Source organism: Dinoponera quadriceps, unplaced genomic scaffold (assembly GCF_001313825.1).
Source record: "Dinoponera quadriceps isolate SergipeBrazil2010 unplaced genomic scaffold, ASM131382v1 scaffold1889, whole genome shotgun sequence".
Taxonomy (NCBI): domain Eukaryota; kingdom Metazoa; phylum Arthropoda; class Insecta; order Hymenoptera; family Formicidae; genus Dinoponera; species Dinoponera quadriceps.
Genome location: NW_014557272.1, coordinates 2,984 through 71,227, shown reverse-complemented (window position 1 = coordinate 71,227; position 68,244 = coordinate 2,984). Strand labels below are relative to the sequence as shown.

Below are 68,244 nucleotides of genomic sequence, written 5' to 3'. Positions count from 1 at the left end.
GAGAGAGATGATATATGAAAATTTACACCCGTGGCGGAGAGCGACGCGTATCGAGAACGGGGATAGAAGCAGTTTCTCCTCGATTTCGACACGACGATTTGCACACACCCACGCGCTTGTACAGTTGCATTTGCATTTTTATTCCTAACGAGGCACGAACATTCTCCAGAATCCAAAAGATCAAGGTCTTTAAGATTGCCAAGGATGAGGAGGAGAGATTCCGAGGATCTAAAGATTCCAGAAACGGGAACCCGCGTGAAATTACATCGACATCTTGTTTTTCCGACAATGTCTTATCTACTTATGCGCGAGGGATAAGAAGGAGGAGCGAGCCCAGCCGAAAATGTGCAAAACGAAGTCTCGAGGGTCACACTCTACTTGGCGACATGAACTCGAAATCCAGGAAGGAATGCATATCAAGGCCGATCTCTCGGAGTGCGCGCATTTCCACCCGCTGCTGCTCTCTCTCATTATCGTTCGGTAAACCCAGTGGCTAATTAGAGCTCGAGCATGAAGTTCGAGCTCGAAACGCTCGCGATCGCTGCGAGGAGGTATCGAAGACGATCTGAACGGGATTTTCAGCTCGCGTTGTCAACCTTCCGTGACGAGGATCCATTAATCGCCGACCGGCTGAATATTCTCACGGCATACTAACGCCGACGAATATCTCAGTCGGGAATTGCAATTGACGCAATTCGTCAGCTCTCAGGAGGAAACCCGCCGGTGGCGGCGTTAGAGCCATTAGACGCGGTTCATTTGGCCTGAGCCAGATAGCCAAGAAGTTTAAGGATTCACAGAGACGGGGAAGAGAAGAGAGAGAGACTAACGACCCGAGAATACACGACACGATCCCCACGATCTAGAAAAAAAAAGATGCGAGTATCGGATTGCAATCAGGTTCAAAGATTCTTAAGTCTCGCGGTTTCAACGTACCAAAGTCGCGCGCTTGAGATCCTAATATTGCGAAAATTTGCTAAATTTAAAAGCAAAGGGAGTTTCCACGATTTTCATGCTCGATAGAAAATAGTAGAAAAACTAGATAGATCGCAGTTGCCGAAGGAGAAAACATTTCTAAAGGTTTCATTTGACATTTCATTGATTGCAGGGAGTCAGTTCAGCGATAACACACCGCCCATAATGTGGCTGGACCGGAATTGGGTGCTTCCGGACACCGAGCCGGTAGGAAGTATCGTGACCAGGGTTCGCGCCGAGGACAACGAGCAGGACACGCTGACCTACGGCCTGGAACCGCTCGGACACAATTACAACGGGGACGACAGCCCGCAGCCACCGTTGCCCTTCTTCATTGACAACAGCACTGGCACCGTCTACCTCAATGAGACTCTTAAAGGAAGGGTGAGTCCCCTCGACAACCAACAACTTATTCGATCACGACGGCAATCGTCCTGCGAATCGAGATTCCCAAACTGAAAGAGAGATTTGGTAATAAATATTAAAATTTGGTAAATATTCGCCGACTAAATATTTGATTGTGGTAATCAAATATTTAGTCGGCAAATATTCGTGCTTATTGCCGAATCCTTTTTTCAGTACACGATCGTGACGGTAGAGTGAAGAAGTCGGGCACGTGATTAGATTTTCAGTAACAAGATGATCAATACGTTTCGAATACTCGAAAGCTCTTTCTCGATCTGATGCATCAATCGAATCGACGCTTCGAGATCCTTCATTGACTATATATGGTATAATTACAACAAACAGCTCGTTAAATTCGAATATTAAATTTAACGAAGTAAATAACAGAGGTGTGCGCGATTAAATAAGTGACAAAGGAACCTGTAATGAAGCTTACAATAGAGAAATTTCGTGAGCTTTCACGACTTCAATCATTCAATCGCAAAATCTCGGTCCGAGCGAACTCGCGCCAGTTAAAGTCTGCTTACCGATGCGATTTTTCTCAAACTGCAAGACATGAGTTGAGATTTCGTAATTCTCAGATTCTGAAAGTTTCAACGTGTCTCGAAGTAACACGCGTCAAAGGCCCGAGATATTCAAAATTGTAAGAGGACTCGAAAACTCGGAAAAGTTTCGAGATCTCGTGATCTGGAGCTTCTGGGGATATGGGTATATCCAGAAGACATTGATATCCTGGATATTACCGTTGCCTCGTGCGCAACAGAGTCACGCAGGTCGGCGGCAGGTTTCGTCGGAAAAATGCGCTTCGAGGAAAGGAACGCGATAGAATGTGTCTTCGACGTTGGACGAGGGCGCGTTTACATATACGGCGTTCGCCGGCGTACGACCGACCGCGAGAGACGTCGAGGCGCTGAATTACGCCTTCTTGCTCATTCTTCTTTCCAGGGAGGGCAGAACCTGTTCCTCTACGTGACCGTTTCCGACGGCCAGCTCACGGCGAAGACCGAGGTCTACGTCAACATCAAGAACACATCGGCACCGAATCGGGGAAAGACGAGGTGCGTGCTTACGCAGTTACGGCGGTGTTTTCGATAGCTCGACGCTATTCATCGAGCGTGTAGAAAAAGAAAGAAGGAAAAAAAAAGGGAAAAGAAAGGAGCAAACTCGGCGACTGATGAAGAGACGTAGCAACTGTACTCGGCTCTTACGTTTCCGCGTTTGTTTGCTTTGTATTTTAACGCGCGAGAAGTTGGAAGACGTGAAGATTTATGGAGTAACCGGTCGATTTACATCGAGAGATGTTGAAATCTGCCTCTAAAAACCGCTCTTAGCTATCCTCTAGAATGCGCTGTATATATATCAAGGAAAAAAAGTTGCGAAGGAGAGAATTAATATATGGCATACTTGCTTGTATAGAAGTTGAAATAAGCTCCTTTCTTAAACAACATGCTGATATTTTGAAACTCACTCTAAGAGGAAAACATGTTATGATTGTATTTCTCTCAAGTTATCTGTGGATATCGAAGTGGTGTCTCGTAATAATCATTCCGACACACGGTTTAATGAAATGCGAGTTTAACAACATACAGTTTAATAATATGCGAATATAAACTTGTGGTATTTTTACATCGAGCTATATTTGTGTGACCTTTCACTTCGTGTATCTATTCAGTCTTGCGATTCATACGAGCGAAGCTAAATTTATCGCTCTTCGAAGTTTTCAATTTCTCCTTCCAAGTCTCCGGCGTGTATTACAACAAAATTCTCTCCCTGAGAAATAAAACTTGGCATGATCAAGAAAATTACATGAATTACTCTCTAATTAATTTACTAGAAAATCATTTTCTTGTTTGTAAGTTACTATTTTTATTGTCATAGCAAATTCAAGATTTATTCCTATAAATCCATATGAAATCTCGATATTCCCATGAAAATTCTGTTAATGCTAACGGTGTGAGTTTGTAAACTATTGGTATTTTATCCATAAATGGTAAAGAATAACGCACGACCTTAAGAGGACACAGCGGTGATCCGTTCCATTATTCATGCTCCACTTCGTTAACGATATCAGGGGCGGATCGTATAAAAATTACGGGGTGTAAGGAAGTGCTTGTTACGGAAAAATCGATTTCTCATCTTAAACTGCGGAATTCCAGTGTCATTTAATCGATAAATGCCTGATATTAAAAAATTTTTCTTCACTAAGAGTATTTATAGATACATAAAGCGGAAAATTGAAAAAGAAAAAAATATCGATAGATGCGAGACACGAGAAAGATAGGAAATTATTTACAAAGAAAGAATTTAATCGTCTTTTATAAATATTATCTCACAAAGATTGCTAATACGATCTCAAAATTGATATCTAATAGAGAACTTGACAGGAGAGATAATTTTTCTTAGTTTGCCGAGGAAAAGAAAATTGAGTTTAAGAAAAGAGTCATTCAGAGTTGACATGAACCAAGATTAGTTACATTAGTGCATTTTTTTATTAGCAATTAAGGAACTTTCTCATTTATTTAGGGCGCCGTTTCCGAGCCAGCATGGTTCCGGTGGTCGGATACGACCGCCTATACTCAGTCTGCCTAATTTACCAAGCTTCCCATCGCCATTACCTCCTCTGTCACCCAAGCAGTATCATCCCGAGACCACGAAACTCGAACTGGAGAAGTCGAAGCCCAAGAAGGACGTGGTCGACGTGAACGGTGACGTCACAGAGGAGACCGTCCAAGTCTTGAATGAGGTGGAAGGGCCCGCGTTGAGTTCCAAAGTCGCACCTTCCGCTGCACCACCTTCGCAGGACATGGCGTCGACTCTGGTGCCAGTGGCGGCAGGATGTGCCATTATCCTGAGCGTCGGCATAGCCGCCTGGTCCCTGAGGCATAAATTCTGCATCAGTCGCAAGTCCAAGGAAGACACGGTACTTAAAGTAAAATTACATCAACGGAGAAAAGAAGGAGCAATTAGAAGGAATTGAGAAGGCCATTAATTTAACCGTTGCGATCTTTACCTTCAGATCATCCTCGATAAGACGAGATAATAAGGCTGGCTGTTTCGCGATTTTCAGAAAGAGCAAGCGTCAGTTAGCGTATCCAATCTATCTGACGACCCGTCTCTCGTCTTGAAGAGGTGGCGTGGCCCGAAAGCTCACAGTAATCGCTACCAGCCGTGGGAGAAGGAGTCTCAGGCAGGCATTCAAAGCAAGCAAGAAGACAAGTGGGAATTTCCCAGGCACAGATTGAAGGTAATCATCGTCGTGTTTAAGCACTCGGTAAACCTTGTAGTCGATAATTGATCGTTCGCGCTTCACTCAGCCGTTGAGCAGCTGTTGTTAATTACTCGGTTATAAATAAAATCCATCATCAATCTATCGTGTAAATATACTCATTCCGATTCGTTCGGGATAAATGATTGGTCGATCACTCACCGATTCTCAGGTCTTCAACATCCTCGGCGAGGGCTGCTTCGGCCAAGTGTGGAAATGCGAGGCCCTCGATATCGACGGCAAGCCCGGTGCCACGATCGTCGCGGTGAAGACCTTGAAGGAGAACGCCACTGAACGAGAGCGGCTAGACCTCGCACAGGAGCTACGGGTCATGAAGAACTTGGATCCTCACCCGAACGTGGTGCGGCTCCTGGGCTGTTGCACCGAACGCGAGCCCATGTTCGTCATTCTGGAGTACGTGAGCGGTGGGAAGCTGCAGAGCTTCCTCAGGGCTTCCAGGGAGGAGAGGAATCACGGGGGAGCGGGATTAACTTCCAGGGATCTCACCGGGTTCGTGTATCAGGTGAGTGTAAGCTCTTTCATGTTGTGAATTTTTTTTTTGTGAAAGTCAATAGTTAACTAGGATCTCTTCTTGGGAAAGTAGCGCCATTTTATATTATATCCCATCTTCGCGACAGGAGTCGCCGGCGTATAATTAAATCCTTGCTCGACATTCACCGTTCATGCTTTGATCGTTCGTAGATCGCCAAAGGCATGGAGTACTTGGCGTCGAAGGGTATCATTCACCGGGACCTGGCCGCCAGGAACATCCTGATCGACGAGAACCGCGCATGCAAGGTGGCGGACTTCGGTTTCGCCAGGGACGTGGCGGCCAATCAAATTTACGAGAGAAAATCCGAAGGCAGACTGCCGATCAGGTGGATGGCGCCCGAGAGTCTCTACGACAATATATTCTCCGTCAAATCGGACATCTGGAGTTTCGGCGTCTTAATCTGGGAGATAGTGACGTTGGGATCGACACCGTATCCTGGCCTGGCCGCTGCAGAGGTACGTGTCGTCCGCAGGTTGTCTTATTCCTTCTCCCAGGGAGGGTAGACTTTAAATCGAGTTTCTCAAGTAAAATTACTTGTGAAGAAACCATATGTCGAAATAAAATAACGATAACGATCGAGTTGCGAATGAATAAATTAACGGGGAGGGGGAAAGAGAAATGTCGAGTCGAACGATTCAAAAGTGAATAGTATGAATACTCAATTTGGCTTCCGAGTTAACGTCGTGTCCTTCATGGGTTTATTTCCGACGTTTCGTGGATATTTCAATTCACTTCATCAGGATTGGGCACTGTTGGGTTTTACCCACTTACAACAAGAGAGTTTCGGACCAACAACGGGCCGTAACAAGGGAACATTTTGCAGGTGATGCGGCGAATCAAAGAGGGCTACAGACTGGACAGGCCTGAGCATTGTAAAAGGGAACTTTACAACATCATGTACTATTGTTGGGACAAGGACCCAGCGTGCAGGCCGTCCTTCGCCGAACTGGTCAGCCTAACCGAAGGCCTCCTGCTCGACGAAACTGATTACATCGAGCTCGACAGGTTTCCGGACCACTCGTATTACAACGTGCTCAATCTCAGCGGCGAGAAGCTATGAGGCATGCGCAATCAACGACAAACTCCATTGAACGTTCAAATTGTCCGCTTACATCGCGATGATCGAGCAAGCAGAAAGACCTCTCCAATCGTGGAGTGTAGAAAGAGACGTTTGCCGAGGATGACGACGACGCGTTCTCCTTCGATCGGACAGCCCCTTGCCGCAGCAAATCGTGTGAAACAAGTCAGGCCGAATTGTCGAGCCAATTCTGAAAATATCGATTATCTTCTTTCGTTACTTTTGTTATTCCTTCAGCCGAAGAGACTATCGAATCATGCGACCGAGCGAGGAATGACGCAACGCGCGTCCGGCACGTTTCGTACGTTCGTTCGGGAACGATATGAGGCAGAACTTTTAGTCTTTCGGTTCTACCGCGGTGCAAGACTGCTCTTTGATTGTTCTGTTACATACTCACGTATGCGTGTGTACATACGACAAATGATTAATTTGTTACGATCAAGGCGGACAGAGGAAGGGGAGAAAGAGAGAGAACAGAAAGAGAGAAAAAACCGCGTTTGAAATTATAATTTAAGCTGCGTTCGGAGAAACGCACTATCGGCGCGCTGTATCGTTCTATCTTTCGGCATTTTTACCAAAACAACAACTAAGAGATGAAACGTTTTAAAGATGTTTGTACGTAAAACGTCTGAGAAACGACTTGAAAATGTCTGACAGACGTCTCAAAAATGTCTTTCAGACGTCTTATGTCTTGATTTTAGACTTTGTCTGGGCGATTTATTGACTCGATCCGACTCGCGCAGCATCTTGATAATTGCTACAGCATTGCAAAATATAATATACACGAATTATAGATTGTAGTATTGAAAGGATTATTAGAACGTTGCTCGAGTTGAGTCGAGTCAGCAAATTGAAAACGCCATTTATCTCTCATTCGACATAAAACGAGGAAAGATCGGTTCATTTTAATTGAACCAGCTGCACTAAAACAAGAAATTTACATACATATTGAAACGTATGAAGCGTATGTACAAGATTCTCACGCTTTAGTGTGTGTACATTTCTTGAACTAGCTGCATCCGGTTCAATTAAAAAAGAAACAGACCAAGTGCCGCGACAGCGCTGAAAGCGTGCTCTCAGAATGCAGCCTATATTTAAATGCGACATCATTTGCAAGTTGTGAAGGAAAGAACATTCGTGTAATATCTTAATCGCTACTCGTTTAAACCTGGACATACACGAATTTGTATATATGTATTAAGTTAAACATTGTAAGTTATTGTACAATTGCCTGTAAGAATAAATAGACATACGACTGACAATATACTACATATTACTTTTTACTGGACACCGCTAGATGGCGTCAGGCTATCCATGTAACAGTTTCCTTGTTGGAATTCATCAAGAATACAGTGTCGGATATGCACCTCATCTGTTGCCATGACCGACTCTACTAAACTGAATATTTTTGTACTGAATGGTTATGTTGGGCCTTTCGGCATATTAAATGTCATTTTTAATAGCTATATGTTAACACTATATAATCGTAAAAGAGCGGGAAAATCAATTAATTTTAAAATCAATTTCTTAACTGCTTAAAAATATTTGGATCATTCATTTGTACACCAAATAAGATATTTTTTTTAACTTTTTAAAAAAATTCAAAAACTTTTCAATGTTTGCTATAGGTCGATATTCATAATCAGATCTTATATTTAAGCCCGTCTTGAGTTTATCTTCAAATGTACAGCTCATTTCATTGGCTACGAAACATCTGAAGATGAACTCAAAATATAACAAATATAAAATTCTTAAATATAAGATTCGACTATGAATATCAGCCTTAGTGTTTTATTCTCGAGATACGTAGCGGTAGAAATAATTTTGACCAATTAGAAGGTTGCCCTAATTGCGAAAAGTAACATGGTTTCTTCCACGATATGCAACAGATTAGGTTACATGTCATGTTGTATAATTAATGAAAAAGGTTCGCACACTTACTTTTGTCGCTAGAATATTATTACTTACATTATTACTTATATTATTATTATTACCACTTTTGTTCATATTTTTACTAATACTATATGATTCCGCGCTACAATTTGATTTGTTGCTCTATATTCGGCCGCCATTATGCGCAATAATACATCTTGGTTGCGTCCAAGGAGCATGCTGTCAGTGCTAACGTGTCATTTAATCTTCGTCCCTCGTTAGATATACGACAAAGACAGAATAACTTGTTAACTAATCAGCGCTAAAGCACACTCTCCGATCCCCCACAACTCTTGTATTCTCACATCGGCTGCGTTCAGAAAGCGCGTAATCAGTGCTATCACGTGATTCCAACTTTAGGTGCGTTCTATTTAACGCTCACAACGATTGCGAGCATCGTTCTGTCTTTGTTTATCATCCAAGAGAAACAAGGATAGAACGACATAATAGCGCTGATAGCGTGTTCCCCGAATGCACCCATCATGGTTTAGAATACTCAATAAGCTGTAATACAATTCCATTGTAATACTGAATATATTTAACATAGAAAATTATTAAATCAATTTTATATTTATGCACAGTCGCAAATAGAAATGTTGTCATGCTTTTTTTTTCGACACAGTTGGGGATGCAACCGACTGTCCAATGAAAGAACTTGTTTTTTTAACTTCATTGAAAAAAAAAGCATAGTTTTTTTGTCCACAACTATGGCTCGTATATATATTCCGAAATTCCCTCTTTTATCGATAGAAGTGCCTTAAATGTGGTTTCTCAGCCAATCAGGTGGTTTCTAAGCCACTTTTAGAGGCATTAAATTTAGAGCACGGTCTGTATGAACGTAATCTATTTCACTTATGAAACAGAAAGTGTAACACGGTGCAACTGAGAAGAACAAATCACACCCGACGGCGGCACTAAACAAAAAGAAGGGGGAAACTGGAAAGGAGACCGGGGAAACTCGCCAATCTCATAGCGGATTAACGTGTACTGGGTTGGGCAGATTAGTGTTTGCGAAGAAGACGTTGTCAATTGTTCGGCACGACTTTACGCTGCACTTGCATTTTCGAATTCACGACACAGCGGAATATAGATGGAGGAAATTCGTTTTATGGTATATATAACATCATGTAAATCGTATACGTACGCTGCTTTCTCTATACGTTAGCGCATCTTGCAATTGCATTGCATGTTTGCGACATTATGCGCCTTAAGCTCTTGCTGGCGAACATATTATCAGTTTGATAGATAAATATATCACGTTCCGTGTCGGCTCTTATCTCGTTAGAAATATGAGAATCGTCGAAGTCGTCGATGTAACGTATCGGGAGAGATACAAGTTTGAAGTTTTTATTTTAAATAAATGTATGAAATTTGCGTTATCGTGTACATCTCGATTGATTTTGAAAACGCAAGCTGTAAGATGGGTGAATTATTACGAGTGTATATGTACACGAGATTTTCACATTATCCAATTATTATTAAGTGGTAAACAACAACCTCATGACACTTTAAATTTTGGTTTCAGTGGTGCGATGCACTGGAAGAATTGCTGCAGTGTCCAGTATGCTTAGAGACAACACCAACGGGTACTAAGCATCAGTGTGTAAATGGGCATCACATTTGTGTTGCATGTAAGGAACAAGTACATTCTTGTCCTCTGTGCAAATCACAATTTATTAACACCAGAAATTTAGCTGTGGAACATATCACAGCAAAATTAGAAGAGATCAAGGTACTGTCTCTGTCATGTTTAACTTTAATATAGCAATGGCGTTAGAAAAAGATTATGTGTGAAAGCAACAATTTAAAAAATAAATAGTATTGCAACATGGTACAAAAATAATATAAAAATAAATAGTAATATTGTATATAATAATATCAAGTCAGATACTTATCTTAAATATTTTCCTGTAAAAGATAAATGATATCAATTTAGCAATAAGATACTAACTATAAAAACACTATTGTTTCTAGTTGTCTCTATTGCATCCATATCATGCACTTAATAGAAAAAGATTAAAAGGTAAGGTATGTGTAGCCACTCAGACCGAGGGCACTTGCATACCTTCTACGTCATACGTATCAGTTTCGTGTCAAACTGAGACTAATGAAAATCCGGCTAAAGAAAATCTGCCACAGCATGAGCCCCAGCATGAACAGAAACAACAGTTAATTATTCTCTCACCTAAAGTAGGGAAAGGACAATATCCATGCCGTATTGGGTCGTGTGCAGTAGAGTTGCCACATGGTAGAATGATCGGCCACCTCAGATATTACCATAAAAATTCATTTTATGAGGTATCGCACATTAATTTCATTGATTGCATGAATTTCAGATATAGAGTTTTTTTTTAGACCGATGTATTTCCCCTCTCCCTCATTTGTAATGCCATGTGATTTCTAGTTCTCCACTAAATGTTATTACATATTCAAGCAAAATTGGAATCTGGAGTACACATCGGAAGATTACGATTATGCTTTTTTCATCAAAGGCATGGGTTTGTTTTTCCTGCACTTAGCTGTAGACCATAAAGGTGGCTTAATAGGTGCTGTGCAAATGGTTAATTCCAATGAAGCTGCAAGACAATTTGTGTATGCGTTGAAGGTGGGAGGTGGACCTCAGGGGGTTCGCTACAGTGCAGAGGTAAGAGTACATCTGTACAAATTGTATATTACCGTCTCTTTATCCAATTTATGCGGATGTATATTTTCGAACAGGATCACTGTCTTTATAACTCTCTACGATTGACAAAGCGAATAAGCTAAAGAACTTTCAACTTAACAATCACCGAGCGACGATGAAGTTATAAAGATAGTGATATATCTCTTACTGCAGAATGTTATTGCTTACAGAGCAATTATAAAGTTAGTTTACTTCGCAATTGTACTTGATTACCAATTTTATAATCACTTTATAAGCAATGATATAAGGTCACTACGAAGTCTCTCTCTTTAAAGGGATTATTTTCAACAGTGATCGTACAACGGGATATAACAATAACGATAACGCACGAGAGATACGCATGTCAAAATTATTAATCTCATGCCTTCGAACAGGTGAAGTCGTGTCGGAAGGAAACTCTTGCGGAGGATTATTTGTACGTACGTGACGGCAGCATGCGTCGCATAACGTATAACAATGCCTTTCGTTGCGAACTCACGATTAATCGTAAAAACGAACGTAGACCGAACACTGTACAGGAAAATCCGTCTTTAAACGATGTTAACAACGTTCGTCGCGTCTTCGATGAGACCAACGTGGTACATTAAATCGGTTTTTCATTCCCCCCCCCCCTTTTTTATCAACAGACCCTAAAACATAGTCGTAAACGTATCGATATTTACCAAACTATGTACCAAAGGATGCGATAACTTATGATAATTTGTGATAATTATGCACGTCAGAGGAATGTAATTATCTTTGCACAGAGAAACCCGTTTATTTTTCCGACAGAGAGTACGAAATGAATTTTTGAATCTTCTGACTGTATTTGTGCAATGTAACGTTCCTAGAAATTATTCAAGTCTTCCGACTGGATTCTGTTCTAGCTCGACCGTTCATTACATCAATGAATTGTGTTATTTGATTGTTCAGTTAAGGAAACTTGAGAATGTAATTATTTAAATAAGTTTAAATTGACGAAAGAGAGGATCCAACGTCTCCATCTCTTCAGTTTTCACTTTTATATGGAAGTCTTAGAGCTTGTAAACGTTAAAAAAAAAATCTAAAAAAACAACTGCGCTCAGCTGCAGATTGAAATATTGTAGTTAAATATCGACGATTAATTAATAAATGTAAATACTATGTAGATATAGTATGCGTCATTTTGAAGCGCTTACATATTCCAAGACTTCTAAGCCGAAGATAGAAGAGACGGAGATCGATCCTTAAATAAATTGTCAAGAGTATATTTTTCGTGTGAATTACGGAGCTGCCTGATTGGCGGTTAATAAGCGCAAGAGGGAAGAAGTAGGCCTTTGTCGCGGCGAAAATGCGGTTGTCAATGCGAGTATAGTGATTTGACAGTAAGATGATTTTTCAGTGTTTCGTCGCGCAATTACACAGACAGCTCCCACTTTTCCTGAAAACGAGATGGAAGATAAGAGAAAAGAATACCTCCTGTGTGTGCTACGTTGCCTAAAACTTTCTATAGATATATATATTTCTCTTCCTTTTTTCTTTAATTATATAATATCAGAAGTCTTGATTTTTTTCGGAATGATTTTTTTTCTTTTTTCAAGAACTTCGCCGTGACGAAACGAAGGAGCATACTTCGTGATGTTACACTTCGAATATGACGCATGCTACAACTTATGTATGTGTGTTATTACAAAAGGAACTCGTTGTTAATATTTTAATGTGAAATAAAGTCATTACATAAAAAACAAAAGAAACAAGAACGAGTGTTCATCCGTAATAGCCGTTCATCCTAATTTACGTAGTCGGCGCAATCGTGATGACACGAGGAATTGAGGCGAAACGACGCGGTGTTCGGTGACGACACATTGCTGATCGGGTTCCGGTTTGAAATTACACTCGCGCGATATATCAGTATCTCCTAAGTATGTCGCCGAGATACAGAAGAGAGACGCGCGCGTTTCGCTCGTAATTAGCGTCTACATTTCCCTTAATTTCCTGCGCACTAATTAACATACGCTAAGAGCTACTTGCACCTTGCACCTCTAATAGTACATTTTTTTTGCTTTTTTGTTGCTTGCTTATTTAATCCCGTGCAAATTAAGTTGTCATCTGTTAAATCATCCGTCACTTGTCTTGCTCGCCCTCCCCCCCTTTCTCCCCCTTTTTGCTCGTGTTTTCCTTTGAAATCGCTCGGTTTGCGAGAAATTCGCTGCGAGAGTCGCGTGAGCGGCGCGTCTCGAGAACTTCCTTCGCCGGGGCTCTCGTACACGCGATTAAGAGAAAAAAAAAAACAAACATAAAAAATGATGAGGACTATACTTCCCCTGCGCATGTCATAATGCCTCGAGGTCGAGGAGACGCAACAAGGGGACTCCAGCCGAACCTCTCGTTTGCCGCTCCTACCATTGATTTTTCAGAATTTGCGGCACGTCTCCCGCTCGAACAGATAAGTGATTTTTTTTTTGTTTCATTACGCGCGCGCGGAAAACCTTCCGTCGCCGCACACGCCCGTGTGTGGTTGCTTTAAATCGGCATACGCTGAAAATTACACTCTGCCTGGCCGTCTCAGCAGTTGCGACGTGACCTTTCAAGTGGTACCGCCTTCGCGCAGCGACTTCTGTTGCTCCAACAGCCGCTCCAACGGAGACGGACCCGGTCCCGACCACAGGGACCGCGCTTTCATCTGATCCTGATTGGTCGAGCTCGAAATCGGCGTGTTAACGGTGCTCCATGTATTGCCGCTAAACAATGAGTAAGTGTTCCCGGTGCTCACAGCTTGCGACGGCTTCTGGTCCAGCTGAACGAAATACGAAGAACGTTATCGTAGTTACTGCGTTCGATTTCGGGACGTGAAGTTAGCCTACTATGTTTAAGCGTGGTTTATAATGCGCAGTAGGAGTATATGTTAATAAGAAGTAAGAGTAAGAAATGAACCAATCATAGTTGATTTCTCCTTACATTCGAATATGATTGGTCAATTTCTTATTCTTATTTCTTATGAATATATATTCTTACCTGCCCACCATAGACCACGTTTTACACCTAAGAATATATTCCGATTAAGTGCAAGAGTTCACTAGCCACGATGATTGTTACTAAACCGGATTAACGTTGCCACGTGGCCGACAAAGTCACTGTTCGATTCTACAGCTGTAACGTAACGCCGCCATGTTCTTATTCTTGCGTTAGAACGTTCTTCATGCTCGGCTGCACGCTTATACTCAGTTCCGGCTTGCATGAGTTCAATTCGATGCAGTCAGTCTCGGAGTGGAAGACAAACGTAAAACTTACTTCGAACAATCTGGAATCCTCGAAGCTGTTTGCCGCGACGAGATGTCTGCCGTTCTGCTGCTGGTAATTCTTGCCGGGCGTCAACGGTACCCTGTTCGCCATGTTCCCCGAGTTGGACGAGTCGCTCCAGTTGGAGAACGCGTTTTCAATGCCGGTCGAGTCCTTCATATGCATCTGGCTGACGTTACCGGTCGAAGAACCCCACCAGGTAATCGGCGGCTGCGGCGGCCGACTATCCTTCCACAGATTGAAGTGCTCCGTGGGCTCGTAGTTGCAGAACATGTTGTAACTGTTCGCCGGTGACTGCTGTTGTTGCTGTTGTTGCGACTGATTCTTCGTCATATTCACCTGAGTGGGGAAGGCGAAGTCCACCATCTCGGCGTTCTTCTTGTAGAATGACGGCGACGGTTGGTTCTGCGGTAACGCTTGGCAGCCGAAAGCGCCTTGTCCGAAGTTACTCTGGCTGAAGTTCAGCTGGAAGTTCGACGCGCCCGTCGGGCTCGGCGAGTTCGTCAGAGTCGTCACTTGCTGCTGCTGTTGCTGCGTCGGATCCTTCTTATAGCCGGACAACACCGGCATCATGGGCACGCTCGCCATAGACGCGTTACCGTTCACGTTCAACTGATTGTGCATGGCGTTCGCCAGTCTGCCGTTGCTCTGCATCATGCTCTGCTGCTGCGCCTGCAGTCCCATCGCGTGGCTCTGCTGCTCCACGCTCAGGCCCGGTTGCAAGCCCACGTTGGCCGCCTGCAAGTTCATACTCTGCGGCAACATAGCCTGCTGAGCGGGAGAACCGAGTCGCATGGTCTGCTGCAGCAGCTGCGCCGGACTGTGTGACACGTTCTGCGGCATCCTCTGGTGCAACTGCCGGCTCTGAGTGATCGCGTGCTGATGCATCGCCCCGATGGCTTGCGACATCGGCGATTGTTGCTGGCCGTTATTGAGCTGACCCTGCATCTGATAGCGCGGCGCGTTGCCCACCGTCGGCCGACTCGCCATGAAGTTCTTGGCGAACTGCGGATTCTGCACGTTGAACGATTGATTCGGATAGCAGACCGGTCCACCCAGCGGTGGAGGTTGCTGCTGCACCGGTTGAATGTGCGGCATCTGCGGCAACATCTGTTGAGCCTGCTCCTTTCCCGTCAGTTGGCTCATCTGAGGGGGCATCGGGATGCTGGGTGGCAACTTCGCGACTCTCTGCTGATTCTGAAGCGACGCGGACTGGCCGGCGGCGGGTGAGCCGAGCGACATCGCCGATGACCGAGTCTGAGCGGTAACGAGCGCGTTCGCGGCTGGGCTATCGTTAGCCTTGACCATTTCCGGGATCGGTTTCGGTGTCGCGGCGCAAGCACCGACCGGCGGAACGGCTGCCGCTTTCGTCTTCCTATCGCTGTCCTCCTCCACGATCACCGGCGATACATTCTTGAACGTCACTTGCTTCTGCTCGGTCTCCGCCCGTCGCATGATCGCTTGCATCGCTATGTTTTGCCGCGGTTTTCTCACGCACGGCAAAACGCTCGCCTCGGTGTTGTTAGTCTCCGGCACGGTGTTCGTTAGAGAATCCCTGTTCCGTTCCAGGGAGCCTTGCGGCTTAAGGATGCCCTGGAAAACTTTCCTGTCGGCTGTTAAAACAGAAAACACTTCAATATTATCGGCCGGAATCTTCAGAAATCGATATTACTGAGCTAAATTTAGATTTGAGTCTCCACACCAATATCAGTATTTATATCAGTTATTACAAGTTGTATTAAATCGTTATACTAAAGTTACTATATTAAATTATATATAAATAACGTAAATATCATATCACACATGATATCATATAATCATAATATATCATATATGTGAGCAATACGTGAGCTTTTCTCGTTGTTGGATATCGCGTTAATTATAATTTTACTCGATTCTCCATCTCTTCCTAAACATTGAGTCAGCAAGAGACAGCGAGTAAGTTAAAACTCACTGAACTTTGGTATAATACGTTTACAACATTAGAATTACAAAGATAACATAGATATCGCATTAATCATAATTTAATCGATTCTTCATCTCTTCGTAAACATTGAGTCGGCAAGAGACGGCGAGTAAGTTAAAACTCATTGAACTCATTGAACCTTGGCTAATACGTTTACGTAGAGTCACAAAGATAATATAGATATCGCGCAATTATGAATTACTCACTAGCTATTTCAACATCGGTCTCCACGGAACACTTGCTGCTGGCCGCTTCTGACAATACCGGGCTCACAGAAGCGTTCAGTTGCTTGTCCTTATTCATGCTGAGTTCCTCGAGCTCCTTCATCAACTCGTTGCTGAGACCGGCGCCGTTGCTCATCGAGGTGAATTTATTATCCCCAGTTTTCTCCTCCGTCGTGATGGAGATCGGCGCCGAGCCGTTTACTTGATGCTGAGCGAGGCAACGACCCAGATGCAGAATACGCACGGCACGTAACTTGTTCAACGTCACGATGTCGCCCTCCAAGTCGGTGTTCGTGAATCTGAGACTCTCAAAGCTCCTCTCCAACGGCAGAAAACCTTGAAGGTCGCGGTCCTCTGGCAGTGGCACTGCGGCGTCTGCGATTCCACAATTGATACGCATGTGTTACATCGTCAATGTGCCGCGATATCAACCTCTTACATTATTCATGAACGAGTTACGCTCTTCCTCAGCGACATGTAAATTTACAAATACAGATCGTCGCGATACACTTGAAAAGCAACGGGAATCATCTATGAAAGTAAACAAGTAAGCCAGCAAACTCTAAATGGCGCGAACACTTACACTCGCTGTGCTTAAAATCCACCACGCAGTTCTGCAGAGCGTTTAACAGCATGCAAAGGCTGGGCCAAATCTGTAATCTCGACGTGAAAGCAGTCTCCTCTAAAACCGTGGGTTTTATGCGGATCCAATCAAGGCACAGTTTTACTGCAAAGAGCAGACAATGTGTCAATTATCTGATCACTGATATAGCCGATAAGCTTGTTCCTTTTAATTGAACTACGATAACCGCTACATTGGAACTTTCGTTCCTTTTCTTTTTAACGACAAGAGACTTGCTCGACCAGTGCTGAATTTCGCTCCTTTTCCCTTCAACACTATGTCGTACACCTGTTTCACTCTAAAGGAAGAAAGTGTGACCTCAGAGTTGCCACAGAGAATGAATTTTGATATTCCCTGACTTTTCCGTACTTTCCAGACGGCAGTGGAGAATTTTCCACGAGCAATATGTAATCTTAAACTTTAACGTTTAGAAGCAGGGATTGCAGGAAAGTTGGCCTATATTATTAGAAGCGGCACAAACTTAAAAGTTTAGTAACATAATATAATCCTGAATGCAAATTCAGGCCGTCGAGAAGTAAATGAGTATCGGAAAAGAGTTGAGAGCATTTAAGGGAAATATGAGCAATGTTCAGAAAATTTTCCGTTTCTTTTCTATATCTTCCCCTGACATTTTTAATTTCAACGACTTTTCCGGGCGTATGACAACCCTGAGCGTGGATCGGCCCGAAAGAACGAACCTTGTATACTCGTTTCACTCTAAAGGCAAAGAGAACAAGCCGATTCTTAGCTAAAAAGAAAAAAAAAGAGCGGACCCATGGAGAAGGGACATCGAGGTGGCACTCACTAGAAGGCAACGCGAAGTAATCGATGATGGAGTCCTTTATCGTGTAGACGGGTAACAGCAGAGCGGACAGGGTACCCGCGATTAGGTCCAGTATGCAGTCGCGGGCGAGCTTCTCGTCGTTGGACAGGTGCTCGTTCTTCAGCAATTCCGCGTTGTCGGCGACGATGCCGGCGGCGTGTTGCAGCGCGTACAGGTTGATCACCAGCATCTGTATGAGCATCCACGAGCTGAAGCTCTCGGTGGCGACCAGTGCGGTCAACGTCTCTGTCAACAGTTTGCTATACGCGCAGGCGAGCTTCAGGTCCCCGAAGTTGTGGATTATTCCGTGCAGTTTGAGAAAGACGGCGATATACTCCTGCGAGCTCAGCTTGGTCTTGCCGTCGATATTGAAGGACTTGTCGTTCAAGGCGGACGACAAGGTCTTGGCGAGATTGGCCGTCGCTACGGGAAAGGGGTGCTTCACGGCTACCGAGCGTGCATAGTGAAACACTGTTCCCAACTTGTCGCCGCGGGATGCCTCCAAGAGCGCCAATTGATTGTACGGCTGTCCGCTCGACGGTGACAGCGAGACGGCGTGCCTGTAGAACATCTCGGCCTGTTTGCTCTCATTTCTGTAGCGCGCGATGTCGCCCAGGTGTACAAGGCAATATTGGCAGGCGTAGAAGCAAGACGACTTGTGAGGCGCGGACAATTTCTCAACGGCCTTCCATGGAGACGTACAACCATACACGTAGCCCTTCCTGCGAAGCGCGGATCATTGATATACATGAGATCATCGCATGTAATCACCGGTTCTCGTATGTTTGAATAAATCGAGTAAATTTAAATAAATACAATTTGAAGGGATTAACATACAATGCCGAGCGTGAGTCAGCAGAAACATACCTCCTGAAGGGTAGATCCAGGTCAAAGATGGTGCAGATTTCTTGCAACAGGGTCAGGTAGAAGCCGCTGGCTGCCTCCAAACACCAACTGAGCAATGCCTGCGACTCACCGCGCTTGGGATTCTTCCTGTCCTTGGCCTGCGACTGCAGCGTTGCTATATAATTCTTAAATCCAAGATTCCACAGATCCTGCTCGACCTTCCTGTCCAAGGCGTACTCCAGGTCCAGTATGAGGACCTGCTGATATATCTTCTGCAACTGCTGCTGACATACCCAGGCATCGTTGTCGTTCAGCAGGTCCTTGCAGCGTTGAACTTTGTCCTTCAGTGGTTCCGCTTTCCTGTCGAGTATACATCAGGCGTTGGTTTCAAACACAGAAGACGAGCTGAGGTCTGTGGAGGATCGTAACTGGAACTTACTTGAGAGCCTGAACGGCTGCCTTTAGGCCCATATTCCGTCTTCCCTGTCGCTAAATACGACACCATTCACCTGCAGAATTCACCATGTCGTTAGTAATGTCTCGCTCCGAGGAAGAGTTGGGAAACTTCGCGAGAAACTTGAGATCAATTCCGTCTTTGATCTCTCTCTCTCGTCGGGGATCACTTGGATTCGGCTAAACACGGTCGCGCGATCATGCCTGGTGCGGGTATAGCAGACGACAAAGGCGACGAGCACGGACGAACATACGCACGCACGCTTTGTCGTCGTGGATATCAATCGATCACGCGTGATTTAATCGCACCGCGACGCGACGGTTGCGTTCGGCGGAGGATTGATCTAAACGGACGCCATACTTTACAACCTTACTAAAAGTACTATGTACGCTTAATAAGCGCAACGCTTTACGGAGCGCACAAACGAAGATAACCTAACCTAACCTTAACACGGGAGAGAGAGAGAGAGAGAAGAGCGGCGGAACCTTTGATGACCTTCGAGGTGTTGGCGACGCGACGCTGCGTGTTCATTCCCGCGATCCGAACGCAACCGATATCAATGTTTCTCACAAGATAGGAAAACTACGTACCATAACGATAAAGCGACAAGGATTAATCACGCGGAGATTTGACACCGTTCACCGTTCGAGATTATCGTCCGAGATAACAGAAGAGATACAGGTTAGGTTAGATGCAATGTGGCGGTCGGTCGGGGAATATCGCTCGCCGAATGGCGACAGATGGATGACGTGCGTGCATACGGGTGCGAACGAGTACGCGGAGAGAAAGAAGCGGCCGGAAGAATGGAGGGATCGGATGATACGATGCGACGTCCGGGGAATACCGTGTCAGAGATACTCGTCGTTGAAACTAGCCGACCGACATCTTCACCTTCCGCGTGATTCACCCTCGCACATTTCTACACGAGCGTTCCAACGCCTCCGACGTTGGCAGCTGGAAGCTCCCGGCGTGCTCGGGGGAGAAAACCGCGGCGCTCTCGCGACGGGCCTTCAAATCACTGTTGATGATTTGTATGACAAAATGGGAATGCAAGTTTTGAGATTTTTGATGAAGATGAGACCGCTCTCGGAGTAAGGCGGTGCTTTCTGCAAGGAATACGTCGATTTATCACGTTGAGTGGAACGTCGCGCGTGAGGTTAGGTCGAGGTCTTGGTCAAGATGTTCAACACCGCGAGGTTGCATCTAAGCGAGTGTTTGAAATACCTTCGGTACTCGGGGCAACGGCAACACAGTAAAGTGAGTCGATTTATTTCGTAGACTCGTATAGTCGGGGCGTCTCGAGTAAGGTTGATTCCAAATGAGATCTTACGCTTCTAACCAATTATTGGACAAATTTATATGCGACTTATATAATTAATATGTAACTTATATGTAACCTTAAGTAACGTGCGAACTTAGAATATAAATTTCTTAATTGTCTCAGTAAAGATTTCAAGTTATTTACGTTTCTCTTGCTTGTTTCAGCACAACACTTCAATCGATCCGAGCAAAACAAAGCAAGAGAGCTTACAAGCCAGACAGCAAGAAATTATGGCGCGTGGCCTGCCAAAACGAAAGCGAATAAAAGACGTGAAGCAAATCCTTCTAGTTGCATCTGGCAAAGGTGGAGTTGGGAAGTCAACAACCGCAGTTAATCTGGCAACTGCATTGAAAATTGTCGAACCAAGAAAGACTGTTGGATTGCTAGATGCTGATGTTTTCGGACCTTCTGTACCTGTGATGATGAACATACACGAATCACCGATGGTAAATCATGATAGCTTTATGGAACCACTCATAAATTATGGTGTGAAATGGTAATTAACTATTGACCATCTCAAGTGATCCATATAAGTAAAAATAGCACGAATTAATGTCTATAATGTGCTACATATATATATATATATATATATATATATATATACAATATCATATTTTATTTACAGTATGTCCATGGGCTTCTTAATTGATGAGAAATCACCAGTAGTCTGGAGAGGACTTATGGTGATGAGTGCATTGGACAAATTAGTGAATCATGTGGCATGGGGATCGCTTGATTACCTGGTGATCGACACACCTCCCGGAACAGGTGATACACATCTCTCTCTCGTTCAGAATCTCTTCATCGCCGGTGCACTACTGGTCACGACGCCGCAGAAAGTCGCGTTGGAGGTAACTAGAAGAGGCGCGAACATGTTCAAGAAGCTAGACGTACCTGTCGCTGGCATAGTGGAGAACATGAGCACGGTCACATGTCCGAAATGCATGACCGAGGTATCTCTTTTCGGTAACGACACGGTGTCGTTGGCTAAAGAGCTAGGTAACAAGTGGAATTGAAAGATATGTTCTTAAACCTGGTCGTATTTGTACGTTTGATTAATGTTTGATTTCTTTATCAGGTGTAGATATCTTGCAGAAGATACCGATGCATGAGAGCATCGCGGAAGGCTCGGACAGCGGGAGACCGATCGTTCTGTCAGCACCGAAAAGCAAACAAGCGGAGGCCTACAAGGAACTGGCAGAACACGTTGTTATTTTTCTTAGTAAACAAGGAATAAAGGAGGACTGATTTTTCAAATGGAGATTATTTTTCTGTGCCGGAATAATATACATATCCCATTTCCGGACAAATTTTAATAATAAGGAAAACTGAAACGACGTTTTCTGAAATAACTTTCGATTATAATCCTACGCGTCTATTTGACGGATAGAGAAAAAGGTCCGTTCTTTTTAGCAGCGGCGTTCTTACAATTTGCATTTCAAAATTCGCAGGTAAGAAAATTCGAGAAAATTCTATTCATAATTGTGCACGAAGTGAAGTACGTTACATCAGCGGCTCTGATTCGTGCGTTTCGTCGAACAGTCAAGACCTGAAAATACGTACCAATCAGATTGACGAATCGCCGTGCATTCGTCGAGCGCTTCGTTCGTTCTGCGCGATGTAAACGCGGCTTGCTCTCCGCGGCGGCTCGAGTAGCGTCTCATCAAAGTCGGCACTCGGCTTGCGCTTCGTGGATTTTTGGCGGGCCGGATTTTCACTGGTGGTATTGTCTTCGTGCTGGACCATTGACGATTTAACGAACCGTGCGCTGGATAAATGATGACAGACAAGGACGGGGGTAAGTATACGCTTATATTTGTTGTGACCCGTCGAACGCTCCCGCTCGAATTACCTTCCGGTGAATAAACATAAATAGTTGCTCGAATATGCTCGAAAGGACGCCCTTCGTCTCGGCGATAAACAACTTCGTCCCTCCCCTCCTCCCCCCGTGCACGGTCTTTTCCTCGGTAGTCTTCGAGAGAAGTCTGCCGAAAGAAATTCGAAAGGTGGTTCATTTCGCGGCGATGCCGAAACTTTCGCGAGCCGGCTCTCGAGCACGTTGCTCGGAATACGGTTAACATTCGCGAGCGCGCTACAACCGAGTCGATAACTTTGGACAATTCTTGGCGACCGCGTTTTAATGAATGATAGATGGATTCGTTTCAAAATCCCTACTTGGACTTGGGTGTAGATCCTAATAGTAAGTGTTTCGAAAAATTATCGCGTTGCAATGTACCGAACAAAAATAGATATTTTAATGGTGATGGTGGTGGTGATGACGATGATGATGATGATGATTGATGATTGATGATTGATCATTCGACTTCGCGTGAGATTTCTGTAACCATGTGTGATGGTAAAATGTTAATTTGAGGATGGTTTAGATATATATTATGTTAATTTTAAAGCGTGTATTATACTTTTTTATTATAGCACATACAATTACCATGGAATAATATGAATTTATGTGCACAAAAGAAATTACAAAGGAAAAATTATATTAATATGTACAGTTAAGTTGATATAGTTGATATTTGAGACAATTAGAGGATCGTTTCTTCGGATACCAGTTCCACCTAGTAGATGTTGAAATAACGCACGCACACATATATAACAATTTTCTTGCTATTTAATTTTAATTACAATATTTAGTTAATACCTATATATTCATTTGATATCGTAGTTACTTATATATTTAGTTAAGCACTATTTAATAGAATTATTCAGCTTGAGGCTTCATTTACTTCGAATCAAGTATTACCTGGTCTCCTTCGTACTTGTATGCACCTGATCTGATATAATATAAAACTTTTAAACTATTGTTTCCTTTTAGAAACTTTCGACGATGCGGTCGAGGAACGTGTCATTAATGAGGAATACAAGATATGGAAGAAGAATACTCCATTTCTGTATGATCTTGTTATGACACATGCTTTGGAATGGCCTTCTTTAACAGCTCAGTGGTTACCGGATGTTACAAGACCAGAGGGGAAGGATTATTCTGTACACCGACTGATCCTAGGAACTCATACCTCAGATGAGCAGAATCATCTACTAATTGCTAGCGTACAATTACCCAATGAAGATGCACAGTTCGACGCGTCTCATTATGATAATGAAAAGGGCGAGTTTGGAGGGTTCGGATCTGTTAGCGGGAAGATCGAGATAGAAATCAAGATAAATCATGAAGGCGAGGTCAACAGGGCGCGTTATATGCCACAGAACCCTTGCGTCATCGCTACCAAGACTCCATCGAGCGATGTGCTCGTGTTTGATTACACTAAACATCCTAGTAAACCAGACCCGAACGGGGAATGTCATCCGGACTTGAGGTATTTATATGATTTGTTGAATAGTTGTGTTCAAGCGTAAATATAATCCGATTATAACACGCGTGTTTGTGTATAATCACATAAATCATTTTATCGACGTAAATATATGATAAATCGATCTCGTGGCTCGTACATCAGCACGACTGCCGAAATGTTTACATTTTTTGTATCTCGAACCAGGTTGCGTGGACATCAGAAGGAGGGCTACGGTCTTTCGTGGAATCCTAATCTCAATGGATACTTGCTTAGCGCATCTGACGATCACACGATCTGTCTGTGGGACATTAACGCGACTCCAAAAGAGAATCGCGTTATCGATGCGAAAACCATCTTCACGGGACATACCGCTGTGGTTGAGGATGTTGCTTGGCACTTATTACATGAGTCCTTGTTCGGCTCAGTGGCTGATGACCAGAAGTTGATGATTTGGGATACTAGGTAAAATCAGTTGAAATAAAGAATACATAAATCAGGCTCTCGGGATGTACAGTCCTTGGATTCATCGACTTTTTAAGTCTAACAATTTTTAATCTCGCAACTACTTATCAGTGCCGGCTTTCATTGGCCTGAAACCAATTTCGTTATTCTCGCGCCTTGTTATTTATTAATCACGAGTATACTTTCGATATAATCGTTACCGTCTTTAACTACGATCGATACGTCCCTAAAAAGGTGCGGCATTTTTAACATCTTGAAATTTTGTACACAGGTGCAACAACACCAGTAAACCAAGTCATACGGTCGACGCTCATACTGCAGAAGTTAACTGTCTCAGTTTTAATCCGTATTCTGAGTTCATACTCGCCACCGGCAGCGCGGACAAGACCGTAGCCCTCTGGGATCTGCGTAACTTGAAGCTCAAACTGCACTCGTTCGAGTCACATAAAGACGAAATTTTCCAAGTTCAATGGTCACCGCACAATGAAACGATATTGGCGAGCAGCGGCACGGACAGACGATTGCATGTATGGGACCTCAGTAAAATTGGAGAGGAGCAATCCACTGAGGACGCCGAAGACGGACCGCCTGAGCTTTTGGTAATTACGCGGACAATAAGTGGATACTGTTTCTCAATATATACAACCGATGATATCGCCCACGTTTCAGCAGAATTTATTCATTTTGCAACCGTTGCGAGTTTTCTCAGCTGAGATTGGATTATTCATTCAGATCCCGAGGAATAATCCAAGCATCTCGGCGCAGAAAACTTCCAACGGTTGTAAAACAAACGTTCCGCCGAACGCGACCATTACGTCTGTGTACGGTTTATTTATAAACATTACGCGCGACTTTTGCAGTTCATACACGGCGGGCACACCGCAAAGATAAGCGATTTTTCGTGGAATCCTAACGAACCCTGGGTTATATGTTCCGTTTCCGAGGACAACATAATGCAAGTATGGCAGATGGCGGAGAACATCTACAACGACGAGGAACCAGAGACGCCCGGAAGCGAGCTTGAAACCGGTGGCTCATAACGCATTAAATAATTTTATCACGCCGCTCGCGACCGGTATCAACACGCAGGTTATGAAATCTGGATTACGTTATACATCCGACATCTCAGTGTGTATTTTTCGGCGACAGATGTTAAGGATTCCATTTCCAAGGAATTTACTTTTCGTCGATCTCGCTCGTTTGCTCGGGCGAATGAAACCGGTGCGACGTCATTTCTCTGTCATGGCGGAAGCTCAAGTAATGTTAGGAGATGTCAAGTACTTTTTCTACTTCCTTTTAAGAACGATCAATAAAGAAGTGACCACTCAGTGCGACTTGCGCTTCTTCCAGTTTCCTTTATTGCCATTTTTCCATAATTATTAACTCGTTGTCGTCAAAACTGTTTTCTCTTGCGATAGCGATAGCGAGGCAGGTTCGCATTTATTTGCTAAAAAGCTGTCGGGGAGAATCGTTTGAGAACAACTCTGCGCGATCGTCGATTGCGTGAAACGCAAATGCGCGCGAAATTGACCGCTCGTGGTTGCCGCATTGTACAAATTCATCCGTCGTGCAGGAGCGCGCTTTTATACACGCTAATAAAATCAGCGACGGGACAATCGTTTATTCCTTGGCACACTGCAAGGTACAATAGGAACGTGCATTCTTACTCAAGATAAAATATATAGTGTATAGTGTATACGTATAATTTATGTATATAGAACTTTGTTCCCACATTATAAAGCCGTTTGTGAAAGCTCGTTGTATATCTGCGTGAGTAGAGAGTCGTCGTACTCGAGGCTCCTCAGCGACGTCATGTCGGCGCTGTCGACGCTCGCGATTCTGCAAGAGGAAGTAGTGCAATTGAACATCGGTCGTTTCTACGTCTCACCACGTAGGGTAAACTGGTATATTCGTTAATTGACGGGATTAAGTGATTGATCGTTCATTACCAAAATCTGCGCGTTAAATGGACATCGCTTATAGAGCGTGTCTTATGCCAGCTGCGCATGCAAAACAAATTATTTGCGAGAAACGTCAGCCAAGTCCGTACGAACAGATATGGACACTCGTATATTTGATACACCGTATATTGTTACTCGAACTCGCGAGAGACAAAACTTACCTTTTCCCAGCATCTTGCCGTTTAATGCCGTCGAGCAGACTCATTATAGAGGGTGTTAGGGTCGGACGAAATACCTGAAACGAAACCGCGTTATAAATGCGGAAAATCGAGAATTGATGATTCGGATCGGGTGGAACATGTATCGAAGAATCAAAGTCTCGAAATTCGGAAACGAAAATAATTTCTTTCGAAAAATCGTCATACTGAAATTCGAATAACATGGAAATACTCCGAAATACAATTTAACCGGAAACATTCATTTGTGTGTGTGTGTGTGTGTGTGTGTGTGTATGTGTGTGTGTGTGTGTGTGTGTGTGTGTGTGTGTGTGTGTGTGTGTGTGTGTGTGTGTGTGAGACACACCTATGACCTCGAAATTATATATATATATATATATATGTACATATATAGGTTCTAGGTAACAATCCATGTAGATTCCTACGTGGGTTTTGAATATCCTACATAGATTCACATGAGTTTTTTAATTTATTTTCGAGGGAATCCACTTGGAAATTTTCAACAGGGCCGATTGTACAACTTAACATTTCTATTTCGGTAAAATTATATTTCAGGAGATGATCCAACTTTTTATTTATTATAACTCTTCATTTATTATAGTCATTTATTACAACTTTCGAGGAAATTGCCCCACTTTTTAAGATTCAATTTCATTTCAATATATTTTTTTCGGGACAATGCATGTCCACCTTCGCGCGAAATGTATTTCTTGCACTCACCGTTACGGCTGCGCATCGCATTTCGCGGAGGTCGATGTTCCTGAAGAGATCATGGATGAGCAACTCCTCTATGCTGGCGAAGTGATTATCCGATTCCGCGAATATCAGTTCCAGAAATCTTATCACCTGCAATAAGTGCGAAGTGCGAGCGAATTTTTTTGTGAAACGTAGCGGTTACACGTCGCGTCATGAATGTATAATTGATCGATACCTGCGGATATATCTCGATGTCCGATAATTGGGTGGCGGACGGCCTGAAGGTGCACAATTCGTAACCGGCGCACATTTCGAACAGCATGTGACCTGAAAATGCGAAAGGGAGAATTCATCGTGCGCGAAAAAACTATATGTCTGTGAGAGCTATTGTGAAATGCTATTGCGAAAGCTATTCGAACGATGAGCTCTTCGTATTCGATTCATTTTAAATTGCGATTGGGAGTTTTCCCGCGATGAGAGATGTTGGAAAATTCATCGCGAACGAAATGAGATTCCAGATCATTGCATTTAGATCGAATCTATCGAAAGAGATGAGGAGGGAAAACAAATGGGAGAACGGTAATGCAAAACACGTGTTTCTCTTAGCGAAAATATAATACCTCGTGCGAGTTGATTTGAAATCCAATTAAAATTGTGAAATTATATTCCAGCGGAAAAGTTCACACACGTCGTAGGGAGATCGATTAAAAATTCGATTAAAACCTCCGCGACCCACCGAAACATATGATATCGATCGAGCTGGACTGCGTTAATCGGGACGTAACGATGGGATGTATGCGACTGGTGAAGCCCAGAAGAGTGTTCTCCAGGCCGGCCAGCCTCGCGACGCCGTTCTGGATCACCACGTTGCCCGAATGCAAATGCGTCACCGTGGGGAATCCGCGTTCCTTCAGGAAGATCAGCGCCTCTAATATCTGACGTCCCATTCGTTGCACTTGCGGCAGAGTCAGCCCTTTGCCGCGCGACGCGTACTTGTGACTCCAGTCCTCGTTCCAGCAATTCCGCTCGATCTGTTGAATCACGACATTATGTATTCTCGCCAGGACATCTCTCCTCCCGCGGGAACCGGCGTACATCCACCGGAGAGCTACCGAAGAACTACAATTTGCGGGCAAGATAAATCTGCGCAAATTTATCTACGTGGTGGAGAGAATAAATAGCAGGATCGATCTTCGTTCAACTCCACCAGGCGGATTTTACCTCAACGAAGAATTTTAATTCTCACCGTTTAACTACCGGGTCTAACCTGTCTAATAACGCTTAATGAAGATGGAGGGAAGCGGAAAGAGAGGAAGCTGGCTGGAATCCTTATTGATGAAAAAACTGTGACTTGGAAGACGAAGCTACACGGTTTCGGTAGTTCGTGGAAGTTGCGCGCGCCCGCGTATCGGGGATAAAATACTCACGCTATATATCAGATCTTTGAGGCTGCCTTGGTTGATCGGCTGCACCAGAACTATGTACGTCTGATCCTCGTACTCAACAAAATCGACGGTGAACACGGGACAGATGTAGGGGTGTTGCAAGGCTAAAAACAGGTTGTTCAGAATATCCTTGGTGGACGGACAGACGCTCAGCGGGCAGTTCCTGTTCAACGGTACCAGAGTCAGCAGCCTGTCGGTCTTCAGCGAAGTATCTCTTACCATGAACCAGTACTTGTCCACTCTTGATCCTAAGGTATACATTTTGGTTCCTTTTAGGGAGTATTCAACAATTATGTCACATCGTGAGGGGAGGAAGAATGCGCGACGGTCTGTGATAGCGGGAAGGGGGGAGTAAAGACCATAGAACGTCACCTTAAATGACATAATTTGTAAATATGATAGTAGTGTGCAGTCTAAGTGGAAAAATACTTTGTGACGAAATTGTGAAAGGAGAAGAGGAGGGGGAGTGAAAAATATCCAAATTTAGCATGACATAATTGTTGAATTGCTCCTTATAGGTAAATTTTTTTTTATTAATTTCGTTAATATATATATTTGCAGAAACTCTTATGAAATATTCTTCGTAGATGAACATTCTTTTCTCAATGAAATGAATCACGGTAAACGAGAGTATTTTTTAGTCATTAAATGTAAAAGATTATTGGAAGTTATCAAAAATGTAAAAGGGTTGAAAGTTCCTGAATAGAAAGCGCGGGTTATTAATTTTCATTGTTCTATCGACAAATTTTCTCCCCCTCTTTCTCTTTCTTATTTTATAACTCCATATCTTCTTTATTATTGGCAAGTTTGTCTTTTCCTTTACTTCTATTGCTTTTATCCGGTTACGATAAAGTTTCGCTGTGGGATTTCGCGAATGGAGAGAAACGTGACAGTTTCGGGACAGCTGGCAGATCTCAATGCGGCACTTGAGCGGCCGATTCGAGCGGGCGGGATCAAGAGCGAGTATCGGCTCACCGATGTTACTAAGCTGCTTGATGAGGGCGAAACGCGGCGTTTTCTCGATGTAATCCCGGCAGATTGATAAAGCACGATCCCTGGATCTCTTCTCCATTTCTACGTACTCGACCCCGTCCTCGCCCGCCTTCGATCCGTGATTCAGCGCCGTGTAACGGCCGTTTCTGTCAGATGTTCACGTGAGATCTCATTAACAAAATAAATACGAAGACGATGGCGAGAGTCGAATAAACATTCACTTTTAGGTTGAGCGTTAATTCCGTTTTTCCCTTTCTTTTTTTGAAATTTCAATGACAAGTTTGTCATTGAATAATTCGAAATCGATCATTCTTCAGCAAAAATATCGGGGAAGAGCATCGTTTATCGCAGCTCTCCTATTTTCTTCACATTAGAACCTTAGCATAATGACTAATTTATCGATTTAAGACAACGTTTTATGTCTTAAGTCTTTGTCTTTGTTTTTAAGTAACACACAATGATTATCTTATGTCTTGAGTCTTAAACTAAAAAGCTGTGCTGTTCGTGATTAATAACATACCGTTGTATAATAAAAAAAACGAAACAAATGATAATTTAAATAAAAATTTAGGACATAAGACATTGTCTTAAAATCACGAGTTATGAGAATAATTCTGCTGAGGCCTTTACATATCTTCGTTATTAATCTTCCGATTAGGAACCTATCAAAGTAAGATCTGCTTGAAATTAATTGGAAAGGGATATGATTTCGTCATCCACTCGTTCCCTTCAAGTTAGTCCGCGAAGAACGTTCCTTTTTGTTCCGCCATCGTAACAAGGAAAACCTCGACGTTTCCGCCAAGAAAAAGATCGACTTCAAATGCAGCAGCCCCGCTGCATTAATAATGATTCATGTCATCAAATTAAAATTAGGATCGCGTTACGCTGGTTAAAGCTTCATCGACATCCACGAATATATATATATATATATATATGCACACTTTCTCGAGATCTTCTCTCAACTTGCCGAGAATGCGACATCGCTCTTTGTGTACCTCGAATGTTATATATGAGAGACGTTCTACCTGTCGTCGAAAGGTACCGTGCAGTTTCGCGTGGTCGATACCGCTCGCCTAGACAGTTCCTGTGCATTATCATCGCGTCTCAAGCGGCCCCAAAAGCGGTTTAGATTCGCGAGCCACGGATTACGGTGAAGTCGCGTGCCACTAACGTGCCACGTTGCTCTACGACTGCAAAGGATTTCATCCAATAAGAAGACCCGTACAAAACAACCGTATTTCGCATCGTATAGTTACAGTCAGCCTTTACACGGCTTGCGCTTCCACGGGATAATCGAATTAACGACTATCGCGATCTATACAGAATGCCCCAGAAAACACTGTTGCTCTCGATTAGTGGACGACGAAGAGAGACGAACGACTGACTTTCTACGTCTGTAATTTTACGGTTATACGATTCTCCGAGAAATTAGTCGATATATTATATAAATTATGATTTCTACAGCTGTAATCTATGTTTATGACTATGATCCAGGGTTGGGTAATAATTAGTTATTTAGTTAAAGGTAAAAAGGTAAAGTTATAATAACTTTAAATTTAACTAAGTTGATTTTAAATAAGTTAATTTTTATCTTAAATTAGTTAATTTAAAACTTTAACTTACTAACTTCTTTTTTATACAAGTTAAGATAATTTATCAATATTAAAATTACTGCAACTGTTCACAAACATAAAATAAGGAGAAAATAAAAATTGTCGATTTTTTTTTTCTTCGAGCTCTACTGTTTTTCTCTCGTATGGAATCCTGAGCATAATATAGTCGATATTTTCTTATAATAGATTACTTTTTTTTATTTAATATAAATTTAATGTACAATTAAAAAGTTAATTATGCAAAAATATATATGTACACATACATATACATGGCTTTGTATAATTAACTTTTAACTTTAATTAATTTAATATTAACTTTTAATCAAGTTTATTTTTTGTTTAGTCAACAGTAACTTTTAACTTAACTGAGTTAATGCTATAAGGCCATTAATTTTTAATTTAATTCAGTTAAAAACGAAAAATAACTTTTATCCAACCTTGTTAAAATCTAAACTCTATGGGAACTATAATTGAAACTCAGTAACTTCGCGGTTTGATGACTCTATGCTTCTCTATGACTTCGTAATTCTGTATTTCGATTACTCCGCGACTATTCTATTTCCGCCGTGACTCCGTAATTTCGTAACTCTGCACTTTCATAATAACTTCTTTAAATCACGTAGCCAATTCTAAATTCCAGCTGACGTGGAAAATGTTCCGAGGATTCCGGTGAAGATTCCGAGACATTCTGTATATTTAAACGCCATTACCTGCGCACGGGGACTCGAAAGTTTCCATCCACCCGGTGGCGGATTTCTGCCGAGAGATTTCGATGCTCCGGCTGCATAATATCGACCGGATACTTTCGCGGGTATCGATGTAACGATAATCACGCGTTACTGAACTCGCGATGATGAAGATAACGACATTTGCCTGCGTGAAGGCAATAAGTGCTACGTTTCCAGCGGTTCGGACAGGTCTGATCGTAGTTTACAAACAGAGACGGCCGGTCGATGACGTGAGTGCGTGATACAGCAATTGATTTACACGGCAATGTTCAATCGCGCGAGTCAGCGTATTCGGAAAATTGCCGGCGAAACGGCGACAACCGACGAAACGCATCGATTCCTCCTTGATGCAACAAGTAACAACGGCGAGCTAATTGAGAAGAGCGGCATATATCGGTACACAATTCTCGAGAAGGTAAATTTGCTCGTTGATAGATTACTATATTGAGAAAAGTTATAGTTATTTTTGCCCCAACTACATGCTTTTTACGGTTTTAACTAACAAAATCCCAGCAAATACAGCAATTAACAATAACATAGCATGAATGTTATAATTTCCTCTTCAACAATATAAATGCAATATAATGCGCGTGTTATGTAACAGTTACATATGGAAAGAAAAGTTTAGTTGTATCAATCAGAGAGGGAACAACCAGATGCAGATTTTGGTTGAAGGAAAGGAGGAATTTCTGGTTACAAGAACCACATTTGGGTCATAAAAATAAAAAAATTTTGTCCCCTTCAACCAGAACACGTCTGGTTGTTCCTCTTCTAGTCAATGCAACCAGATTCTTTTTCCGTGTGCGTATTACGTTCCGTTATATCGCAACGATGTAACTGTTACATATTTGTGTTTATCGGGAGATCTCCTGACTATAATTCTTACACAACGATGATTATAGTTACAAATACGAAATAGTTTTCTCTCGGTGTACGCGACTCGACTTATACGGGACATAATTCATACACAACAACGGAATCCGGCGACACGTTTACCCTCCACCCTTCGCATTCTTTCTTTCGTCGACGACGCCAGGTAGCAGTGACGTCAATATGACGTTAATATGACGTCAATATGACGTCTTCTTCACTTTGCTACCCGAAGAGATTCTTTCTAAGTCTCTAGAAAGTTACGGTTCAGACTCGACAATTCTACGACTTCCGATCGCATAACTCGCAACTCTCCACTTGGAGCTTTTTAACCTTCCAAGTCGCGTAGACTCTAGACCTTTAGACCAACAAATTCCATTAGAAGCTATACAGCTGATTATAAATTCACTCTACGCTGCTATACCCATCGTTTCGGAACAGTAGAACTTAAGGTGAACCTCGCTTTATACCCGGAGACCAACTTGCGCACACTATTTGTTAACTCCTCAACCGGCCGGAGCGTCCTGGTTCGCGAGCTTAAAGCTACCGGAGTGTACGCGCGTATCCATTCCTCTTATACCCACTTGATGTCACCCTGGTCCTTGTATCCTCGCGCCGCCGACACACGGCTGAAGAGCAGCTTCGCCAAGTTGTCGAGCTTGTTCGCCAGCTGATGGCCCTTGTCGTCTTCGCTCTCGTCGTCCTCGGTGCTTACGCTGCGGCCGCGTCGCAGGGAGCCCCGTGCCGACATCATCGCCCTGGCGTTCAGTTCAGTGGCGCTCTGAGTTCTGCGATTGACGGCGCGACGTCGCCGACGGCTGCTCGAGTGGCCGCTGCGGTGTTGGCAGAATCGGTCATGACCGGTCACCTCCGACTCGCGGCCTCTCTGCCCGTCGCTCTCGTCCTTCTTGTTCAGGCTCTGGTAGAGGTTGAACATCGCGCGGCTGTCCTTCGTTCGTTTCAGGCTCGAACGGCGAAGGTGGTTCAGTTACGGCTTGGTCCCCTTGGCGAGTCTGAAATCCCTTCTCAGTCGTTCGTGTTCGTTTTAGGACAACCCGCTTCCTCGTGGCCTCGCGAACGAGGCTCGTTGAAATTTGTTATTTTTCAGCTATTCCGACAATGTCCTCGAGACGTTCGAGTTGATGCATGAAGATGGAAGAGAAACAGCAAAACCGACGTATTATCTTGTTTTCGGCTCTGAAGCCCGGTTGAAGGTGTAAGATGAAAATTAATGTGCATGGGTGCAACTAAAACTAAACTAAAGCGACGGTTTTATATCAAAATATATAATAGTCTCATGAAAATTATTACATATTTCCTATTTGCAAATAACTATTTTTTAAGATGTTTGAGGACTAACGCTTCTGGAAATTATCCGGTAAACATCACCTATCAATAAGGTAACATCAATGTTATAATTTCCTATTCAACAAGGTAATTGTTTCATAACATACGCGCTACATTGCATTTATATTGTTGAGTGGAAAATTATAATATTGATGTGTTATGTTACTGTCAGTTGGTGTTTACTGGATAGGTCTTGAAACCGACAAAGGCAAGGACTTTTCAGCCAGAAATGAGGAATTGAATCAACATCGATGCGTCAATGAATGGTCGATGTCGAACAGTCGATATTTTTATCATTTTCGATCTTACAACAAAGATTGTTTTCATATAAATTGAACAATTAAAAAAAATTTATGTAAAAAAATTTATTTCAAGTCACAAAGAAGTTGAAGAAAGCTCTAATCGGTTGTAACAACAGGAGAGAATTACAAGAATATAGGCAAGATAGGTAAGAGTCACAATATAGGTAATCGTCGACGTCATTGTGTTAAGTTGTCATTACATTAATTTCCGCTCCATATGATTGTGTTTGCGTTATTTCCAACATTTGTCAACATTATGTCATTACAGTATTTCTTGAAAGATATAAAAATACATTACCTTTACAGAAAAATATTACCGGCTATGATAAATTGGCCAGTGACAAATTATCGTTGCTCAGTAGCTTTATTATTCGTACGTACTAATAAAACTACTGAGCAACAGTAATTTCTCATTGGCCAATTTATCACAGCCAGTAATATTTCCTGTGAGGGGTATAAGTATAACGCCTCAAAATATCATCAGGGTACATTAATATCAAAAGTTCTTGTTAGGTCGTAGAAGTGAAGCAACATTATTCACGGTTAGATAAAGGATGGATAACCACTACAAGACCGAAACCACGAAAGAATTCATTAGGAGATGAGAAGATGCAAACAATAAAATGGCAGTCTTTTTTTACTTAAACAAAATCTAACATTAGTTTGTTTTATCTAGTTTGCATCAACGCAGTTTTGTTGCAAATAATATTTTGCAATTATAGTAACTAATATCGACTGGTGGAAATTTAGGCTGAATCGAACTGTAAATTTCGACTGTCGATAGACTGGTACGATCGACGTCAATTCGACTTTTCGTTTCTGACTTTATCAGACGGAAACTCGGTTGTAGGAACAGGAAGATTCCTGTAGAAAGTTCCTGCTCAGTCTATTGCTTTCAGTTGTCTCAAGCGAATTTTCAATCAGCTGAATGTTCACACGAGCGTGCTCACAGTCACGGTAACAAAGATATTTCTTGTCACCGAGTTTTCATCTGGCTCCCATTCGGTTGCAGGAATTTTTCCATATAATCGGATATCGCTCCATCTTTCATGAGCTTCGTTCGAAGTACGATTAAAAAGTTGGAGCGGCGCGGCTGTTTGTTCATCCTTCGGAAATGCAACGAGATATTTGAGGCGGAATATCGCTTGATGCGATAACTCGTGATAATTCAAACCGTACCCGTACTGGATTATTTTAAGAATCAGATTCGAAGGTATTCAGATATTTAATTAATTCATTCGTCGTTCTTCGCCGAGGTGGAGAGGCTTCATTTCCGTTTCAACGATAGAGAGAAAGAAAGAGAGAGAAAGAGAGAGAAGAAAAAGAACATTACGCCTTCTAACTTCGTTGTAATTGTCAGCGTTTACGCGGGCGAAGGAAAAACGATGAAAGATAGGAGGAAAAACCTTTAATTAACTCGTCGGAACGTTTCGCCGATGAATCGTCCCTTTTAATGACCCTTACTGGGATCTCGACTTTTTTCTTCCACTGACCTTCCATTCCATCGTTCTCTCATTTGAATCGAAACAAAATTGGGAATCAACGTCGCGGTAGATACACCGGGATGCATTATTAAGGGCGGGATCGCCGCTATTAATACCGCTCTCGCGATTCCGAATCGATAGCGGAGCGAATAAACGCGTCGCTCTTCAACGTCCGATCGTTTGTCAGCGCGTACAGAATGTTTTGCAATGTGAAATATCGAGGTCGCGCGCTCTTCGAGTTCCGTTATTCACGGAGAGAAATGTGATATATGACTTCGGGAAGAAAAGTATCTTCAATCCTGAGAGCATCAGAGGCGATCGAATTAGCGTTTTTCTTCGTGACGATCTGTCGCTCTCGCTGTCTTTCGCGCGTCTCTTGTCCCTGTGACGCGAAAGACACTAAGAACGACACGAACGTGTAACTGTATTTAAAACGAAATCCTGTTAACGCGACGACTCTACGAGAAAGTGCTCTCCATTAAATTTTTACAACCGCCCAAAAAGTATATATCGATCGCATGACACATCGCGTCACAACAAGCAGAATAGAAGTTAATTATTTCGGTCATAGTTTTTGTCACATCTTCCTCCTTTCTTCCTGCTTTGGAATTTAACGATTTTTATCCCGAAATCAATAACATTACTTTTATATCCACAAGTGAACAAGTATTATTATTATTCATAATTAATGGTAATATTGATAACAAAATAAGTTCAATAAATTATTCAGAGTCACGTTTAGTAATCAAAACTGTTAATTTCACTGAAATTCAATCTTCCACCATATTTCTCTCTCTCTACCGTCTATTAATTTTATTCATATATATATATATTTCTTCGGAATAAATTATTACGAAATATTAACTATGATCGATTGCTCACGCTTCTTATATTGGAGTTCAATCATTCTCAGCGCAGTTCGTGTCAATAATGTCGAGTGCTGATGATCGATCGCAAATGATTCGGATTAATTGTCCAACTTACCTTCAGCGAAGTCGCGCGCTTCGACGCGTTGTGTCTCCTCGTGAAAGTATTCGACGAGATTTTCGTCGAAATATCACAGACGATCGTTTGGTCCGCAGAATCGTTGGTCGTCGAAATTTCTGCGCGCGTTGCGCTATTAGGGACGTTTAAATCTAAAAGGACATGATTTTTTAATATGTAATAGAACAAAAACAGAAGTAAAACACTCGTCTACTCGTATCGTTTATATCTGTCACATTACTAAAGAAGACTGGTAAATTTTGACGTTTCCAAATGGATGGAGACGCTTTACTTTCGCACAGTGTCGTTATTTTTATTTTTGACGAGAGAAAAGATCGCAATCATAGATTCGCACACACACACACATATATAAAAATAGATCATATATTAATTAAGATTATATTATACATATATATAATCCGACACGAGTAGACTTGTGAAATTTTTTCAAGCGCGCTCGAAAATACCGATGTTTTTGCGGTATCGCGACTATTCAGTCACAACAAATCAATTTATACGAACATTTATGCGACATGTCTAATAATAATTAGTCCAATTAGAGACGCGAAGAGTACGTACGAACACAATAAAGGTTATTCTGTAACAATTGTTCGAGAGAGAAGGTACATTTCGACAATAACGAAGTATCGGGAGCATCCCCGAGCGTTACTCGGCAACGAGCGCGCGATATACATTCATCGGTCGATAGTTCAAACACACAAACGCTCTTCCTTGAACGAAATTCTATGAATGCCAACTTGTCGAATAAGTTCCCCACGGCAATGGCGGGCGGAAACGCGACGATCGTCGGAGTTCGGGAGAGAAATTCGGCATTACCATAATTCTCTCGTACGATAATTCGCGCGCGGATGTCGAAAGGGCGCGTCCTGAACCAAACGTCGGGCGACCTATAATCGATATCTACGGAGCAATCGATACGATGAGGGAGAACGACGCGGGCGAGGATATCACCTGTCCACCTGTTATCGCGCGATCGTTCCCACATTAACGAGGCTGGTGAAGATACGAGTAACGATTTGACTTCCAATCAAACGCATACTTTTCACGCGTATAAAAAAGAAAAGTCGTCTCCACACGCGAATCAAGAAAGAACAACAGAACGTTTATATTCGTGGGGAAAAATCGTGAAAAAAAGAAAAAAAAAAGAAGAGAAAAATCACCACGCTCCCCCGCCGCGAGATAAGGAAATCGTATCTCCGTTTATCGTCGAGGAGATGAGCGTTCGATGCGGTCTTGATTTTTCCCGCGGGGAAAGTGCAACGTACTCGAAGTTAGAGTTTCACCGAGCTATCGACCGCGTACTCGAGAACAGCGGGGCAGTGTGTTGACGCACGGGGCGCGCGCGAAGTCGCGGATTTGCGTGCACGCGGCTCAGCCGCGGCGAAAATCGCGACGCGTCGCTACGCGACGGTGGTGATGGTGGTGGTGGTAGTGATGATGGTGATAGTGGTAGTAACGACGACGATGACCCACGGGACAGACACGCGCGGGCGAGCGAGCGAGCGGCGCTCGGCGGCCGCCGAACAGCGAGGCTGGGTGGACACTGACAGGAGTGGCGCGCCGCCGATCCAGGCGACCGACCCGGCGCGACACAGATTCCGTTCGCGCGGAGCGGCGCGGCGAGACGCGCGAACGCGGAGAGGGTCGCGCGCACGCACCCTCCTCCCTCCCTCTCTGCGCTGCTGCTCCTCGTCGCCGCTCGTAAGGGCGTAAAAGGCGAGGTAAACGCATGGACGTGGCCCACTAACTCCGTCCGAAAGAAATTCGGCGAATTCGCCGGCTGACTTCCGGAGCTCCGCCTGGAACACACGAGTTCTGTTTTTTATATTTTGCGGACGTAGTGCGGCTCGTGCCTCTTGCGGCCGCGGGATAGCTCGAGTCGGGATGATCGTGCAAGCGGACGTGGAAATACGATCGTGAAATCGAGAATCTGTAATCGAGGATCGCGCCCGAGAATTTGTTAAATTGTACTTTGTCGTGAAACTTGAAAGCGGGTTGATGCGAGTTTCCAGGGGTGAGAGGATGGTAGAAGTTGCTGTTTAATTTCGATATTGACCGGACGTAAATTAAAATTCAAATAATTACCGCTCGTTGCAATCGGGTGAACTAACGTAATTATCATGCGAAAGGTCTGATCTGTTACATACGGACGGCCGGACTCTGCGAGGTATGAATTGGGGTCGAGATATTTTCGAGCAAATAGAGAATAACAGATTATAGCACGTGCGGTTCGCGCTAACGGACGGTGATTCGGGTTATTCCGCGCTTTAGCTTGAACTTGAAGACCTCGCGTGAATTCTAATCCCCGCAGTTTTAAGGCTTTTTTAGGGACGGGGAATCTGTCGGACGAACGTAAACAGATCGATCTGGAAATACGTAGCGCGATTTAATCAACGTTCGTTTTAAGGAATACGGGATTTAGTACGGACAAGCGGGACGTACACTACATGTGATGTGTAACAAACGCTTGTAGATTAGACTGCTTGTGAGTACATTGTTCGGTCTCGATTGCGTCGAAACCTCAGATCAGAACTTGCATATAAAAACCTATCAATACACGAAGACGAGTTAAATGGAAACTTTTACAATTTTTTTTTTCATAATTTATTGAACAAAAGCGGCACATAACTGTATCATTTTTCTACGTAGTTTCCGTTATGTTCGAGACAAGTATTCTAGCACTTACAAGGTATAGGGAATCTTTACAAAAACTGTTCTTATGGTTACGTGAGCAACCACTCATGTACCAACTGTTGCACCTTTTCGTCGGACATGGAAATCTTCTCTCTCATCGCCCTTTTGAGTGGTTAAAAGATGTGGTGATCACTATGTGCGAAGCCTGGCGAGTACGACGGATGTGGGAGACATTCGAAGTGCAAGTCTTGGATGGTTGCAACCGGCAGTACACGGTCACATCGGGCCGAGCATTGTCACGTTGCAATAAGAGACCGGTACTCAGAAGTCTGAGTCGTTTGGATTTGATTGCAGGTCGAAAATGATTCCTAAAATCTGTGTACGTGGTACTGATGATAGTGTTCCACCTGGGTATGTAGCGCTCCAAAATTAAATGATATATATATGAGTTGCGCACGTGAGCACAAGAATTTTTTTAGAAGAATTCATGCACTTTGTAAGTGTCGTAGGACTTGTCATGAACACAATGGAAACGTAGAAAAATGATGGAATTGTGTAACACTTGTTCGATAAATTATAAAAAAATATATTTAAGGCTTCCATTTGATTTTTTCTCTCTCACTCTTGTGTATAAATTCATACATCTTATGTTCTATAAATAATAGTTTTTAATAAAATAAAATTAATTAAAATAAATTAAAATTTAATAGTTAATAGTTTTTAATAAAATAAAATTAATTAAAATAAATTAAAATTTAAAATAATTAAGAAATAAAGAAACAGATACGTACGTTCACTGGAATCATATGTAATTGTACGCAATGTTCTTTGAGCATTATGTTCGATTTCCTATGTTGCTTCTCGTCCTTTTAGTCGTTCTTGCTCCTTCACAGCTTTGTGTTGTAACTTCCACTTATTTAGAGACATATCGTATATCTGTAATTCATAATGCTCGTTTATCAAATATCTGCAAATAACCTATTTTTATTCCGTGTGAGATATTTTAAGTATTAAAATTAATACTTGGATTTCACACAATATTAGTAAAATTGCGTATACATAATACCGATAGAAATAGATACATAGATAGATGACTGATAAAAATAGATAGATATACAGATATCATTAGGTGTATTATAAATTACAATGCTGCTTACAGTTGCGACAAATTCCAAAGCGGAACGAAACGTGATCTCATTTAGTGCACGACAGCCCCATTTGTATTCAACCTTTGTTGGATCATTTTTATCTGGTATTATTTTCTCGAGATATCTCTGGTTTACAAAATCCTGTGTGGAAATATGAGTATTGTTAAGTACACAAAATTGCATCAATCACATGTTTTGGATTTGCGCTTTTACTTACAACCGTCACCAACTGCTTTACGTCGCCAAAGTATTCATGTACATAGTTGTTTTGCGTTACGATGCCCAGATTGCGAAGGAAATCCCACAATACTTCTGAAAAAAATGTCAACCGTTATATTGAATTTGCAAACCTTTCTTTAATGTTTAGTTAAACATATCTATTCATATCTATTCATAAAACTTTAGTGAATAATAATGTGGTTTGCAGTAATAGAAGATTCGAAACGAAACAAGCAAACAAGATTCTCAGGTAAGTAAAATCACCTTCTTTGGACGATTCACCGATCATAAAAATGTGCACAAGCACAAGAAACAACAGTGTCTGTGTATTAGCACTTTTCTTGAAATTGAGATGTGGAAGATAATTGTTAACTTCATTCACCATTATGTACTTATTCCCCTCAACTTGTATCAGCCTATATCCGAAAACCTTTAAAAGACCTTTATGAATTTCACAAGTTCAGATACAACTTAACCAAGGTTTTAAAACAATTTGCTTTATAGAATAATGATTTAATTCTGTAGTTTAGTCAAAATAGCTGAAATGAGCAAGCGTACCATAAATAATTGTGTCTCTACTTCTTTCATAATTAACTGATAGTCCTTAGCATTACATTGTATGTTTTTAATAATATGGGACTTTAGTATAGGATGTTTGTTTCGATCTGCCATCAGCAGATATTTTATCACTCCACTGGTCATCTGCATTTTTTCTTGCACCTGCATGTTTTGCTGTGACGATACGTTTTGTGACAATATGTCCTGCGAGTTTTGCAATAATTTGTTACGTGTGGAACTTCTATTGCCATATTGACGTAGTGATTGGTTAGCTTGACTGCTGGGACCAGGTTGACTTTCGTTGCCATTGCTCTCTTTTCTTTGGATGTTCTGAGAGGCCGGTGTTTTTTTAGCTGCAACACACATACATACAATCCTCATTATTTAATTATAAATAGAAATGCAATCATGACAACAATATCATCATGGAAATTGAAGGTAGAGGATAAAATCTGTAATCGTAGAAATTGTATACACATGCTTTGGATTTTGGTCTGGTTTAGATAGTACCAGATATATAAAGCACTCATTTCACGTATTGTTATAATAGAAGATATACCTCTATTCATTTTGTAACAGGTGTAAGGCTGGACGAGTGTAACTTTGAAGCTGATTTTCTCAAGTGATGCGTCTTTCGAGACGATCGGATTGATTTATGTCTCTATTTGTTTTTATCAACAGAAAATGTTCGAGATTCGTTTTGGCGGTACAAGACTGTGTACTGCCTAAATTCACGTGTAAATGGAGAAAATACTGTTGAGAATCACTCCCGCTTTTTCGACAACTCTGCATGGGAATTGGTGGGGATGGACGGTGAATCGATGTTCGATTCTCTCTCTGGAAAGGATCGATTATCTCCTCGATGTTTTCAAATGTCCGAGTGAGGAGTACTTGCGTTAATAATTTGGAAATAAAGACATCTCCGACCTGTTGTTTGAGTTGTACTATTTGAAAACAAAAAGATACTTCAATCTGTCATTAAGTCCTACTATTGGAAAATAAAATATCGTCTGATCTGCCGTTGAAAAATAAAAAAATTCTGACTTGCGTTGATCGCACGCCTCGATTTTTCGATTTTTCGATACAATGGCGACTTGTTAGGAAGTGGCTAACACTTGTTTGACATGCATTCCACTTAACGCTCATAACGATTGCGAATATAGTTCTGTCTTTGTTTAACATCCAAGAGAAACAAGGATAGAACGATGCTCGCGATCGTTGCGAGCGTTAAGTGGAATCTGCTTCTAGTGTCATCTGGCGTATCATGAAGAAACTTTGTCCTCCGAACGGGTTTGAGTCTCGGCTAAATGGAGTTGAGTCATCGGCCCGGTATTCATAGGTTGTGGTCCGATTCACGTTTAGTTGTAAGCGTCATTCTATCTTTATTATTGATTGATAAATGAGATAGAATGTCACTTACAGCGCTATAAATGTGAATCGGATCGCAGTCATAGTCGGATCTTATATTTAAGACCGTCTTAAGTCTTCATCTTCGGATATTCCGTAGCCAATAAAATGAGCCGTAAAGCATCTAAAGATAAATTTAATCACGACGGTCTTAAATATAAGGTTCGACTACGAATACCGATCTTAGCTATGGAATCTCCCTCTTTTAGTTCCAAAGTCTCCGCTACGAGTCGCTACTATTAGTACTGTAAATTCGAAATCATATTACCCGGGACGTACCGTATATATGTACACGGATTCTTAATATACGTTCATACATTTTTTTAAGTTCATGAAATATCAAATGTATGAAGAATGTGCGAAACGGAAGTTTACGGGCATGTATTTAAATCTTGTGTATTTATATTTATAATAAAATATAAATTCGAAGTCATGATATGAATCAACAATAAGTCACACAGTCGGACTTTTATTTTTCAAGTAGTATGTTCAACAATAGATCAGAGATTCTATTTTTTAAATAGCATGACTTATTTATGAATTCAAAAGGCTTTGATTTTTAAATAATATGATTTGATGGCAGGTCCGAAAGATTTTTTATTTTTAAATAACACGCGATTCAATAACAAATCAGATAACTTATTATGCAAGGACAACACTAATGTAATTGTGGCAAATTGTATTTCAAATAATAAGAAGTCAATATTTAATAAGAAGTCAAACGCAATTTGTATAATACGTTGTGTAATAAAGGAAAAGAGTGGTTCTTATCAATATACAATTGAAAATCGCGTGCTACTTGAATATAAATGTATCAAAGCAGCACGTCATAACGTATGTTATTTAACCTGACATTAATCAATCACAAAAATTACGAGAATGTGCGACTTTGAAACGATAATAGGAAGACTATCGACCATTCCTTTGGATTTCGTGCCTTATATGGAAAAGCACAGATTATATGAATTCTTTTATGTAATTAAAACGTGTCACATTAATTATTATCCACCCAAATATATTTCGTTAACATTAATAATATACTTTGTTTATTTTATGTATTGTTACATATAATATTATTTCTGTTCTTTTCCTCTTCTATGTGGTTCATAAGAAAGAGAAAGTTAAATATGACATTTAAAATAATATGTAACAAAAATGATAACATCCATAGGAATTAGTGACCCAATTACTGATCCAGCAACCAGAAGATCCTGTGGTATTTATGAAACAATGTATTCAGCACGCTGTACAAAAACGAGATATTCCCAGAATTATTCTCATAGCTCCTCCAAACTTCGGTAATATATTAAGAAACACGCAATTGATATATTGTTATAGTTATGAAAATCTCATACAGCACAAATGTTCAAAAAGACATCCTAGAGACATCCTAGAAATATATGATATCTTTTGAACATATGTACTGTATGGGATATTTCTGTGTGATAGAATATTGTATTTGTTTTCATTAATATTTCTAATATATTCATAAAACGTGACATAGGGGAAAAAATAAGAACAATATATATAAAGTTCTAAGAATATTTTCAAAATATACCCCATATAGCAAAAATATCCAAAATATATCATTAGGATATCTTAAAGATATTATGATATTTATATGATATATTTTTGGCATTTTTGCTGTGTGGGGCATATGTATTTTTTTCAAAATAAGTGAAACGGAACTTCCTACTGATACGCAGATAGAATGGCTCTTGGGAATGTTCTTCAGGAGGAAATAGGTGTTCGTCCTATCGTCTTGGAAGATCTTTGCACCTCATCTCCTGTAGAAGTACGTCGTTATTAGTAATCGATTTTTCATTAAAGTGCCTCACAACACGATAAATCGCGCATTTATTTTTATATCATCATGCGAGTGACATTGGTTATATATTATCTCGATAGAAAGCATATATTTCAGACTACGCGTCAATGTTTCGACGTCGATGAGATCGCGATGAGATTGAAGAAAACCTTAATGTCGGGGATACTCCATGAATCCGGATGGGTGTTAGTCGGTAATTTTGCTTGCGTAAATTAGAAAAAATGTTTATTCCATCGGACGAAATAACTTCCGAATTATTCCTAAGAGACAAATGAGTGATTCTTTTTTCCACGCAGATATACCGAGAAGCAAAAAGGAAGCGCGCGCATTGCAACGTGTCGGTGTGATACCCACTCACGTCATACAAATCGTACTACCGAATGCCGGAGACGAGAAAAGTAACTTCAATCGAATTTATTGTTGTGCTCGTTTTCACCGTTGAAGTGCGACCATTCGACAGATTTTGACATTTTTTCATTCCTCTTTTCATAAAAAATATTAACGGAGCTAAATATTATGTTCTGACTACCTAATTATGAATTAATTATAAGTGATAGTTTTCCCTCCTCTTAGAAAAGATAGGCAAGTGTGATCAAGCTTCTCACAAATCGCGCTTATTGTCAGAGGACGCGGAACAACTCGAATACAAGAGAACTCTTCGAGGTCTGCGTGAAGCTTATGCTGATATCTTGATTGTTAGTTGATCCGGCAATCTCTTTTCTGGGAAGTCGAAAACAATGAATGGCTTATTTTATCCTGAATTTAATCATCACGAGATCGATTCGACGGACAATTTCTCTTCAGGGAGTACAAGCTGCTGATAAGACGATTCAAGAGTTGGGCATAGATTGCGCGAAATTGACGAAAATCAGAAAACACTGCGGCGCACCGTCGCTCTTTCGCATTGTCCTTATAGGTCCTCGAGGATCGGGCTGTCACTCCTTAGCAAAGCACATATCTGAAAGATTCAATCTCGTACACGGTAATTCCGAAATTAATTCATACTTCTCTAGATACTATCGCACATTTCTCCGTTAAAAAAAATTAGGTGGGAATTCGTATAGGAAATATGGAATCCTACGGTTGCTCCTATTTGTGCCAAAAACCTCGAACCTAGATAACAATTCTAGTGGATTATCATGTAAATTTTTACACATCATGCAGATTCTTATATGGATATTTAATATCTTATATGAATTCACACGAGTTTCCTGGGAGGATTTCCATAGGAATCTACAAGGAAATTTTTAACATGGTTATTATAAATGTATTTTATATCCTTCCATATCCTTTTTTATTTTTCATTTCGCCAGTCGTACCAAAATCTTTTATCGGACATTTCGTATCCCTACAGTCGACTTTAATTATATCCTGGATCAAGCGTGTTCGCGAGAGTCGGCTTTAGGTGAGGTTCTACGATTATGCAAGCATAAGTGCGGAGCAATGCCGAAGATAAAAGTAGAAATTGTCGAGGTACAACGCCAAAAATAAAATAAAATTTGTTGCGTGATAGCTTCTCAAATATTAAAGTTAAACATTAAAATAAAATGGTGACTAATTTGTGTGAGTGATTTAGTTTTGATTTTCCTATAACGAAGTGGCGATATACGAATTTTTCGATAAAAATCTAGATATATTGAACTTATTTACTTATTCGAGCCTGTACACGTGGTTAATATTTCAAGTTTTATTTCAACGTCCTGTCGCACAACTGTTCGTTGTTATTTTCAGAAATACGTGATAGGATCCGAGTGTCTCAAGAGAGGGTGGATTTTGACTGGCTACCCCGTTACCGTGGAGGACTTCAAGCTGTTAGATATGATTTCTACACCGCCTAACAGGTACCATTCGAAGAATGTGTGTGGTAATTTTAAGGATCTCCCGCGGTAAACGATGCGATTCTTAAAAATACGTTCAGAGTGTTCGTTCTCGATGTGGACGCTGAAACGTGCAAACGGAGGCTCTTAAATCGTCGATACAACGTTACTACTGGAAGCGAGCATAATCTCATCTCGAGTGATTTTCTGATGACGCTTTTAGGCTGCAAATTAGACGTTCATCCGAAAGATCGCGAGGAGGTCGTTGAACGAGACGTAAGCGCTTCGTTTTCTCCTCGAATATAATTCACATAAAATATAAGGAAAACCGAGGCATTGTGAGGTAATTTTTTGAATTGCTTGGCTTGTGGAATTAATGGTTTTTGAGATACTGAAAAATTATGACACTGTATTATCCAGAAATCCTTATAGTACCAGTAGCAATGGACAGGTTTTTTAAAACAACTCTTTCCTTCATTCATTACCGTAATTATTTTTTATTTTGCGAATGTAGTATCTTTTCAACTCATTATATTAAAAAGAGGTGAATATTACATTTTCCTTTCACCGTCTCTTCTTATATGTTGCAATGTATATTTGAATTGAAAACTTTGCACGTGCAATTCTAACTTCCTTACTGTTAATTGTTAAACATAGCTTCAAGAATACGAGAAGAATATAAAGTCTTTAATGAAGTATGCGGGGGAAACGGCGACCATAATAAACGCGAAGTGCGAGAGAAAATTCGTGAGAGAAAAAGTGGAAGCCTGTTTAATGCGACCGGCACCAATTGCGAAACCTAGAATTCCGCAACCGCCCCCTATTATTAATCCGATGGACGTGGAATTTGATCCTGACGATGAACCTGATCCAAGTGTTTTCAACGATATTCGAGCACCGGAGCCAACATTTTTTTTCATTTAACGATATCACACACATGCATACACATACACATCCACACACAAGTCTAAATAACTCTTGTAAAAGGTAAACGAACGAAAAGAAATAAATAGAAGTTTGTTTTATGTGATTACTCGATCTTTTGCTCCGAAAATTTCATAATATTTTCTACTTTATTTTTTCTTGAAGATTACATTTTAAAATGATATCTTCAAAAAAATCCATTTGTCTGTTTTTGATTTGTTAAATTTTTCCTTTCAATTAAGGTAAACGAACTCTGGAAACAAGGAAGAGCATCCCCCATCCGTACCTAGAGAAGGACAATATTATGGGGTGCGTAGCTCTTGACGACGAGGGAGCGAAGCGGCAAAACGGGCGCGCTCCTTGAAAATCCTGCAAGCCTGGCATACGAAACATCCCATCTTCGCGACGTCATGGCGTGTAACGTCACATATAAATGACGAAATAGGTTATGACGATGTAACGTTACGTAACACGACGGGAGCGGTGACGTAACGAGATCAAAGTGCCGTCACTTCAGCGTCACAGAAGCGACAGGAACGGATGTAACTTCCTCGCATCGGATACATGTCTCGAATTATCTCTATATTATTTATGTGACTTAATCTTACGATTGGAAAGCAAGTTACAGTCTAAAGTATTTGTACGTGTGCTGCGTGTACAAAATTACACAATTTTATCATGTGAAAATTTCACTGATCAACAAATATTGTGTAAAGTTTTAATTTGTGCCCGCGTTAAGTTCCTTTTATGTCTGTCTTCTTAATTAAATTTTCTTAATTTCTTACTTTTTTTTAAATATAGAAAAGGAGAGACAATCTAAGCTGAAAGATTTAGAACGATTACCTTTGAATACAAATTGCGTAAAGCAAGTCACGAGAGAGATACATTTATCTTACGATTTGCGTTGTTACCATTAAGACACGGGAATTTACGGAGAGACGTAAGACTCTTTATGATATTTTCCCGTAATGTACGTACACGTTTTAGTAATCCAGATATACTGCGAGATATCGTTCAATCCATCCCTGGCACAAGCAAAGATGACGTAGATGGTGCGTCAGCCTTTTCAGGCAGAGTTGGAGCCACGGCTATCATCCTCAAGCGAAAGTCAAAAACTATCCTTCGCTTGTACTCTGCTTCTCTCCGCATCAAAACATACATATAAATATATAAATATAAATATAAATAAATAAATATATATATATATATATATATATATATATATTTATAACCAAATATATATATATATATATGTGAATATATATATAAAATTATTATGATTATTATTAAAAGATAAACTCATGAATTTTCCCAATTGTTTTCAGAAATATTCCAATTATTTTCCTAAACATTCCAATTAAATTAAAAATTAAATCTAAATAAATTTACGTATAGCGATACCACGATTCATTCCAGACTAACGGGAACGATAAAATCGAACGGTATGAATAACTACGTCGAAGTTACTTACTAAAAGTTGACGTATGTTTTAGATTTTTCTCCGCTCTACTTTCCGCGGTATTGAACTTTCCATTCCGTTTATTTCAAGCAATTAACGTGAGATCAACTTCGTTACGCGATGTTATATCGTTATCTCGCGTGTGCTAAATAGCAGCACGAGATGCATCGGATACGCTGTCGCCGTTCGTTTAATATCGGCAACGGTGAGCCACCCCGGACGGCGATGAACGGCACATAAACGCATTTAGTGAGTTCAAAAGCGCCTCGTTTAGGGGCGAAGTGCAGTCGAATTAAAGCCGCAGCGGCGCCCACGCTAATGCCCGTAATTGCCTCAAACGCGAAGCATATTTCCGGATCAAGGACGCATGTAGGCGGACAGGTCGCCTTCGTGCAAGATTGCGCGCGCACATGAGGTTGCGCACCCCCGCGGCAGGACCTGCTCGCGAGGGATGCAATCCTGATAGAGCCGCCCTCCTGTCGCCAGGATCGCCGTTTATTGCCTGCGTTATTGCGTGGAATTCGACAGACTCTGCGACTCTGCGCGTCTTCCTTATTAGGGAATCACGACTTGCGCAAATCGCGCGGAAAAACAAGCGGATCGATTTCACAGCCGCGGCATGCGAGGGTTATTTCGAAATGTTACGTTGACATCAACGTCGACGAGACGGAATCGCGCGATCATCAGCAATAACTCAAAAATACAATCGATACAACGATCTAATTTGCTCCATTTCTTTGTCTCTTCTTCCCTTTTTTTTTTAATTAGCACGTAGTTAATCACGAAACGCATGGGTCGATTATTCGACATTAGTTTTTTAGGTAATCTATGTAATGCCGTGTAAGAAATCTATCTATCAAAATATACTTGAAAAATAACACACACAGAATTCTTTTGACGATGCGAAAGTTGATTTTCCTTGGACGCTTATACAAGGTGTTTGCAATTAAAGATTAATACTTTCAAACTTGAGAATGTGCGAGAGAGTTTCATTTTTCTTGTTTCCTCGTTTAAAAGAATTCGAATATCAAGTGCAACGCGAGAACTCTCGTGTTAAAATAACTCTCGTAAAGTGCTGAAGAGATAGGAGTACGCTTGCGCGACATTTCGTATATGCCTTTATTTTATGAGGAAGTAAGACCTGGAAGAATATTTCCCTCTGGGAAATTGTTTACTTAATTGCAGATATAGCCCCAAGAACGTTGACGAAACACAAACATTGCATTCTCACGGTGTTATTTCGCGCTCATTTTGTATTTTCCGAAAAATTAGCCACTTTTCGCTAAAACATACGCTGAATAAGAAGTAAGTTATAAGATAATCACTTTACAAACGAAAAGGGGTGAGCGAACCCCTCTCGACTTGCACGGCTTCAAACGTATCTCGATGTTCGCGCAGCGTTGATCGGCATGCAGTATATTCGAAAGCAATTCAATCTTAATCGAGTTCTCTTGCTCATGCTTGGCTTGTGGCCCTTTGAGCAATCGAAACTTGTTCAATTGCAGTTCTTTTTACTTTGCGGTATCCTAACAACTTTTATTCTGTCTCAGGTAGTTCGGTGATTTCGTACACGGAAAAAAATATTTAGCCGACACAGCAAATTGTTATTTGTTATGTGGACAGCAAAAATGTATTTGAATAGCAAAAGATCTATCAGCAAAAATATTTATTAAGAGTATTAATTCCTGTTTGCTGGATACATAGGCAGTAAAATAACTTGGTTATGATAAAACAAATTTTATCGCTGTCGCAGCGCACAATGTTTTACTACAACAGAAAACATTTTTTTTCTCTGTAACAAATCTGTTTACTGTCCCCACAATATTCAACAATTTACTGTGCCGACAAAATATTTTTTTCCCGTGAGGTACTGTCATTGTGTTTTGATTTAGTTTGTATTGATATTCGTAGAAACCTATTTTGTTTGCATCACATTAAATATAATAATATTGTATTAGTCATGTTGTAAATGTTGTGATTATACTCGGAACAGTTCTTTCAGTCACGACACATTACGAAGCAATTATTAATTTCACACTTGTGACTTGATGGCCGAATACAAATATATTCTTCCAACGCAACTCCTTGGTTGAAAAATTTTTTGTGACACGTAAAAAGATATATATTATACATATGATATATATTACACATAAACTTATAAATATATATTACACATAATAAAAGGAAATACAGTAACATATATCAATACAGCATCATAAAAATTATATGAGATAAATAATTATATGTGCAGCTTGGCGTTCTTATTACTTCGAGATGCACGACCGATCTTGTTCTCAGAATTCTCTTTACTGTATTCATCTGTATTACCTGCGAGATAAACTACGTTTTGTTCTACGTCAATAATGATGCGGTGAGTTTATGAATATTGCAATTCCTTTGCTTTCGTTGTGTAATGAAAAACGAATGAACTTTGAAGAATTAACTTTTACATCCAACGACTACTTTCTCTTCTTTAAACTCTTCGCAATGATAGATCTTATAAAGAGAGCCAAAAGAGAGGTTAAATGTTAGTGTTAAGAGTTAAGAGGTGGAACGTTGAAACAACAGGTGAAGACTCTGATCGAAAAAATTCAACGTCACTATGATGAAGTAAGAGATGAGAACGAAACTGCTATTCTCAACGAATACACAAACAAGGCGAAACGTTACACCATTATTTTCACACGTGAGACGACAAGTTATAACCTTCCTAATGTGATATTATGTCCGAAGTCAATTAAACAAATTCCCTACTAAATTTTATGTCCCACATTAATTTTTAAATATTTCTTGAACAACCAGTAAATTGTACTTTCTTGAAAAGTTTTCTATCTTTTTCTTCTTTCTTTCTTTTCAGTATTTTCTATTTGCGGTGTATTTGTATTTTTCCTGTTGCAATTTTGGCCAAGCATTCTCGATATATTTCTGCTCACCAATGGAACTCGATCGATCCGCACACTGCAATTTATACACGAGTATTTCGCTGGTCAAGAGAGGTATCAATATTTAATTCAGCTGCATTGGAATGCGGCTGCTTTTATAGCCAGCTTCACGATGCTCAGCACAGGAACGATGTTTCTATCATATGGTCAACATATATGCGGAATGTTCAGAATTGCCAGGTAAAGTTCAAATTATGTATTTGTGTGAGTAAAAAATGGAGCAACATCTACAATAGGTACAAAAATCGCGAGAACCGTTCAGTAGGTAAAGTTGAAAGCATCCAAAAATGTTAGTAAAAAATAGATAAAAATACACCATATATATTAATATGAGCGTCTTTTCCCCACGAAAACACTAATTTCATTGTTACTATGTTACGGTATGGAGCTTTATTACGCGATTTGACCAATAAACGATTTCCATTCCTAATTGTTGATTAATAATCCACTGCCAATAAGTAATCTGATGCCACGTATTTATGATACTTCAAAATATCCACAACGAGAATGTTTTAGAAAGAGTCAAATAATAATAATCAGGAAACGATAATAGGAGTTGTTAATATTAATAATTAGGATACATAATTATCATATGATTAAACATTATTTTATTATCTTGTCACATTATTATCCTACCATAATTTAAATCTTTATACTAATATTTAGCAATCAGTTCTTTTTGGCATTGTCTTTCTTCCTCGAATTGAAATTATTTTTTAAATTTTCAAATTTATTACAGTTATCGAATTCAAAACGTGATCAAACCTAATGGGCTACAATCTGTTAATCCACAGAATGAGAACTCGATTTACGAAGGGTTAATTTACGCAGTAGAAGTTCATCGCAAAACTCTGCAGTTGGTATCAATCGAATCATACGCGTAAGAAAAAGACGTAGAAGATGAATGTAATAATATACACTTTTACACTTTAAAGGTTCGCCGAACTTTTTATATCTTCGTTCGCGCTATGCTTCTTTTTAATGATAGGTGCAGGTGTGATTTCCATAAGTCTCAATTTAATGCAAGTGAGCGTTATCTATTGTGAAAGTATTAGGTGGTAAACTTAGTTCCTGCGGCTCACAGTTAGATAACGTTAGTTGTAGGTGTAATTTATTTTGACATCTGAAACTGGCTGCATTTTAGAGGTTAGACATTTGTCAATAAAATTCAGTGCGAAGAGATTCATATAAGCGAGCAATGCTATTTTTTCTTTTGATTAAATATGGAACGCGACATGTTTTTTCGACATGTGCTGCTTCGTTACTTTGACTTGGAAAAAACTGCAGCTGCAGCTCATAAATTGCTTTTCGAAGCTTATGGCAATTATGCTCCATCGGAAAGAACATGCCAAGTATGGTTTCAGCGATTTAAGATTGGTGATTTTGATGTCAATGATAAAGAACGCTCAGGCCAACCGAAAAAGTTGAAGACACCGATTTGCAGGCATTATTGGACGAAAACTCTACTCAAACGCTCCAAGAATTGACTGCAGCATTAAATGTTACTCCGATGGCTGTTTCCAAACGTCTACATGCAATGGGAAAAATTCAAAAGGAGGGAAAATGGGTACCACACGAATTAACCGCAAATGCCATTGCGAATCGCTTAAACATCTCTATTTCTCTGCTCGCCAGGCAGAAAAAGAAGAGTTTTTTGTGGCGCATAGTGACTGGCGATGAAAAATGGATATACTTCGATAATCCTAAACGAAGAAAATCATGGGTAGACCCTGGCCAACCATCGACATCCACACCAAAGAGAAATATTCATGGTCACAAAGCAATGCTTTGCATTTGGTGGGATATGCACGGCGTCGTTTATTATGAACTATTGAGACCGAACGAAAGTATTACGGGGGATCGATATCAATCACAATTAAACCGTCTGAATGAAGCATTGTTGGAAAAAAGGCCAGCAGTAGCCAGCAATCGACGTAAAGTCATGCTTTTGCACGACAACGCTCGACCACACGTTGCCAAAGCCGTCAAAGAAACACTGATGCAGCTCGAGTGGGAAGTTCTCCCGCACCCAGCGTATTCACCAGACTTAGCTCCTTCGGACTATTACTTGTTCCGGTCGATGCAGCACGGCTTGGTGGATACATACTTCAGAAATTACGAGGATGTGCGAAAATGGATCGACGAATGGATTGCATCAAAAGACCAATCATTATTCTAACGTCGCGGAATCTACGCTTTGCCCGAAAGATAGGAAAAATGTATAGCTAGCGAGGGAAAATACTTCGATTAATGTATTTTTTGCTTTTGATGTCGAAATAAATGAGTTTTTTAAACAAAAAAACCGCAGGAACTAAGTTTACCACCTAATATATGCCCACAGATGGAGGAGAGCATTTATGGAACCGTGCGATGTGTTTTAGATTTTTCTAATGTCCTTCGTCGATGTCGAAATAGTGATTCCATTTCTCTTCTTATTTACTCAGTATCTATACATGTTCGGGGCCAACTACGTTGCTCAACAAGTGACGGATCACAATAATCATGTATTTGCTACTGTGTAAGAGATTTTATTCGACATTTGCAAATTTATGTGCGGACTACGCAAAATATTCACCTTTCGTTGCCTTTACCATAGTATTTTTATATACAGAATGAATAGAGAAATCGATTTGTATTAAAAAAAGCTATATAATTCTATTAAGAAAAAATTAAGTTGAGTTGACCTTGAAATGATTTTGAATTATTGACGGTACAACGAAGTTGAGGTCATCAAAATATGTTCCCCTCCAAACACTATAAATTTTGTCTGAAATATTTCTTTCTATTTGGCTTTATTTGTATTATATTAAGATGTCTTAATTTAAATGCCCCATCCTGTACAGGGTGTTGCATCAACATACGACCCATTACGACGGGTTGCCTGCCCAAAGGGATGCGCAGCTAGATGATAATTTAGTATTTATTCGATATAGTCATATCATAATAAAAAAAAAAAGATACGGGAATGACTATATCGACAAATTCCAAATTGCTATCTGGACGCGCATGCTTTTTGGCAGGCAACCTGTAACGTCTATGTTGACACAACATCCTGTACATATACAAAGTGTCACACAGATCAACATAGACAAACTTTATGAGGGCACAAAATGGATTGAGGTGACCAAAACAGTTCTTTACCACTTTACAAAAAGATATACTAAATTTCGAGTTATTTATTGAAAATGGCCATATTTTGAGCGTTCTTTAATTAATAACTCGAAAATTTGTATTATTTGCAAAAGGGTAAAGAACTTTTTATTCAGAGTCGCTTAATTTACAAGTATATAACAGTTGTTATATTTAGCTACAGATATTAGTACATTGAACCTTGACCTACAACATTTGTTATATATTTTTAGATCAGATTATTGTGAACAAAAAATATCACATCGCAAATAACACGTAAATTTTTGAGTTATAAATTAAAAAGGTCTCTATACAGCTATTTTCAATGATTAATAACTTGGAATTTTCCATGTTGTTTGCAAAATGGTAAATAAACTTTTTTGTTCACTTCAATCTGTTCTACAACTCATAACATTTGTCTCTGTTGTTGTGGGACATCTTGCGTATAAGCGAAAATTAAACGGAGTTTTAAGACTATAATTTTCATTTAACCAAAAAGCCTGTATCGTTCTTCCATTGTTAATTCTATCATTCACTTCGTAGATACAACATACGGTGGTATGTGACTCCCTTACAAATACAGAAAATGATACTGTTCATGCTGCAGAGGGGTACTAAGGCTTATTATCTGCAACTCGGTAGTATCTTTCTAGGATCCTTAGAAGGTTTCGCATCGGTAAGAAAAGATTACACATCGTGTCGCAAAAAGACAATGAAAGCGTTTTAAGCGTTTTCAGCGAAACCTCAAAATATCATTGAGTTAAAAAAAATAATTCCCACATCGATGAAATCTTTGGTAAAGGTTGAAAATATTATCGATAATAGTGACGTTGAGGTGATAAAATTTACGAATATTTGTTATGTTATAAGCAGCGTTTGTTTCAAGATTGCACCCCGGCTAATATACGTGTACGCACGTTACAATTTACTTATCAAAAGTAACGTAATCTTCTTAAATTTGAAGTACTAATATGAATATTGTTTTCGGATTCTTGGAATCGATAGTCTAAATTTTAAGAAAACAATCATTAAGGGAACGAATTCATTGCAGTTGCTGAGCGCCACGATATCTTACTTCACCGTTATTTATTCAACACGACAATGATACGGAATGATTTAGCAATAACGTAGGATACTAGCATTATATTAAAATAGAAAGTTCGAAAGTAATGAAATCTGTATATTTCATTTCTACTCCGAGTTCTCGAATATATAATTAGTAGAGATGTTTCGCGTACATCTCATTTTTTCGCATACGTTTCATTCTGAAAATTGCTACGTGGATAAAAAATGTGTGACTTGCAGCAAATTATTTTACATGTTGTATTAAAAAGATGCAGGTATACACTTTATAAAGACTTACTACTGTCGAGAGATGATATGTCAGCATCACGAGCCAAGCAAGTTAGAGTACAGGGATGAAACAAAATATATGAGCGTTCGTACTAGAGTGAAGCACATGAAGTCATAGAGATATGCAAATAGACTTGCGCGGCCTCTGCGGACAATATATTTCGTAAGAGCACCTATATCATAACAATGACACATTTGAAAAATATTTTCTTTCGGCAAGTTGGTCTAACCGCAGATATAGCACCGAGAAAATTGATATAACACAAGTATTGTATTCTCACGGTGTTATTTCGTGCATATTTTGTATTATTTGAAAAATTAGCCACTTTGCGCTGAAATATACGCTCAATAAGAAAAGTAAGATGTAAGATAATCACTTGACTGACAGAAGAGGGGGGTGAGCGAACTTTCTTGACTTGCACGGCTTCAAACGCAATTCAGTGCTCGTGCAGGAATGATCGGCATGCAGCACATTCAAGAACATTTTAGTGTCAATCGAGTTCTTCTGTTAATAGTTGGTTTGTGGCCCTATGAGCAATCGAAACTTGTCCCATTGCAATTCGGTCTGCTTTGTGGTATTCTAACAACTTATATTCTGTCCCAGGTAGTTCGGTGATTTTGTAGTATTATTCATTATACGTAAATTTCATTTGCATTGAAATTCATAAAAACCTATTTTGTTTGCGTTATATTAAACATAATAATATTGTTTAATAAAAATTAGCGAAAATTATATTTTATTTAATTTTGCGCAAAATAATTTGTCGTAATTGCTTAGAAAAATGAAATTTACGTTTTAAGATTCCATTTAATTCATATATATATACTCATACAGTGCAAGAGCTTGTAGTAATGTTGTTGCAAGTTTTTGTGCTGTATAGCCTATATATATATAATAAATAATAAATACAGCTTGGAGTGTTTATTACTTCGAAATGCACAATGGATCTTATCCTCAGAATTCTTTTCGTCACATTTTTTCTCATTATCTGCGTGATATGTTACGTTTCTTTCTATATTAACACTGGAGCGGTGAGTCAACGAATATTGCGACTTCTATACTTTGTTTATTAAACAATGAATAAACTTTGAAAAATTAATTTTTACATGCAAATACATGTTTTTTTCTTAAATTCCTTATAATGTCATATATTATAAAAAGAGACAAGAAATTAAATGTTAATATTAGATTTTTTAGTATTAAGTATTATTAGAAATTAAAAGGCGGAACGTTGAAACAATAGATGAAGTCTTTGATAGACAAAATTCAATGTAACTATGACGATGTAAGGGACAAGAACGAAACCACTATCCTCAACAAGTACGCGAACAAGGCGAAACGTTATACCGTTATGTTGACAGGTGAGACGATAAGTTATGATTTTCGTACGCACTTATGTATTATATCCGATCATATGGAATTATATAAGAAAAAACGACAAACAGAGGTGAGATATATTATAGATAGATGGCACTGTATCTGCAGTGGTTGAAGGAAAAATGAGCTATGAGCTTGTAAAGCTTCTATTAATTTAGAGTTCTTGAAACAACTTTAAAAGGATATATTAAGAACATGAAGAGTAGTTGTGACAAAGTCAAGTAGTCAATGTTATAAATATCGACTTTTTTAAAGCGGTATTTACAGAAAAACAAGAAAATAAGTTCTGTGAATATGTAGTTAACATGGAGTAAAAACTTTTTGCCCTAATTTTGCCTAACTTCCACAGAACTAAGGTCACTTCATACATACATACACACATATATACACACATACATACATACGTACATACATATATATATACCACATTTATAAGAATTAAAATAAATTTGGATCTTTTGTTTTAGATTATTAAAATGTGCACAAATCTTGTGACAATGTGAACAGAGTCGTCTCAATAGCTTAAACTTAATCAATTATATTTTTTATTTTACGCGCCAAACATAATAAACATAATTTTTTTAAAGATAAAACATGCATAAACACATATAAAACGTCAATACTCTGAATGCTTCTATTTTGTAGAAAAAAATTTTTAAGTTGTTTTTAAAATCAGCATTCTAAAGTAAATACCACCCTTAAATGAATTCCTCCCAAATTCCAAGTCCCGTATTTATTATTAAATATTTCTTGAGCAGCGAGTAAATTGCTGCTAAATCAATAGCAAAATTTATTGAAAAGATTTTTATCTTTTTACACTTTTTTTTCCAGTATTTGCCATATGCGGTATATTTATAATATTCCTGTTGCAAATTTGGCCATGCATTCTCGATGTATTTCTACCTGCAAATGAGACTCGACCAATTTACAAAATAAAATATTTAAACAATTACTTTATTGGTCTAGAGACGCATCAATACTTAATTCTGCTGCATGGGAATGTGGCCTTTTGTATAGCCTGCTTCGTGTTGCTTAGCACTGGAACCATACTGTTATCATACGGTCAACATATCTGCGGGATGTTTAAAATTGCCAGGTAAAGTGCAAACTAAATGTTTTTGAATAAAAATGGGAACAATATCTACAACAAATATAAAGTTGATCAGAATCGCTTAATACATGAAGTTGTACAGAAGACTTTATTAATGCTGTACCATTCCCTCGTCCACATTTTCATTTATAAATATTTGACCGCTGCTTTGGAGCATAGCTGCTGGTTCCCAGAACAATCAATAGTTATTATGCACGAATATTAACACATTCGCAACCGGTAACGTAGTTCTACGTTACTTTAAAGTCATTAATTGAATGCCGATATTGTATTCCTACATCATTTTGAAGTCTTTTGCTGAGTGCCAATAACGTAATCCTATGTCATTTCAAAATGTTTAGCTGAGACTTTTGAAAATTATATGTGGTGCTTAGCTAAGGATCTCATCTCAAAATCACCGGCTTCAAATTTGTTAAGAATTGATATGCCAAATTGGTAACTTCTAATATAAATAGGAGAAAACAGGATATTTATGGAGTCTTCTGTACGCATCCAAAAGTATTAGTAAAAAATAGATAATAATATGCTATATATGTATATATCCTCCTTTTATATAAACGCCAATTTAATAGTAAACATTAAGCTACAAAACTTTAATATACAATTTGACCAATAAACGCATTCCATTCTATTTCTAATTGCTGATAAATGATCCATAGCAAATTTGGGAATACAAATTAGTTCGGTCCGTTTTCAAAAGATGGCTCTGGCTGTTATGAATGTTTCATAGTGACAGCTGATTTCGGTGGTTTCAGAGAGGTTAGACATCTGTCAATAATATTTAGTTTATATCGCTTTGAGTTTCATACAAAACCCCTGTTTTTTACTATGTTGAATATGTCAAATTTTGTGTTAACTAAGCAGCATTTGCGGGAGGTTTTAGTTTTCTGTTTTAATTGGAAGAAAAGTGCAGCTGAAGCGCATCGAATGCTTGTAGAAGTTTATGGTGGCAATGCTCCAACTGATAAATCATGTAGAGAATGGTTTTGACATTTCAAGAATGGTGATTTCAGCTTTAAAGACAAGCCTCGCTCATGCTGTGTATCTGGTGGGATCAAAAGGGTGTTGTGTACTATGAGCTACTACAACCTGGCTATTCCATTAAGGGCCATCGGTATAGGCTACAATTGATTCGTTTGAGCCGTGCATTACGAGAAAAACGGCCGGAATAGAGCAAAGACATGACAAAGTTATTCTTCTGCATGATAACGCTCGGCCTCATGTCACAAAAGTCGTAAAAAATTATTTGGAAACGCTCAAGTGGGATATTTTACCGCACCCGCCGTATTCGCCGGACATTGCTCCTTCTGATTACTGGTTGTTCCAACGGATGCAGCACGATTTGGTAGGTCACCGGTTCTCTTCTTTCGCAGAAATCGAAAATTGGCTCCTAACTTGGATCGCCTCAAAAGACGAGACATTTTTTCGAAATGGAGTTCGAAAATTGCCTGAGAGGTGGGAAAAAGTAGTAGCCAGCGATGGACAATACTTTGATTAATCTGTTCATTCATTTTGTTCTGAAATAAATGCATTTTTGACCACAAAAAAACGGACCGAACTAATTTGTACTCCCAATAATATAATGAATAATTTTAAAATCGAGAAAAGATAATGGGGCTTATTAATGTTAGTTAGAACATAAAGTTATCTTTATTGAAAATTTCCTGGTAGATTCGTACGGAAATAAAAAAACAATTCAGTTGCGGTTTTAAGGTAAAATCTTTGTACTAATATCTGGCAATTAATTCCTACTGGCATTTACTTTTTTCTTCGGTTTCAATTGTTTTTTTAAATTTGTTACAGTTATCGCATCCAAAATGCAATAAAGCCTGCAGGACTGCGACTTACTAATCCACTGAACGAGAATTCAATTTACGAAAAGTTAATTTACGCAGTAGATGTTCATCGCAAAACTCTGCAGTTGGTATTAATTGAATAATACGCATAAGAGAAATATGTGGAAGACAAATGCAATAATATACATTTTTACTCTTTGAAGATTCGCCGAATATTTAATGTCTTCGTTCGCACTATGTTTCTCCTTAATGATATGCGCGAGTGTAATTTCCATAAGTCTCAATTTAATGCAAGTAAGATTATTTATTGCGGAAATATATACCCACAGATATAATGCAAGAGAGTATTTACAAAACCATGCGATGTGTTTCAGATTTTCCTAATGTTGTCTTCCGCCAACGTTGAACTAGTGATTCAATTGATTCTCTTGATTTCTCAGTATCTATATATGTTCTGGGGCAACTATGTCGCTCAACAAGTCGCGGATCATAATAATTACATGTTTATCACCGTGTAAGTAACTTTTACTCAACACTCGCAAAGTGGTTTATTCGGACAATGGCGGGCGATAATAATAGAACAAATATATATATGTGTATGTGTGCGTATATATAATTCTCGTTTAGTGGAAAGTTACATTTTCAAGTTTATATTGTTTTCTTGTTGCTGATTCTACCATTACTTCGTAGATACAATATACAGTGGTACATGGCTTCTTTACAAGTCCAGAAAATGATACTATTCATGCTGCAGAAGGGCACAAAGGCTTATTATCTGCAGCTTGGAAATATTTTCGTAGGATCTTTAGAAGGTTTCGCATCGGTACGGAAAGATTTCGCATCGTATCGCCAGGAGGGAGTAAAAGCTTTACTTTACAATGCCATTTAGTTATAAAATAATTCCCAAATCGATGAAACCTTTTTTAACAATTAAAAATTGTGTCGATAATTATACTGTTGAATCGATAAGTGTAGAGTCGCGCATATTCGTTACGTTATAAAGAGTGTATCTTCCATATTACCTTTTTGATTATTATATGTGCTTGCATTATGCGGGTTACAATTTATTTACCAAACGTAAATGTAGTCTTTTTAAATTTGAAGTACTAAGATGAAAATAATTGTTGGATTTTTGGAATCGGCAGCCTAGTATTTTAAGACCACAATTATTAAGAGAATGCATATCTCTTTGTAGCTGCTGAAAGCCACGATATCTTATTTCGCCGTTATTCATTCAATACGACAATGATACGGATGTTTAGCAATAATAGAATAAATAGAGTATTTACAATATATTAGAGCAGAAGATACTTACTATTATAATTAAATAATTAAATTTTCAGTATACTTCATTTCTACTCCTACCATCATGTATACAATTGGTATGTGTATGTGGTTCGCGTATATATTTTATTCTAGGAAATTGATACGTCGATAAAAAGATATCTTAAATAGTAACAAATTATTTTATCTGCGACATTAAAAAATATAGCTATATACACTTTCTAAAGACTTACTACTGTGGCGAGGATGACATATGAGCATTACGAGTCAAATAAGTCGAATAATGTTTAGTCGAATAATGTCACGTAAGAGCTGCTATATTATAGCGATGAAATATCAAGAAAAATTTTTTCCTCCTTTAAATTGATCGTCCAATTGCAAAAATAGCACTGTGGACGTGCTGTAACACAAGTATTACGTTCTTACGGTGTTATTATACGATTATTTTGCATTATTCGAAAAATTAGCTACTTTGCGTTAAAATGTACGCTCAGTAAGAGAAGTAAAGTATAAGATAATTACTTGACTAAGAAGAGAGGGTGAGCGAACCTTCCTTGACTTGCACGGCTTCAAATGCAATTCAGTGCTCGCGCAGGAACGATCGGCATGCAGTACATTCGAGAGCACCTTAGTCTAAATCGAATTCTCATGCTCATGCTTGGCTTATGGCCCTATGAGCACTCGAAACTTGTTCCATTGCAGTTCGGCCTGTTATGCGACATCATAATAACTTTTATGCTGTGTCAGGTAAGTTGGTGATTTCATAGTATTATCATCACGCGTTAATTTAGTTTGAATAGAAATTCATAGAAAATCATTTTGCTTACATTATATCAAACCTAATAATATTGTATTAGTTATGTTGTAAGTGCAATTATGATTAGACTTCAATCAGATTTCGCCTACGAATGAGACTAGACCGATCTCCACACTGAAATTTATAAATGAGTACTTCGTTGATCAAAAAAAGCATTTCTACTTATTTCTACTGCATTCGAACGCGGCTGTTTGCATAGGCATCTTCACGACGGTCAGCACCGGAACAATGATAATATCATATGGTTACCACATCTGCGGGATATTCAAAATTGCCAGGTAAAGTACGAATTACATGTTCCTGAGCAAAACCGGGAACAATATATGTAATAGGAACAATGTCTACGAGAATTATTTATGATATTTGCACAGAAACGTTAACAAAGTGAAATAAAAAAATTATTTGGTAACGCAAACGTACTTATTGTATAGAAAATAGAAATTTATCATTGCTTAGCTCATGCAAATGTTTCAAAAAATCTGCAACTCTGTCACAGAATACAAGAAACGTATTAAACACTTTATAGGAAATAGAATGACAACTGATAATAGCACACGATAAGGGACATCTAATAATAATTATTGCAAAACATTTAATAACATAGCAACATCTCTGTAAAAAGTTATCAATCGCTTGCATTACGCTCAGTGGTTCCGTTATGACCCAGGTTTCCTTACAGTACAAAGATGTATTGCGAAATTTAAATAGTATACGACCTCTTTTGCTAACTCGAGCAACCTGATACGACGTAATTATGATGTTTAAAAATACTCACAAGCAAAACATTTCAAAGGGAATGAAATGATGAATAATTTAATAAACGGGAAAAGTTGCTGTGTGCAATAAATATTAAAAAATATTGGGATATAGATTTACCACATAATTAAACATTATCTTACCATAGCGAAAATATTCATATTGATGTACAGCAAACAGTACCTGTTTGTATTGTTCTTCTTCCATTCGTTGAAATTGTTTCCTAAATTATTTACAGCTATCGCGTCCAGAACGCAATGGTATATAACGGACTGCAATTTACTAAACAACGGAACGAAAATTCTACATACGTAGGATTAATTCACGCAGTACATATTCATCGCAAAACTGTGCGGTTGGTATGAATTCAATAACATGCAAACAGCGTTTGCAATAATGCATGTTTTTATATTTTGAAGGTTCATTGAACTTCTAGTATCCTCATTCTCGCTAACGTGCTTCTTACTGATCGGCACGTGTGTTTCTTCCTTAAGTCTCTATTTAATGCAAGTGAGCTTAGACTATTATGTAAATATGTACTCATGTATTTAATATAAAAGTACACTTACGGAAACATGCAACGCATTTCAGATTTATCTGACATCGTCCGGATATGACTTCGAAGATTTGACTATGCAAGTTTCCTGCTTGTGCGGCACGTATTTATTTCTGGTCTGGGTAAACTACATCGGCCAAAAAATCACGGATTATAACAATGACGTGTTTGATACCGTGTAAAAAATTTCTCCGCGATACTTGCGGAATTGCAAACAACCCACACAAACACGGATTATAGGATAATTATAAAAATAAAAATTAAACACCGCTTATAAGAATATGACTTACGTATAGAGGAAAATTTAAATTCTCGCGGAGGTTCATTAAGAGTACGCATAAGTAACGTCGTTTTTTCAGATTGAATAAACATTGAAACCTTGTTTGAGGACGTGATTTATTATTGCACAACCTATATACTAATTAAATTTATTAACATTTTGTGCACTTATTGTAAAATTTTCTAAGATTTAAATGTAAAATAAAATAAAATTTCGTCTAAGTATCAAAAAACGACATTACTTATGAATACTTCTAATATATTATTCTTTCGTTTTGCAAATTTTTCTATTCTATAACGTCATTTCATAGATATAATATACAATGGTACATGGTGCCCATACGTGTGTAGAATATAGTACTGTTCCTGCTGTAGAAAGGTACCAAGGGATATTACGTGAAGTTTGGAAGTATTTTCATAGGATCCATAGAAGGTTTTGCAACGGTAAGGTAGGATTACGTACTTTATCACCGGAAGAAAGTGAAAGTATCACTTAATGAAATATTTTACTTCGAAATGTCACTCAATTTAAAAAGAGATAATTTGCGTATCGATGAAAACTATTTTAACGATAAAATATATTATAAATAAAATGACGACAAGATAATAAAATTATCGTCATGAATATATGTTACGTAATGCACAATTGCTTCTTTCAAGATTACTTTTCTATTATTAGCATCTGTGCATGTTAATTTATTTTTAAAAGATGTATATGGTCTTCTCCAATTTGAATTATTGATCCAAAAATTATTTTCGGCTTTTTGAAAAGTCTGTGTTTTTAAAGCGCGGTGTTTTTAAAGCGCGGTCATTAAAGAAACAAAGTCTCATTGCAGTTGCTGAGCGCCACGATATCTTACTTCACTGTTATTTATTCAACGCGACAATAATAGGAGTATCTGTCATGAACGTAATATTAGCAATATATGTAAATAGAGTTACTGAAAGAATTAAATCTGCAATATTCTTCATTTGTACTCCTACCTATCTAATACAGCCAGGATGGGCTTACGTGTTTCTTTCTAAGAAATTACTTCGCCGTCGAAAGACGAAAGATATCCCGTTAGCCGATTATTTTAGAACGTATTAAAAAGACACCGGTATATATAAATATATGAATATTATGAAGACTTAATGTTGTCGCGAGTGATGATATATCAACATCACGTGTCGAGCAAATGAAATAAAGTTCAGAGGTGACATGTAATGTTTGAGTGCTCGTGCAAAACTGAAATATGTGAAGTCACGAATATGCGAGTAGGTTTACACTATTTTTGTGGAGCAAATGTATTATAAGAGCTCCTACATTAGATCCAAGGAAAAAGTGGAGAAATATTTTTCTTTATAAAATTGAACGTTCAATTGTTGATATAGCAGCAAGAATATTTGCGAAACACAAATATTGCGTTCTCGCGGTGCTATTTCGAGGTCATTATGTGTAATAAAACAAATGGGCAATTTTGCGTTAGAATATACGCTCAATAAGAGGTAAGATATAAGATAATGATTAAGTTGATGGATAGGGGGGAGCGTGACTGCACTTAGATCGTATTGCACGACGTCAGATGCATCTCGAACCTCGCACAGAAATGACTGGCACGCATTACATTCAAGCACATCTCAGTCTCAATCGAATTCTCATGCTCATGCTTGGCTTATGGCCCTATGAACAATCGAAACTTGTTCCATTGCAGTTCGGCTTGCTTTGCGGCATCATAGTAACTTTTATGCTGTGTCAGGTAAGTTGGTGATTTCATAGAATTATCATTACGTATTAATTTAGTTTGAATTGAAATTCATAGAAATTCGTTTTGCTTGCATTATATCAAACATAATAATATTGTATTAATTATGTTATAAGTGCAATTGTGATTAAACTCGGTTCTTTCAATCGCGGTACATAGCAATTAATAATTTTAATCTTGTGACTTGATGGCCAAATAAAAATATATTCTTCTAATGTAACTTTCTGGCTGCAAGACATTTTGATGCGCAAAATAAAATACAGTAAAATATATTACACGTATACATCATGAAAATTATATAATATGATGACGATATCATATAATATACAAATAATGAAATATATAGCTTGGAGTTTTTATTACTTCAAGTTGCACAATGGATCTTATCTTCAGAACTCTCTTTATCACATTCTTCCTCGCTTGCTGCGTGATATTCTATGTTTCATTCTACGTCAACAACGAAACGGTGAGTTTTCGAGTACTGCCATTCATTTACTTTCATCTAATAAACCTTGTAAAATTAATTTTTATGACGAATAAACCTGGTGAAATTAATTTTTGCTCCCAACGACACTTTTTTTTTCTTAAACATCTCATAACGTCAGATTTTGCAAAAAGAGACATGAAGATAAATATTATAATCTTAAGAAGGAGAACGTTGAAATAACAGATGAAGGCTTCGATCGAAAAAATGCAGCATAACTATGACGAGATGAGGGACAAGAACGAAATTGCTGTTCTCGACGAATACGCGAACAAGGCGAAAATTTATACTATTGTGTTAACAGGTGAGTTAACTAACTACACGTTATGATTTTTTAAAGGTGATTTATAATTATGTCGGAAATCAATTAACGAATTACAAATTTCACTTTCGCAATTAATATCAGTCCACAATTTCTTGAATACCGAGTAAATTGCATTTCTTAATGAAAGGTGAATTTTTTCTCTTGTTTCAGTGTTTGTCATATGCCTTATATTTGCACTTCTCTTGTTGCAATTTTGGCCAAAGTTTCTCGATATAATTTTGCCTACGAATGGGACTCGATCAATTTACACACCGAAATTTATAAACGAATACTTTGTTGATCGGGAAAAGCATTTCTACTTATTTCTACTGCATTTGGACGCGGCTATTTGTATAAGTGTCTTCGCAACGCTCAGCACCGGAACAATGATAATATCATATGGTTATCATGTCTGCGGGATGTTCAGAATTGCCAGGTAAAGTACGAATTTCGTGATCGTCGAAACGTCGATCGAGCGAAACCGGGGGCAATGTATACAATGGAAACAATGTCCGCGAGAATTATTTATGATATTTACACAGATACGTTACCAAAGTGAAATAAAAAATTATTTAGTAACGTATGTGTATTTACGATAATATAGAATAGAATTTTGTCATTGCTTAGCTTATGTAAGTGCGAAAGAACTGCAACTCAGTCGGAGAGTACAGGGAACGTTAAAAAATGTATAATAACTTTTTGTTAAAAATAGTATGCGATCTGCTAAATAGCACACGCTAAGAGACGTCTAATAGTAATTATTGCAAAACATTTAATTACATAGCAATATCTTTGTAAGAAGTTATCGATCGCATTCATTATGCTCCGTTGTCCCCTTATGCCCCAGGTTTCCTTACAGTGCAAAGTTACATTGCGAAATTGAAATAGAATACGATCCCTATTGGTAACTTGAGCAACCTGATATGACGTAATTATAATATTCCAAGATATTCTCAAGGAAAATATTCCAAATGGTACGAAATAATGGACAATTTCATAATCGGAAAAAGATGTTGGGTACTATAAATATTAAAAAATATTGGGAAATAGATTTACCATATAGTCAAACATTATTATTCTACCATAGCTAAAATATTCATATTGGTGTCCAATAATGAGTACCTGTTTGCATTGCTTTTCTTTTATTCGTTGAAATTGTTTTCGAAATTATTAACAGCTCTCGAGTCCAGCACGCAATGGAATTAAATGGACTGCGATTTATTAAACAACCGAACGAAAATTCTACATACGTAGGATTAATTCACGCAGTACATATTCATCGCAAAACTGTGCGGTTGGTATGAAACCAACAACATGCAAACAGCGTTTGCAATAATGCATGTTTTTATCTTTTGAAGGTTCGTTGAAATTCTAATATCTTCATTCTCGCTATGGTGCGTCTTACTGATCGGCACGGGTGTGTCTTGCTTAAGTCTCAATTTATTGCAAGTGAGCAAAATTTATTATGCAAATATATAATTAACCCGCGCGTTTAATATAAGAGTGCATTTACGGAAATATGCA

The 68,244-nt window shown here is 39.4% G+C and overlaps 10 protein-coding genes across 27 annotated transcripts in view; 7 read left to right on the top strand and 3 right to left on the bottom strand.

Annotated features, from left to right (window-relative positions):
* LOC106748875 (tyrosine kinase receptor Cad96Ca) overlaps nt 1–7,523 on the top strand; it is a 23,006-nt gene extending 15,483 nt beyond the window's left edge. Inside the window, exons 2-8 of the mRNA XM_014627793.1 lie at nt 1,106–1,356; nt 2,323–2,435; nt 3,901–4,297; nt 4,445–4,621; nt 4,815–5,165; nt 5,345–5,650; nt 6,019–7,523. Of these exons, the coding sequence (XP_014483279.1) occupies nt 1,106–1,356; nt 2,323–2,435; nt 3,901–4,297; nt 4,445–4,621; nt 4,815–5,165; nt 5,345–5,650; nt 6,019–6,255 (1,832 nt within the window). The 3' untranslated portion in view covers nt 6,256–7,523. The remainder of the gene's footprint in view (nt 1–1,105; nt 1,357–2,322; nt 2,436–3,900; nt 4,298–4,444; nt 4,622–4,814; nt 5,166–5,344; nt 5,651–6,018) is intronic.
* A 1,567-nt stretch (nt 7,524–9,090) lies between these two features.
* LOC106748856 (E3 ubiquitin-protein ligase sina) lies at nt 9,091–13,141 on the top strand. Of its 4 annotated transcripts, none has more exons than XM_014627757.1 (5): nt 9,091–9,316; nt 9,731–9,937; nt 10,180–10,503; nt 10,610–10,849; nt 11,263–13,141. In XM_014627757.1, the coding sequence occupies exons 1-5, from the start codon at nt 9,296–9,298 to the stop codon at nt 11,473–11,475; spliced, it is 1,005 nt and encodes a 334-aa protein (XP_014483243.1). In that variant the 5' UTR covers nt 9,091–9,295; the 3' UTR covers nt 11,476–13,141. The 4 variants fall into 4 exon arrangements, with proteins under 4 accessions (XP_014483243.1, XP_014483242.1, XP_014483241.1 ...); XM_014627756.1 differs by lacking the exon at nt 9,091–9,316 and adding an exon at nt 9,400–9,629 and having other exon boundaries at nt 10,640–10,849; XM_014627755.1 differs by lacking the exon at nt 9,091–9,316 and adding an exon at nt 9,403–9,620.
* On the bottom strand, nt 12,394–20,011 carry LOC106748855 (protein SMG7-like). Of its 3 annotated transcripts, none has more exons than XM_014627751.1 (8): nt 19,926–20,011; nt 19,067–19,136; nt 18,649–18,987; nt 17,764–18,503; nt 16,920–17,063; nt 16,319–16,711; nt 14,138–15,759; nt 12,394–13,643 (listed from the first exon to the last, which is right to left on the bottom strand). In XM_014627751.1, exons 2-8 carry the CDS (start codon nt 19,096–19,098, stop codon nt 13,434–13,436), a joined length of 3,480 nt encoding a protein of 1,159 aa, XP_014483237.1. In that variant the 5' UTR covers nt 19,099–19,136; nt 19,926–20,011; the 3' UTR covers nt 12,394–13,433. The 3 variants fall into 3 exon arrangements, with proteins under 3 accessions (XP_014483237.1, XP_014483238.1, XP_014483239.1); XM_014627752.1 differs by lacking the exon at nt 19,926–20,011 and adding an exon at nt 19,672–19,758; XM_014627753.1 differs by lacking the exon at nt 16,920–17,063.
* Nucleotides 20,012–20,260: 249 nt separating this feature from the next.
* LOC106748858 (iron-sulfur protein NUBPL) lies at nt 20,261–21,653 on the top strand. The gene is made up of 4 exons (XM_014627758.1): nt 20,261–20,338; nt 20,567–20,898; nt 21,028–21,401; nt 21,481–21,653. The coding sequence occupies exons 1-4, from the start codon at nt 20,261–20,263 to the stop codon at nt 21,648–21,650; spliced, it is 954 nt and encodes a 317-aa protein (XP_014483244.1). The 3' UTR covers nt 21,651–21,653.
* A 380-nt stretch (nt 21,654–22,033) lies between these two features.
* On the top strand, nt 22,034–25,500 carry LOC106748860 (probable histone-binding protein Caf1). 2 transcript variants are annotated; one of them, XM_014627771.1, is made up of 5 exons: nt 22,034–22,200; nt 23,236–23,734; nt 23,915–24,172; nt 24,444–24,771; nt 25,033–25,500. In XM_014627771.1, exons 1-5 carry the CDS (start codon nt 22,179–22,181, stop codon nt 25,210–25,212), a joined length of 1,287 nt encoding a protein of 428 aa, XP_014483257.1. In that variant the 5' UTR covers nt 22,034–22,178; the 3' UTR covers nt 25,213–25,500. The 2 variants fall into 2 exon arrangements, with proteins under 2 accessions (XP_014483257.1, XP_014483256.1); XM_014627770.1 differs by lacking the exon at nt 22,034–22,200 and adding an exon at nt 22,271–22,602.
* Nucleotides 25,501–25,531: 31 nt separating this feature from the next.
* Nucleotides 25,532–38,536, bottom strand: LOC106748859 (slowpoke-binding protein). 10 transcript variants are annotated; one of them, XM_014627768.1, is made up of 9 exons: nt 38,451–38,536; nt 33,239–36,923; nt 29,426–29,589; nt 28,433–28,698; nt 27,742–28,036; nt 27,241–27,332; nt 27,030–27,155; nt 26,295–26,368; nt 25,532–26,011 (listed from the first exon to the last, which is right to left on the bottom strand). In XM_014627768.1, exons 2-9 carry the CDS (start codon nt 33,589–33,591, stop codon nt 25,906–25,908), a joined length of 1,476 nt encoding a protein of 491 aa, XP_014483254.1. In that variant the 5' UTR covers nt 33,592–36,923; nt 38,451–38,536; the 3' UTR covers nt 25,532–25,905. The 10 variants fall into 10 exon arrangements, with proteins under 10 accessions (XP_014483254.1, XP_014483251.1, XP_014483250.1 ...); XM_014627765.1 differs by lacking the exon at nt 38,451–38,536 and adding an exon at nt 38,266–38,344; XM_014627764.1 differs by lacking the exon at nt 38,451–38,536 and adding an exon at nt 38,058–38,144.
* LOC106748862 (melanoma-associated antigen G1-like) lies at nt 37,772–42,157 on the bottom strand. 3 transcript variants are annotated; one of them, XM_014627772.1, is made up of 7 exons: nt 41,911–42,157; nt 41,352–41,704; nt 41,058–41,223; nt 40,792–40,886; nt 40,584–40,715; nt 40,218–40,362; nt 37,772–38,591 (listed from the first exon to the last, which is right to left on the bottom strand). In XM_014627772.1, exons 1-6 carry the CDS (start codon nt 41,918–41,920, stop codon nt 40,276–40,278), a joined length of 843 nt encoding a protein of 280 aa, XP_014483258.1. In that variant the 5' UTR covers nt 41,921–42,157; the 3' UTR covers nt 37,772–38,591; nt 40,218–40,275. The 3 variants fall into 3 exon arrangements, with proteins under 3 accessions (XP_014483258.1, XP_014483260.1, XP_014483259.1); XM_014627774.1 differs by having other exon boundaries at nt 40,792–40,883; XM_014627773.1 differs by lacking the exon at nt 37,772–38,591 and adding an exon at nt 40,006–40,078.
* A 1,480-nt stretch (nt 42,158–43,637) lies between these two features.
* On the top strand, nt 43,638–47,327 carry LOC106748839 (adenylate kinase 8). Its single transcript, XM_014627718.1, has 11 exons — nt 43,638–43,733; nt 43,930–44,056; nt 44,465–44,553; nt 44,683–44,779; nt 44,883–44,984; nt 45,160–45,281; nt 45,391–45,568; nt 45,941–46,059; nt 46,318–46,427; nt 46,505–46,679; nt 47,061–47,327. Exons 1-11 carry the CDS (start codon nt 43,638–43,640, stop codon nt 47,325–47,327), a joined length of 1,482 nt encoding a protein of 493 aa, XP_014483204.1.
* A 4,513-nt stretch (nt 47,328–51,840) lies between these two features.
* Nucleotides 51,841–55,962, top strand: LOC106748838. Its single transcript, XM_014627717.1, has 6 exons — nt 51,841–51,908; nt 52,468–52,588; nt 54,037–54,093; nt 54,173–54,246; nt 55,401–55,533; nt 55,909–55,962. Exons 1-6 carry the CDS (start codon nt 51,841–51,843, stop codon nt 55,960–55,962), a joined length of 507 nt encoding a protein of 168 aa, XP_014483203.1.
* A 1,492-nt stretch (nt 55,963–57,454) lies between these two features.
* On the top strand, nt 57,455–65,077 carry LOC106748836. The gene is made up of 6 exons (XM_014627716.1): nt 57,455–57,572; nt 58,555–58,684; nt 60,503–60,623; nt 60,870–61,009; nt 61,186–61,318; nt 65,024–65,077. Exons 1-6 carry the CDS (start codon nt 57,455–57,457, stop codon nt 65,075–65,077), a joined length of 696 nt encoding a protein of 231 aa, XP_014483202.1.
* The last annotated feature ends 3,167 nt before the right edge of the window (nt 65,078–68,244 follow it).

What these genes read in the sequence shown, in the direction of transcription:
- LOC106748856 (XM_014627754.1), top strand. Translation starts at nt 9,495, where the DNA reads ATGAGAATCGTCGAAGTCGTCGATGTAACGTATCGGGAGAGATACAAG. An exon ending in AAACGCAAGCTGTAAGATGG is followed by an intron (nt 9,630 to 9,730) that starts GTGAATTATTAC and finishes TTTTGGTTTCAG; the next exon opens with TGGTGCGATGCACTGGAAGA. An exon ending in GGGTTCGCTACAGTGCAGAG is followed by an intron (nt 10,850 to 11,262) that starts GTAAGAGTACAT and finishes GCCTTCGAACAG; the next exon opens with GTGAAGTCGTGTCGGAAGGA.
- LOC106748855 (XM_014627751.1), bottom strand. Translation starts at nt 19,098, where the DNA reads ATGGGCCTAAAGGCAGCCGTTCAGGCTCTCAA. An exon ending in GCAGCCGTTCAGGCTCTCAA is followed by an intron (nt 18,988 to 19,066) that starts GTAAGTTCCAGT and finishes TATACTCGACAG; the next exon opens with GAAAGCGGAACCACTGAAGG. An exon ending in AGGATTCCAGATTGTTCGAA is followed by an intron (nt 13,644 to 14,137) that starts GTAAGTTTTACG and finishes TATTTCGTTCAG; the next exon opens with CTGGACCAGAAGCCGTCGCA.
- LOC106748858 (XM_014627758.1), top strand. Translation starts at nt 20,261, where the DNA reads ATGTTCAACACCGCGAGGTTGCATCTAAGCGAGTGTTTGAAATACCTT. An exon ending in GGCAACGGCAACACAGTAAA is followed by an intron (nt 20,339 to 20,566) that starts GTGAGTCGATTT and finishes TGCTTGTTTCAG; the next exon opens with CACAACACTTCAATCGATCC. An exon ending in GTCGTTGGCTAAAGAGCTAG is followed by an intron (nt 21,402 to 21,480) that starts GTAACAAGTGGA and finishes TTTCTTTATCAG; the next exon opens with GTGTAGATATCTTGCAGAAG.
- LOC106748860 (XM_014627770.1), top strand. Translation starts at nt 22,554, where the DNA reads ATGGATTCGTTTCAAAATCCCTACTTGGACTTGGGTGTAGATCCTAAT. An exon ending in GAATGTCATCCGGACTTGAG is followed by an intron (nt 23,735 to 23,914) that starts GTATTTATATGA and finishes ATCTCGAACCAG; the next exon opens with GTTGCGTGGACATCAGAAGG. An exon ending in ACGGACCGCCTGAGCTTTTG is followed by an intron (nt 24,772 to 25,032) that starts GTAATTACGCGG and finishes CGACTTTTGCAG; the next exon opens with TTCATACACGGCGGGCACAC.
- LOC106748859 (XM_014627768.1), bottom strand. Translation starts at nt 33,591, where the DNA reads ATGTTCAACCTCTACCAGAGCCTGAACAAGAAGGACGAGAGCGACGGG. An exon ending in GATCGATATCATATGTTTCG is followed by an intron (nt 27,333 to 27,741) that starts GTGGGTCGCGGA and finishes TCGCATTTTCAG; the next exon opens with GTCACATGCTGTTCGAAATG. An exon ending in TGCGATGCGCAGCCGTAACG is followed by an intron (nt 26,369 to 27,029) that starts GTGAGTGCAAGA and finishes GTTTCGTTTCAG; the next exon opens with GTATTTCGTCCGACCCTAAC.
- LOC106748862 (XM_014627772.1), bottom strand. An exon ending in TAGAGACACAATTATTTATG is followed by an intron (nt 41,224 to 41,351) that starts GTACGCTTGCTC and finishes GGTCTTTTAAAG; the next exon opens with GTTTTCGGATATAGGCTGAT. An exon ending in CGGTGAATCGTCCAAAGAAG is followed by an intron (nt 40,887 to 41,057) that starts GTGATTTTACTT and finishes CATTTTTTTCAG; the next exon opens with AAGTATTGTGGGATTTCCTT.
- LOC106748839 (XM_014627718.1), top strand. Translation starts at nt 43,638, where the DNA reads ATGTGCGACTTTGAAACGATAATAGGAAGACTATCGACCATTCCTTTG. An exon ending in CATAGCTCCTCCAAACTTCG is followed by an intron (nt 44,057 to 44,464) that starts GTAATATATTAA and finishes ACTGATACGCAG; the next exon opens with ATAGAATGGCTCTTGGGAAT. An exon ending in TAAAAGTAGAAATTGTCGAG is followed by an intron (nt 46,060 to 46,317) that starts GTACAACGCCAA and finishes TGTTATTTTCAG; the next exon opens with AAATACGTGATAGGATCCGA.
- LOC106748838 (XM_014627717.1), top strand. Translation starts at nt 51,841, where the DNA reads ATGCTCAGCACAGGAACGATGTTTCTATCATATGGTCAACATATATGC. An exon ending in ATCGCAAAACTCTGCAGTTG is followed by an intron (nt 52,589 to 54,036) that starts GTATCAATCGAA and finishes AAAAAACCGCAG; the next exon opens with GAACTAAGTTTACCACCTAA. An exon ending in AATCATGTATTTGCTACTGT is followed by an intron (nt 54,247 to 55,400) that starts GTAAGAGATTTT and finishes TTCACTTCGTAG; the next exon opens with ATACAACATACGGTGGTATG.
- LOC106748836 (XM_014627716.1), top strand. Translation starts at nt 57,455, where the DNA reads ATGAAGTCTTTGATAGACAAAATTCAATGTAACTATGACGATGTAAGG. An exon ending in ATCGCAAAACTCTGCAGTTG is followed by an intron (nt 60,624 to 60,869) that starts GTATTAATTGAA and finishes GATGTGTTTCAG; the next exon opens with ATTTTCCTAATGTTGTCTTC. An exon ending in CTTTAGAAGGTTTCGCATCG is followed by an intron (nt 61,319 to 65,023) that starts GTACGGAAAGAT and finishes GTCTCATTGCAG; the next exon opens with TTGCTGAGCGCCACGATATC.